At 42.9% G+C, this 72,089-nt stretch overlaps 2 protein-coding genes across 2 annotated transcripts in view; both read left to right on the top strand.

The window, feature by feature from the left end:
- LOC311120476 (uncharacterized protein) overlaps positions 1-5,908 on the top strand; it is a 9,864-nt gene extending 3,956 nt beyond the window's left edge. The window contains exon 2 of the mRNA XM_084195060.1: positions 4,634-5,908. Coding sequence (XP_084051186.1) covers positions 4,634-5,583 — 950 coding nt within the window. The 3' untranslated portion in view covers positions 5,584-5,908. The remainder of the gene's footprint in view (positions 1-4,633) is intronic.
- A 14,059-nt stretch (positions 5,909-19,967) lies between these two features.
- On the top strand, positions 19,968-63,654 carry LOC311120532 (uncharacterized protein; the record flags this gene model as incomplete). The annotated part of the gene is made up of 3 exons (XM_084195116.1): positions 19,968-20,387; positions 48,911-49,100; positions 59,826-63,654. The coding sequence occupies 3 exons, from the start codon at positions 19,968-19,970 to the stop codon at positions 60,983-60,985; spliced, it is 1,770 nt and encodes a 589-aa protein (XP_084051242.1). The 3' UTR covers positions 60,986-63,654.
- Positions 63,655-72,089: the final 8,435 nt, after the last annotated feature.

The raw sequence follows: 72,089 nt of genomic DNA, 5'->3' as shown, positions 1-72,089 counted from the left end.
CATTTAAGAATGATGGCGGCCACTGTGTTCTTGGGGACCTTCAATGCTGCAAACATTTTTTGGTACCCTTCCCCAGATCTGTGCCTCGACACAATCCTGTCTCGGAGCGCTACGGACAATTCCTTCGACCTCATTGCTTGGTTATTGCTCTGACATTCACTGCCAACTGTGTGCCTTTCCAAATCATGTCCAATCAATTTAATTTACCATAGATGGACTCCAATCAAGTTGTAGAAACATCTCAAGGATGAACAATGGAAACAGGATGCACCTGAGCTTAATTTCGAGTCTTGTAGTAAAGGGTCTGAATACTTAGGTAAATAAGGTATTTTTATTTTTTTTAAATACATTTGTAAATATTTCTAAGAACCTGTTTTCACTTTGTCATTATGGGGTATTGTGTGTAGGGAAAAAATAATAATTGTATCAAGTTTAGAATAAGGCTGTAACGCAACAAAATGTGGAGAAAGGGAGGAGGTCTGAATACTTTCCGAATGCACTGTAGATGCTGTTTTACACAGGGTTAGTGAAAATCAAAGCTCTGTCCCCTCACTCTCAAAACAGAATTTCTCAGTTTTACTTACCCTCAAACTTTGGAATCAAAGAGGACAGATTCCACTCATTCAGAGTATCCTTTACAAACCTGTCCAGTGGCCTTGACCTCTGCATTTAAGTACATAAATAAAGAAATGTTAGAAACATAGCTAGCTAACTATACTAAACTTGGCTACATCAAATATAAGGTAAACTCTAACATTAGCTAGCTAACAGAGTTTGCATCCATCCACCGACTAAAGCTGCCACTGTCAGAAACCATTGGAAACTAGTACAGTAACAACGCCTGCCGAATAGCTTGGTTAAATTAACCCAGAAGGAGAATAAGTCAAATCTAGCTATGGTAACTTAGCTAGCCAGCTAACGTTAGCTAATGAGTGAAACAGTGTCCGACAGTCCAGAAGAAGAAGTGTCCGACTTAGTTAGCTATCGTTACAGACATAGTTAGCTAGCTTGCTAACTAGCCAAACGTAGTCATTTTTTTTTACATTTAGCTATATTCCGCAACAACACTCCAGTAAACTAGCATTGCGAGCATGGTTGCCAGGCTAACGTTACCACAGCCTGAGACATTAGCATAGAAAATGACTAGCTAGCTAACGGTCATTAGCTAATGCTCAAGCTAACGTTAGCTAGCTACCTAATTTTATGATAGGACAACTTATTTAACCTGAATGACCATCGTAACGTTTGTTACTTACCGTTTTCAGCATTTGTTAGAGTGTAACTGTAAAATAGTTTTTATATATAACAACAAAACAACACCTCAAGCCATGCAAGTCTGGTGCACACACGTCTCAGTTTGACTGAAGGCCTCAATCTGGGGGCTCCTGAGTGGCGCAGCATCGCAGTGCTAGAGGCGTCACTACAGACCCTTGTTCTGTACTTGGCTCATCGCGCTCTAGCGACTCCTTGTGGCGGCCCGGGTGCCTGCAGGCTGACCTCGGTTGTCAGGTGAACGGCGTTTCCTCCGACGCGTTGGTAAGGCTGGGTTTCGGGTTAAGCGGGCGGGTGTTAAGAAGCGTGGTTTTGGCGGGTCGTGTTTCGGGAGGACGCACGACTCGACCTAAGCCTCCCGAGCCCGTTGGGGAGTTGCAGCGATGAGAAAAAAGGGGTAAAATATAATAATTTAAAATGAAGACTGCCTCAATCTGTCTTTTTGCCATGTAACTGATTGCTTCTAGAAGGAACACCACATGTAACTGATTGCATCTAGAAGGAACACCACATGTAACTGATTGCTTCTAGAAGGAACACCACATGTAACTGATTGCTTCTAGAAGGAACACCACATGTAACTGATTGCTTCTAGAAGGAACACCACATGTAACTGATTGTTTCTAGAAGGAACACCACATGTAACTGATTGCTTCTAGAAGGAACACCTCATGTAACAGATTGCTTCTAGAAGGAGAGAAGGAATACCACATGTACCTGATTGCTTCTAGAAGGAACACCACATGTAACTGATTGCTTCTAGAAGGAGAGAAGGAACACCACATGTAACTGATTGCTTCTAGAAGGAACACCACATGTAACTGATTGCTTCTAGAAGGAACACCACATGTAACTGATTGCTTCTAGAAGGAACACCACATGTAACTGATTGTTTCTAGAAGGAACACCACATGTAACTGATTGCATCTAGAAGGAACACCACATGTAACTGATTGCTTCTAGAAGGAGAGAAGGAACACCACATGTAACTGATTGCTTCTAGAAGGAACACCACATGTAACTGATTGCTTCTAGAAGGAACACCACATGTAACTGATTGCATCTAGAAGGAACACCACATGTAACTGATTGCTTCTAGAAGGAACACCACATGTAACTGATTGCTTCTAGAAGGAACACCACATGATCAAGATGAGATAGCTTAGCTACTAGTAGTTTAAAGCAATGAAAGATCTAATTGTTACAAAGAAGGAATGTATGGGCTACATTCATGAGAATAATACATGCCTTACCTTATCAATCCCGAAGACGATACACTCATTTATCACTCAAAAAAAAGTGTTATGAGTGAGTGCACCTCAAACATATTTCCAAGGTGTGGATGCATCCTCCTCCCAATACAGCCTCCTCCAACACCAGGGGTAGGGAGAAGGGAATCCATCTGCAAAAGTGACGTTTTTGCTCTGATGTCAAATCAGCTCATATTGTTGTTACCGTAGCTGTTGTACTAGCTAACATGCTACTGAACCGTGACACTAGCATATTGACACATATAGACAGGTGTTAAAAGACCGCAACATATTCACCTAAAAATATATGTTTTTAGGCAAATCATTAGTTAGCTAATACAAATGACATGTAACAACACCCTGAGAGTATCAGACAGGACTGGACTCTAACTAGTATGCAGCTAACACCACACAGCCCTTACACCACTGCCACAGCAAAGAAGTTCTGAACCACTGACGGTCCGAATCTGCCACAGCAAAGAAGTTCTGAACCACTGACGGTCCGAATCTACCACAGCAAGAAGTTCTGAACCACTGACGGTCTGAATCTACCACAGCAAGAAGTTCTGAACCACTGACGGTCTGAATCTACCACAGCAAGAAGTTCTGAACCACTGACGATCTGAATCTACCACAGCAAAGAAGTTCTGAACCACTGACGGTCTGAATCTACCACAGCAAAGAAGTTCTGAACCACTGACGGTCCGAATCTACCACAGCAAGAAGTTCTGAACCACTGACGGTCTGAATCTACCACAGCAAGAAGTTCTGAACCACTGACGATCTGAATCTACCACAGCAAGAAGTTCTGAACCACTGACGGTCTGAATCTACCACAGCAAAGAAGTTCTGAACCACTGACGGTCCGAATCTGCCACAGCAAGAAGTTCTGAACCACTGATGGTCTGAATCTACCACAGCAAGAAGTTCTGAACCACTGACAGTCTGAATCTACCACAGCAAAGAAGTTCTGAACCACTGACGGTCTGAATCTACCACAGCAAAGAAGTTCTGAACCACTGACGGTCCGAATCTGCCACAGCAAAGAAGTTCTGAACCACTGATGGTCTGAATCTACCACAGCAAGAAGTTCTGAACCACTGACGGTCCGAATCTACCACAGCAAGAAGTTCTGAACCACTGACTGTCCGAATCTACCACAGCAAGAAGTTCTGAACCACTGATGGTCTGAATCTGACCTGGGACAACATTGATCTCAATGGGGGTTTCTATTGAGATTGTATAGTGTACTAGTCCTGATTTAGTATCAGTAAGGTGATATTTATTGCCAGTGACCATTTTACATTTGAGTCATTTAGCAGATGCTCTTATCCAGAGCGACTCACAGGAGCAATTAGGGTTCAGTGCCTTGCTCAAGGTCACATTGACATATCTTTCACCTAGTCGGCTCGGGGATTCGAACCAACTGCTAGGCCACCTGCCGCCCATATCCTGTTTCTTTTTTACACTGGTCATTAAACTTTGGGTCCTTCAGAGCTCTGCTCTGATCAGCCTAAAACATGACATTATCTATTATTATAGAGCTCTGATCAGCCTAAAACATGACATTATCTATTATTATAGAGCTCTGATCAGCCTATAAACATGACATTATCTATTATTATAGAGCTCTGATCAGCCTATAAACATGATCTATTATTATAGAGCTCTGATCAGCCTATAAACATGACATTATCTATTATTATAGAGCTCTGCTCAGCCTATAAACATGACATTATCTATTATTATAGAGCTCTGTTCAGCCTATAAACATGACATTATCTATTATTATAGAGCTCTGATCAGCCTAAAACATGACATTATCTATTATTATAGAGCTCTAATCAGCCTAAAACATGACATTATCTATTATTATAGAGCTCTGATCAGCCTAAAACATGACATTCCATGAGAGATTAGATTTTGAGCTCTACATAAATAGTTTTTAAACTCTCACCAAGTTTATTTTTAATGATGAAATGTTGTGAAGACTGACCTCAGGTTATTGAGGGATCTAGTCTGGATTAAACCTCATAGGAAGACAATTTTATCATGTGGAGGTTTAATTCAGGTCACTTTAGTATTTAACTATATACTCTGTTTGTCTTTAGCAGGAGAGAGACCAGACTCTCAGTCAGACAGTGGGAAGAGTCCTTCAGAGGAACCAGACCCAGAGACACTCAAACCAGCGAGACTACACCACTGCTCCAAGTGTGGAATGAGTTTTACCCGATTACTACACCTGAAATCACATGAGAGAATACATACAGGAGAAAAGCCCTTCCACTGCTCCCATTGTGGAAAGAGTTTTACTCAGTTAGGGAACCTTAAAATACACAAGAGAATACACTTGGGAGAGAAGCCTTACCACTGCTCCAAATGTGGAATGACTTTTACCTGGTTAGGGAGCCTGAAAACGCATGAGAGGGCACACACAAGAGAAAAGCCTTTCCAATGTTCTCACTGTGGAAAGAGTTTTACCCAGTTTGGGGACCTGAATAAGCACGAGAGGACACACACAGGAGAGAAGCCCTACCAATGCTCCCAGTGTGGAAAGAATTTTTGTTGGTTAGTGAGCCTGAAAACGCATGAGAGAATACACACAGAAGAGAAGCCTTACCCCTGTTCCCATTGTGAAAAGCGTTTTAGGGGGTTAGTGAGCCTGAAACGGCATGAGAGAATGCACACAGGAGAGAAGCCTTACCCCTGTTCCCATTGTGAAAAGAGTTTTAGGTGGTTAGGGACCCTGAAAACGCATGAGAGGACACACACGCCAGAAAAAGAAAAGCCCTACCAATGCTCCCTGTGTGGAAAGAGTTTTACCAAGTTAGGGGGCCTGACTAGGCATGACAGGACACACACAGGAGGGGATAAGACCTACCACTGCTCCCTGTGTGGACAGAGATTTAACCGGTTAAGACATCTGAATAAGCATGAAAGAATACATACACAGGAGGAGAAGACATACCAATGCTCTCATTGTGGAAAGACATTTTCCCAGTCAGAGGACCTGAAATCACACGAGAGAATAGAGAGGCTGTGTTCTGACTTATGTTTTTGACTGAGAATTTGTGTTTTTCTTTATGCTACATTAAATCAGCTTTGATTTTATTGATTTTGATACAAATATAAACCCTCTGATGTTGTTCATTATATTATTTTCGATATTGCAAAATGTAAATTATAATATAAGTAAGTAGCCTTGCAGGAGCCTTGGCTTGTCTGACTCAGAATCTCATAGTAGCAAGAGCCCATCTCCTTAATGTACAAGTACTTCCCCTGGACAAGACTCTAATCTATTAAGTTATTACATAGATTAATATAATTTTGCAATTCTTGATTCCAACTTTGAAACCTCTTGAATTTAATTCGATATATGATTTGAATACTGCTAAATGACTTTGTCAGTCGGGGCTCTGGCTGGGCCACTCAAGGACATTCAGAGACTTGTCCCGAAGCCACTCCTGTGTTGTCTTGGCTGTGTGCTTAGGGTCGTTGTCCTGTTGGAATGTGAACATTCGCCCCCAGTCTGAGGTCCTGAACGCTCTGGAGCAGATTTTCAACAAGGATCTCTCTGTACTTTGCTCCGTTCATCTTCCCCTCGATCCTGACTAGTCTCCCAGTCCCTGCCGCTGAAAAACATCCCCACAGCATGATGCTGCCACCACCATGCTACACCGTAGGGATGGTGCCAGGTTTCCTCCAGACGTGACGCTTGGCATTCAGGCCAAAGAGTTCAATCTTGATTTCATCAGACCAGAGAATATTGTTTCCTTTTGGCAAACTCCAAGTGGGCTGTCATGTGCCTTTTACTGAGGAGTGGCTTCCGTCTGGCCACTCTGTCATAAAGGCCTGATTGGTGGAGTGCTGCAGAGATGGTTGTCCTTCTGGAAGGTTCTCCCATCTCCACAGAGAAACTCTAGAGCTCTGTCAGAGTGACCATCAAGTTCTTGGTCACCTCCCTGACCAAGCCCCTTCTCCCCTGATTGTTCAGTTTGGCCAGGCGGCCAGCTCTAGGAAGAGTCTTGGGGGTTCTAAACTTCTTCCATTTAAGAATGATGGAGGCCACTGTGTTCTTGGATCTTCAATGCTGCAGATATTTTTTGGTACCCTTCCCCAGATCTGTGCCTCGACACAATCCTGTCTCGGAGCTCTATGGACAATTCCTTCCACCTCATATCTTGGTTTTTGCTCTGGTGTGCAATGTCAACTGTGCGACCTTATATAGACATGTGTGTGCCTTTCCAAATCATATCCAATCAATTGAATATACCACAGGTGGACTCCAAACAAGTTGTAGAAACATCTCAAGGATGATCAATGGAAACAGGATGCACCTGAGTTCAATTTTGAGTCTCATAGCAAAGGGTCTGAATAATTAGGTAAATAAAGTATAACTGTTTTGTTTTTTTATATACATTTGCAAAAATGTCTAAAAACCTGTTTTCGCTTTGTCATTATGGGGTATTATGGGTAGATTGATGAGGAAAAAATATATTTTAATCTATTTTATAATAAGGCATCTTTCTGATTGAGAGGGGGTCAAATACTTATTTCCCTCATTAAAATGCAAATCAATTTATAAAAAAATTTGACATGCGTTTTTCAGGATTTTTGTTGTTGTTATTCTGTCTCTCACTGTTCAAATAAACCTACCATTAAAATTATAGACTGATCATTTCTTTGTCAGTGGGCAAACGTACAAAATCAGCAGGGGATCAAATACTTTTTTCCCCTCACTGTATATGTCACAACGATTCACCGATACGTGACTCTATGATGCTGGTGAAGTTTTGTCTCACGCTCCTGCCGCACGAGCGCAGACACACTTCCCCAAGCTCTGGTCATAAAAAAGCTAGCTAGCCGATGGATGCAAACAATGTTCTTCCCCAAAAAACATAGCAAAAAAACGACAATCTGTTTCAGTAGCTATAGTTAGCTAGCTAACGATCTAGCTAGGTGTCATCATCTAAAATACCCCTAAATTATAAGGCAGTTCTTATTTGATTAATGGTGGTCAGACCCACCTATGTGAAGCTAGCCACAATAAGGATTAGCCACAATAGTGGAATTTGCGCTTTGCCTTTAAAATAGTCTCTCAATGAACGTGATGCAAATGAATACAAATACTGGAATCATGCCATAATGGAATAAATCATGCTAAACGAGGGTGGATTGTTCTTTAAATACAGTGGGGGAAAAAAGTATTTAGTCAGCCACCAATTGTGCAAGTTCTCCCACCTAAAAAGATGAGAGAGGCCTGTAATTTTCATCATAGGTACACGTCAACTATGACAGACAAATTGAGAAGAAAAAAATCCAGAAAATCACATTGTAGGATTTTTAATGAATTTATTTGCAAATTATGGTGTAAAATAAGTATTTGGTAACCTACAAACAAGCAAGATTTCTGGCTCTCACAGACCTGTAACTTCTTATTTAAGAGGCTCCTCTGTCCTCCACTCGTTACCTGTATTAATGGCACCTGTTTGAACTTGTTATCAGTATAAAAGACACCTGTCCACAACCTCAAACAGTCACACTCCAAACTCCACTATGGCCAAGACCAAAGAGCTGTCAAAGGACACCAGAAACAAAATTGTAGACCTGCACCAGGCTGGGAAGAATGAATCTGCAATAGGTAAGCAGCTTGGTTTGAAGAAATCAACTGTGGGAGCAATTATTAGGAAATAGAAGACATACAAGACCACTGATAATCTCCCTCGATCTGGGGCGCCACGCAAGATCTCACCCCATGGGGTCGAAATGATCACAAGAACGGTGAGCAAAAATCCCAGAACCACACAGGGGGACCTAGTGAATGACCTGCAGAGAGCTGGGACCAAAGTAACAAAGCCTACCATCAGTAACGCACTACGTCGCCAGGGACTCAAATCCTGCAGTGCCAGACGTGTCCCCCTACTTAAGCCAGTACATGTCCAGGCCCGTCTGAAGTTTGCTAGAGTGCATTTGGATTATCCAGAAGAGGATTGGGAGAATGTCATATGGTCAGATGAAACCAAAATAGAACTTTTTGGTAAAAACTCAACTCGTCGTGTTTAGAGGACAAAGAATGCTGAGTTGCATCCAAAGAACACCATACCTACTGTGAAGCATGGGGGTGGAAACATCATGCTTTGGGGCTGTTTTTCTGCAAAGGGACCAGGACGACTGATCCGTGTAAAGGAAAGAATGAATGGGGCCATGTATCGTGAGATTTTGAGTGAAAACCTTGAAGATGAAACGTGGCTGGGTCTTTCAGCATGACAATGATCCCAAACACACCGCCCGGGCAACGAAGGAGTGGCTTCGTAAGAAGCATTTCAAGGTCCTGGAGTGGCCTAGCCAGTCTCCAGATCTCAACCCCATAGAAAATCTTTGGAGGGAGTTGAAAGTCCGTGTTGCCCAGCGACAGCCCCAAAACATCACTGCTCTAGAGGAGATCTGCATGGAGGAATGGGCCAAAATACCAGCAACAGTGTGTGAAAACCTTGTGAAGACTTACAGAAAACGTTTGACCTGTGTCATTGCCAACAAAGGGTATATAACGAAGTATTGAGAAACTTTTGTTATTGACCAAATACTTATTTTCCACCATAATTTGCAAATAAATTCATTAAAAATCCTACAATGTGATTTTCTGGATTTTTTTTCTCATTTTGTCTGTCATAGTTGACGTGTACCTATGATGAAAATTACAGGCCTCATCTTTTTAAGTGGGAGAACTTGCACAATTGGTGGCTAACTAAATACTTTTTTCCCGCACTGTAAATTCAACAAAATACCATAATTTGTTAATTTGATAAATCTGTTGAAATCACACTGGATGTATTAGACTTTAGAATTGCATTGGAGGGGGCAAGCCTATTTCACTGCCTTACCTATGGATTGTGGATCAATGACGTGGGGGTATCGGTCTACTCAGTGACACCCAGAGAACATTAGCTCTTATTGCGAGACTCTGAAACCACTGCGAATTGAGCCACATTTATTGTGCCAGTCACCCTACTACGTGTATTGAACACTATTCCAGAGGGAAAAAACAATACAACCTGGATGTTCTGGAGTCTGATAACGGACTTTTATTTTGAAGGTGAAACGCAAATTCCACTATTGTGGCTAATCCTTATTGTGGCTAGCTTCACAACACAAAACCCGGTCAAGCCATACTAGCCAGATGAAGCTAGCTGGCTGCTTATAACGTTAGTTTTGGGCAACAGGGTAAAGTAGCTAGCTAGCTAGTTATTTCAATAGGAGAACAAGTGGCTAGCTAGTTATTTCAATAAGAGAACAACAAGTGGCTAGCTAGTTATTTCAGTAGGAGAACAACAAGTGGCTAGCTAGTTATTTCAATAGGAGAACAACAAGTGGCTAGTTAGTTATTTCAGTAGGAGAACAACAAGTGGCTAGCTAGTTATTTCAATAGGAGAACAACAAGTGGCTAGCTAGTTATTTCAGTAGGAGAACAACAAGTGGCTAGCTAGTTATTTCAATAGGAGAACATCAAGTGGCTAGCTAGTTATTTCAATAGGAGAACAACAAGTGGCTGGCTAGTTATTTCAGTAGGAGAACAACAAGTGGCTAGCTAGTTATTTCAATAGGAGAACAACAAGTGGCTAGCTAACATTTTTTGATCCTGGTCGTTTGATCCTGATCTAATTTCAAATGCTCACACAGACGTTTTCCCATTCGGTCGAACAAGCAATGCTTTATTACCAACGCAGTATTGTACTGCTTCGACAGTGATCGTAATGGTGGCACTTGGCTTGCACGTGCAAATTCAGAACACACAGCATTCTATAATAGAATTGTGTTCATTGACGTGTCAAATTAAAAGCTTATTCGAAGCGTCAAATAGTGTTATTCGACGTGTATCTTTTTTGACACGCAAAGACTCAAACACGGCGTTCCATAACTGGTGGAATCACTAAACACATGCTTCATTTGTAAATGGCGTCTGCGTGTTGTAGTGTGCTCCTGGTTATCTGTAAATAAAAAATTTTAAAATAAAATTGCCTTCTGGTTTGCTTCATATAAGCAATTTGAAATGATTTATACTTTCACTTTTTACACTCAAGTATATTTTTGCAAGTACATTACCTTTTGATACTTAAGTATATTTAAAACTAAAATACTTTTACTCAATAAGTATTTTACTAGTTGACTTTCACTTTTACTCGAGTCATTTTCTATTAAGGTATCTTTTACTTTTACTCAAGTATGATAGTTGGGTACTTTTTGCACCACTGATTAATTATAAATAATTAGTCATTTAGCAGACGCTCTTATCCAGAGCGACTTACAGGAGCAATTAGGGTTAAGCGCCTTGCTCAAGGGCACATCGACAGATTTTTCACCTAGTCGGCTCCGGGATTAGAACCAGCGACCTTTCGGTTACTGGCACAACGCTCTTAACCACTAAGCTACCTGCCGCCCCACACCCATTATCAGGCAGAACATAACAATCAGTCTCCGGACCTTGTAGGGTAAGAGGTGTGTACCCCTGGGCTGTATGAATGGTCGAGTCAGTCCTTCTATCTAAAAGTTATCCTAGGGAGGACCCAGACCCCCTGAGCAAGGGGACCTTGTAGGGTAAGAGGTGTGTACCCCTGGCCTGTATGAATGGTCGAGTCAGTCCTTCTATCTAAAAGTTATCCTAGGGAGGACCCAGACCCCCTAAGCAAGGGGACCTTGTAGGGTAAGACGTGTGTACCCCTGGGCTGTATGAATGTTCAAATAACTGTAATGTAATTTTTACCAATATGTTACTGTGCTCATTTCTGGAGGTGGAAATTATATTTTAGATGGTGTCAACATAAGTTTATTTACCTAAAGTTTGGAGTAAAATGTCCTTTTAAAAAGTAACCAGAACTGAGCTTCTCAGTCATTCTATCTAAAAGTTATCCATGGGGAGGGAGGACCCAGACCCCCCCTAAGCAAGGGGACTGGAATTGGTCAAACTCGCAGTTAAATACATGTACACATGAAAGCATGACGGTCATGACTTTGTTACATGACAGGGGAGGTTAACTTGGCCCCAGACAATCCATCTGAGATCGATTGAAACATTTCAGTCATGGGATGCTTTAACCCCTGTGATCTAAGCCTTGCTGTTGGAAACCACTACAGCGTCCCACTTTTGGCTGTCGCAATGTGCGCCTCCCCAACTTTAATTAGTTGACTTTTGTCTGCAGTCGTCTGCTTTAGCCTTACAACTCGAACGCAACCCGCTGGAATATATTGTTTTTAATCATCTAGGAATTGTTCAAGCGGCACTCAGTGAGACATCTACTACACCATTAAAGAGTGGGACACCAACAAAACTTTATTAACGATAGATAAAATGCATCCAATTACACTGAGTGAAATAGTTCTTATTATCTATTATTATAGAGCTCTGCTCAGCCTAAAAACATGACATTATCTATTATTATAGAGCTCTGCTCAGCCTATAAACATGACATTATCTATTATTATAGAGCTCTGCTCAGCCTATAAACATGACATTATCTATTATTATAGAGCTCTGATCAGCCTATAAACATGACATTATCTATTATTATAGAGCTCTGATCAGCCTATAAACATGATATTATCTATTATTATAGAGCTCTGCTCAGCCTATAAACATGACATGATCTATTATTATAGAGCTCTGCTCAGCCTATAAACATGTTCTATTATTATAGAGCTCTGCTCAGCCTATAAACATGACATTATCTATTATTATAGAGCTCTGATCAGCCTATAAACATGACATGATCTATTATTATAGAGCTCTGCTCAGCCTATAAACATGACATTATCTATTATTATAGAGCTCTGCTCAGCCTATAAACATGACATGATCTATTATTATAGAGCTCTGCTCAGCCTATAAACATGACATTATCTATTATTATAGAGCTCTGCTCAGCCTATAAACATGACATTATCTATTATTATAGAGCTCTGATCAGCCTATAAACATGACATTATCTATTATTATAGAGCTCTGCTCAGCCTATAAACATGACATGATCTATTATTATAGAGCTCTGCTCAGCCTATAAACATGACATTATCTATTATTATAGAGCTCTGCTCAGCCTATAAACATGACATTATCTATTATTATAGAGCTCTGATCAGCCTATAAACATGACATTATCTATTATTATAGAGCTCTGCTCAGCCTATAAACATGACATTATCTATTATTATTATAGAGGTCTGATCAGCCTATAAACATGACATTATCAATTATTATAGAGCTCTGATCAGCCTATAAACATGACATTATCTATTATTATTATAGAGGTCTGATCAGCCTATAACATATTATCTATTATTATAGAGCTTTGATCAGCCTATAAACATGACATTATCTATTATTATTATAGAGGTCTGATCAGCCTATAACATATTATCTATTATTATAGAGCTCTGCTCAGCCTATAAACATGACATGATCTATTATTATAGAGCTCTGATCAGCCTATAAACATGATATTCCATGAGAGAGCTAGAGGTTAGAGGTTAGATTTGAAGCTCTTCATTATTATCATTCTTAGTATTATTATGATGGCCACAAGTTTTTCTTTAATGATGAAATGTTGTGAAAATTGAACTCCCTAGTCTGGATTAAACCTCATAGGAAGACAGTTTTATCATGTGGAGGTTTCATTTAGGTCATTTTAGTGTCTAATTATATACTCTGTCTTTAGCAGGAGAGAGACCAGACTCTCACTCCGACAGCGGGAAGAGTCCTTCAGGGGAACCAGACCCAGAGACGTCCAAACCAGCAAAACAACACCACTGCTCCCAGTGTAATAAGAGTTTTAAGTGGTTATGGAAGCTGAAAGAGCATGATAGAACGCACACAGGAGAAAAGCCCTTCCAATGTTCCCAGTGTGGAAAGAGTTTTAGAAGGTTAGAACACCTACAATTACAGGAGAGAACACACACAGGAGAAAAGTCTTACCACTGCTCCGAGTGTGGAAAGAGTTTTAGAAGGTTAGAACACCTAAAATCACATGAGAGAACGCACACAGGAGAAAAGTCTTACCACTGCTCCCAGTGTGGAAAGCGTTTTAGAAGGTTAGAACACCTACAATCACATGAGAGAACACACACAGGAGAAAAGCCATACCACTGCTCCCAATGTGGAAAGAGTTTTACCCGGTTAGGGGGCCTGAAAACTCACGAGAGAACACACACAATAGAGAAGCCTTACCACTGCTCTCAGTGTGAAAGGAGTTTTAAGTGGTTAGGGAATCTGAAGGATCATGATAAAATACATACAGGAGAGAAGCCTCATCAATGCTCTCAGTGTGGAAAGAGTTTTAGGTGGATAGGGAGGCTGAATGAACATGAGAGGACACACACAGGAGAAAAGCCCTACCAATGCTCCCAGTGTGGAAGGAGTTTTAAGTGGTTAGGGAGTCTGAAGGAGCATAAGAAAATACACACAGGAGAAAAGTCTTACCACTGCTCCCTGTGTGTAAAGAGTTTTACAGAGTTATGGAACCTAAAAGAGCATGAGAGGACACACTCAGGAGAAAAGCCTTTCCAATGTTCCCAGTGTGGAAAGAGTTTTACCCGTTCAGGGGACCTGAAAAGGCATGAGAGAACACACACAGGAGAGAAGCCTTTCCAATGTTCCCAGTGTGGAAAGAGTTTTACCCAACCATGGCATCTGAAAGCGCATGAGAAGACACACACAGGAGCGAAGCCCTACCACTGTTCCCATTGCACAAAGAGTTTTACCCAGTTATGGGGCCTGAAAAGGCATGAGAGAATACACACAAGAGAAAGCCCTTTCCAATGTTCCCAGTGTGAAAAGACATTTTCCCGATCAGGGGACCTGAAAAGACACAAGAGACTTGAGAAGCTATGTTCTGTCTCATGTTCTTGACTGAGAATTTGTGGTTTTGTTTATGTTACATGAAATTACATTTTAAATAATAGACCTTACTCAAAGATAATAATGTATTGAATTTATATAGCACCTTTCCACCTACAGCAGATGTTCAATGCACTTTACTAATTAAACAGTAGGTGCTCAAACCATTACATTTTAAACAGTTTGGTGTTCAAAACTTTTTACATATTAAACAGTAGGTGTTCGAACCCTTTACATATTAAACTGTAGGTGTCCAAATCTTTACATATTAAACAGTAGGTGCTCAAATGCATTTACATATGAAACAGTAGGTGTTCAAACCCTTTACATATTAAACAGTAGGTGTTCAAATCCTTTACATATTTAACAGTAGGTGTTTCATGCATTTACATATTAAACAGTAGGTGTTAAAAATACATTTACATATTAAATAGTAGGTGTTGAATCCCTCTCCATATTGAACAGTAGGTGTTGATACCTCTCCATATTAAATAGTAGGTGTTGAATCCCTCTCCATATTAAACAGTAGGTGTTGAACTCCTCTCCATATTAAACAGTAGGTGTTGAATCCCTCTCCATGTTAAACAGTAGGTGTTGAACCCTCTCCATATTAAACAGTAGGTTTTCAAATCCCTCTCCATAATAAACAGTAGGTGTTGAATCCCTCTCCATATTAAACAGTAGGTGTTCAAACCCTTTACATATTAAACAGTAGGTGTTCAAAACACTTTACATATTAAACATTAGGTTTTCAAATCCCTCTCCATATTAAATAGTAGGTTTTCTAATCCCTCTCCATATTAAACAGTAGGTGTTCAAACCCTTTACATATTAAACAGTAGGTGTTCAAATCCCTCTCCATATTAAACAGTAGGTGTTGAATCCCATTTCATATTAAACAGTAGGTGTTCAAACCCTTTACATATTAAACAGTAGGTGTTCAAAACCCTTTACATATTAAACATTCGGTTTTCAAATCCCTCTCCATATTAAACAGTAGGTGTTCAAACCCTTTACATATTAAACAGTAGGTGTTCAAATCCCTCTCCATATTAAACAGTAGGTGTTGAATCCCATTTCATATTAAACATTAGGTGTTCAAACCCTTTACATATTAAACAGTAGGTGTTCAAAACCCTTTACATATTAAACATTAGGTTTTCAAATCCCTCTCCATATTAAATAGTAGGTTTTCTAATCCCTCTCCATATTAAACAGTAGGCGTTCAAACCCTTTACATATTAAACAGTAGGTGTTCAAATCCCTCTCCATATTAAACAGTAGATGTTGAATCCCATTTCATATTAAAAAGTAGGTATTCAAAGCCCTTTACATATTAAACAGTAGGTGTTCAATACCCTCTCCATATTAAACAGTAGGTGTTCAAAATCCTTTACATATTAAACAGTAGGTGTTGAATCCCTCTCCATATTAAACAGTAGGTTTTCAAATCCCTCTCCACATTAAACAGTAGGTGTTGAATCCCTCTCCATATTAACAGTAGGTTTTGAAATCATGGATGTCACCAGGACCTGGCTTTCGGGCTTTAGCCCCGAGTCTTTTGTGCTGCTGCAATGGTGTAAGAAAAAATATTAGTCAACTGAATGCGCCACCTAATTAACAGAGCCGTGATTAGGCCGACATGAAACTCCGGAAGTCATCCAAGCGTTCTAATCAGGGGTGTAGCACTGCGCTGGTGCACAGCAGAGCTAATGGTGTCTGATTCATTAGTCATCTACATAACAAACCGACTATAAGAGATCATGTCAGGCCAATTTAGGACCATTTAGGATGATTGTGCTGAAATGTTTCTTTTTTTGTTTGTTGTGGTTGTGTTTAACTCCGTTTGCTCTAAAATTCGATTAGTTAGGCCGGTTAGCCACCCTTACACCATTCAAGAAAATCGAAATGAATATTTCCGTGAAACTGATTGGGATCAAATGGTGTTCAATGCATGCAGCATGGACGTTTCTCCTGTAAAACATGAATAATTATAATTCACGATTGACAGTGATGACGGCCTAATTTGCTGTTTTTAGTATTTTAAAAATAGAACATTTCCCAATTTTGGATTTATATTCTAAAATAATTTTATGCAATAGGCTTCATGTCGGTACCAACTTTCATTCAGAAATGATGGCTTAGTAACCATTGTGTAAATGCACTACACCACTGGTTATAATCAATGTAGACAACAGATAATTCCAGCACCGTTTTGGGACAGCGTCATTATCATAAAATAATATGCCATTTAGCAGACGCTTTTATCCAAAGCGACTTACAGTCACACACACACACTTTAAGCCTATAGCCTACCTGATCTTTCCAATACTTTTCTGATGTCACTTAGCCTGCTGATGCGAATACATTTACATTTTAGTCATTTAGCAGACGCTCTCATCCAGAGCGACTTACAGTTAGTGAACGCATATATGTTTTCATTTTAATACTGGCCCCCAGTGGGAAACAAACCCACATCCCTGCCGGCCATTCCCTCCACTACCCTGGACGAGGCTGGGCCAATTGTGCGCCGCCCCATGGGGTCTCCCAGTCGCGGCCAGCTACGACAGAGCCTGGATTCTAACCAGGATCTATGGTGGCACAGCTAGCACTGCGATGCAGTGCCTTAGACCACTGCGCCACTCGGTTTGTACACCTCAGGCTATTCAAGTCATTTGACATATGTTGGTATTGTTTTTAAAGGTCAGAAGGCCTACATCGTTATAATACTAATAATATAGCTGAAACCACTATTGGCTTCATTTACTTAATGAATGTATTCTTGTAATTGTAGACTGATAGATGATTGCAGATGTTATTGTAACAGTAGGCCTACCTACACAACAACCTCATATGGGGTTACTGACCACAAGCCATGGAATGAATAATAAGAAGGGGTGATTAAGATGATTGTAAATGTTATTGTAACAGTAGGCCTACCGACACAACAACCTCATATGGGGTTACTGACCACAAGCCATGGAATGAATAATAAGAAGGGGTGATTAATTTATTTGGCCTTGTGGAGAGCACAGTGCATGGAGGAAAACACAGCCCTGCAGGAAGGGGTGATTATTTGGCCTTGGGGAGAGCACAGTGCATGGGAGAAAACACAGCCCTGCAGGAAGGGGTGATTATTTGGCCTTGGGGAGAGCACAGTGCATGGAGGAAAACACAGCCCTGCAGGAAGGGGTGATTATTTGGCCTTGGGGAGAGCGCAGTGCATGGGAGAAAACACAGCCCCCCTGCAGGAAGGGGTGATTAACTGAAATACATTTGCCAAGTTATATGATTGCTCCTGTCTCTATAAATAAATTAAATCATTGAAAATACTACACCAGCATAATTTAGCCACAGAGGATCCATATCTTATTTTAAAAAATTGCTGTAGATTGTGTTTTGGAACATTATGAACACTTAGTCTACAGTCGGGAATCCCGCAATTGGGCAGCAAATGTAAAACTGCTGATTGTTGAGTTGTGGCTGTCAAACTGCTGATTGGTTGAGTTGTGGCTGTCAAACTGCTGATTGGTTGAGTTGTGGCTGTCAAACTGCTGATTGGTTGAGTTGTGGCTGTCAAACTGCTGATTGGTTGAGTTGTGGCTGTCAAACTGCTGATTGGTTGAGTTGTGGCTGTCAAACTGCTGATTATTGAGTTGTGGCTGTCAAACTGCTGATTGGTTGAGTTGTGGCTGTCAAACTGCTGATTGGTTGAGTTGTGGCTGTCAAACTGCTGATTGGTTGAGTTGTGGCTGTCAAACTGCTGATTGGTTGAGTTGTGGCTGTCAAACTGCTGATTGGTTGAGTTGTGGCTGTCAAACTGCTGATTGGTTGAGTTGTGGCTGTCAAACTGCTGATTGGTTGAGTTGTGGCTGTCAAACTGCTGATTGGTTGAGTTGTGGCTGTCAAACTGCTGATTGGTTGAGTTGTGGCTGTCAAAGAACAGCAGGCAGCAGCTAGAAAGTATTTCGCAATATTTCAAAAATACATTTGCTGGAAAAATCTGTTTGTTTGTAGGCGTAAGATCTGTGTATCCACTCTTTCCATTGGCCGTTGCTGTTGGTTGCATTCCATGGCTTCTGGTTGGGGTATGTACGTACGGTCACTGTGGGGACGACATCATCGATGCACTTATTGATGAAGCCGGTGACTGAGGTGGTATACTTCTCAATGCTATCTGAAGAATCCCGGAACATGTTCCAGTCTGTGCTAGCAAAACAGTCCTGTAGCTTAGCATCTGCGTCATCTGACCACTTTTTTTATTAACCGAGTCACTGGTGCTTCCTGCTTTAGTTTTTGCTTATAAGCAGGAATCAGGAGGATAGAGTTATGGTCAAATTTGCCAAATGGAGGGCGAGGGAGAGCTTTGTATGCGTCTCTGTGTGTGGAGTAAAGGTGGTCTAGAGTTTTTTTTCCTCTGGTTGCACATTTAACATGCTGGTAGAAATTAGGTAGAATGGATGTAAGTTTCCCTGCATTAAAGTCCCCGGCCACTAGGAGCGCTGCCTCTGGATGAGCATTTTCCTGTTCACTTATGGCCTTATACAGCTCATTCAGTGCAATCTTAATGCCAGCATTGGTTTGTGGTGGTAAATAGACAGCTATGAAAAATATAGATGAAAACTCTCTTGGTAAATAGTGTGGTCTACAGCTTATCATAAGATACTCTACCTCAGGCGAGCAAAACCTCGAGACTTCCTTAGTATTTGATTTTGTGCACCAGCTGTTGTTTACAAATATACACAGACCGCCACCCCTTGTCTTACCGGAGTCAGCCGTTCTATCCTGCCGATGTAGCGTATAGCCCGCTAGCTGTATGTTGTCCATGTCGACGTTCAGCCACGACTCGGTGAAACATAAGATATTACAGTTTTTAATGTCCTGTTGGTAGGATAACCGTAATCTTAGGTCATCCAATTTATTCTCAAATGATTGAAGATTGGCTAATAGGATTGATAGAAGAGGCAGTTTACTCGCTCGCCGTCGGATCCTTACAAGGCACCCCGACCTACGTCCACGATATCTCCGTCTCTTCCTCACGCGAATGACGGGGATTTGGGCCTTGTCGGGTGTCTGTAGGATATCCTTCGCGGCCGCCTCGTTGAAGAAAAAATCTTTGTCCAATACGAGGTGAGTAATCGCTGTCCTGATATCCAGAAGCTCTTTTTGGTTATAAGAGACGATGGCAGAAACATTATGTACAAAATAAATTACAAATAACGCGGAAAAACACACATAATAGTACAATTGGTTAGAGGGCTGTAAAACGGCAGCCATCTTCTCCGGCACCATTATAATTACATATTAAACAGATGTTCAAAGTCCTTTACATATTAAACAGTAGGTGTTCAAATACCTTTACATATTAAGGGGGGGAAACTCATCTCTTCCACCACCAATGTGTAGCACCCACCCTACTCTTACGGTAAGTGGGATTTATAATGACCACAGCGAGTCAGGACACTTGTTTTAACGTCTTATCCAAAAGACGGCACCCTTTGCAGGGCAAGGTCCCCTTCACTGCCCTGAAGCATTGGGATCTCCATAGAGCAGAGGAAAGCATGCCCCCAACACCACTTCCAGGTCATCTGGTCTCCCATCCGAGGACCAGGACCGACCTGCCCCAACACCACTTCCAGGTAATCTGGTCTCCCATCAGAGGACCAGGACCGACCTGCCCCCAACACCACTTCCAGGTCATCTGGTCTCCCATCCGAGGACCAGGACCGACCTGCCCCCAACACCACTTCCAGGTCATCTGGTCTCCCATCAGAGGACCAGGACCGACCTGCCCCCAACACCACTTCCAGGTCATCTGGTCTCCCATCCGAGGACCAGGACCGACCTGCCCCCAACACCACTTCCAGGTCATCTGGTCTCCCATCCGAGGACCAGGACCGACCTGCCCCCAACACCACTTCCAGGTCATCTGGTCTCCCATCAGAGGACCAGGACCGACCTGCCCCCAACACCACTTCCAGGTAATCTGGTCTCCCGTTCGAGGACCAGGACCGACCTTCTTAGCGTCAGAGAGAGGCCTACTTTACTTCTAGTTGTTTTCATCTCCAGACATCGCTAAAATCATCAGATTATTTACGTTTATTTGAATTTTTTGGTAAATTTGATTTTACATTTTTTGGTAACTTTGATTGATTGGATACAAGGGTCATTCCTTGAAAAGAGGGCCTTTTGCGTCCCTTTGATATTTTACTTAGAAATTGTGCACCAATATTGCATGATAAAAGCCTGTTATATTAAATGAAGTGCCCTTTAATATAGACCACATGGAAAATTAAATAAATCTGTCGAAATGATTTAAATTGACATTTATGAAATTGTACCCACATTTCCTGTTTCCATCAGCCCTGTTTCCATCAGCCCTGGTTCCATCAGCCCTGGTTCCATCAGCCCTGTCAGGTAATTCAGCCGCTTGAAATGGTTGGATGGAAACCTGATTTAATAGTTATTTTGTCGCTTTAAAAAAAAATAATTTCTGAAGATAATTTATTTAATGTGAGATGTGATTAATCTAATCACATGAAAAATGATGTCCCTCATTTTAAGTTCAACCCTGTTATGTGAACTGAACTCTCGTTTTAATATGGTGAAACTATTCCTCAACAATATATATATTAACGTTGAACATCTAATAGTCAAACTGTAAAAGCAGGTGAGCTAGTTCTACTCTTTTTGGCTGGTTCTGGTTCTGGAACATTCTGGTTCTTTTCTGGTGTTTTGTGGTATAAAACTGAGCAGGTCAAGCATCAACACGTCAACTCTGTTACCCATTGAAAGACATGCTAGAAATGTTGAAAGAGACGGAGATATCGTGGACGTAGGTCGGGGTGCCTTGGAAGGATCCGACGGCGAGCGAGTAAACTGCCTCTTCCATCAATCCTATTAGCCAACGTTCAATCATTTGAAAATAAATTAGACGACCTAAGATGACGGTCAACAGACACCGCCTCAGCAGCAAGGCCAAAGATCTACTACCTCACCATTAGTGAATGTGTCCACACAACAGTCTCCTGGACAGCGGCAAAACAAGAATAATGAAGAGAGACACAAGAATCAATGGTGCCAACCACAGCATCAAACACACCAGAGGGGTGGACCAAGAAGACCAGATGTCTGCTGGGGGGGTGCAATCAATCAGGGCATATGAGAAGGAATTGTCCTACCAAGCCGCGGGTGCCTAGGCAACCACAACAGTGTAATTGGCAAGAAAATGGGCCCAGCTCAGCTGGAGGGGGTCAGTCTCAGACACAGGGTCCACCGGGCCAAATCAGGGGAGCTAGTGAACCCGTGGGGAGGACCAAATCAGGGGAGCTAGTGAACCCGTGGGGAGGACCAAATCAGGGGAGCTAGTGAACCTGTGGGGAGGACCAAATCAGGGGAGCTAGTGAACCGGTGGGGAGGACCAAATCAGGGGAGCTAGTGAACCGGTGGGGAGGACCAAATCAGGGGAGCTAGTGAACCGGTGGGGAGGACCAAATCAGGGGAGCTAGTGAACCGGTGGGGAGGACCAAATCAGGGGAGCTAGTGAACCTGTGGGGAGGACCAAATCAGGGGAGCTAGTGAACCTGTGGGGAGGAACAAATCAGGGGAGCTAGTGAACCTGTGGGGAGGACCAAATCAGGGGAGCTAGAGAAGCATTTATTTTGGACTAGGGGACAGGACTAACTTTTTGTAGGTTCTGGATTTATTGCACAACAATTTATATTTTTTACTAAAAATCAATGCAGCAGGTTAAAATTATTAGAATACTGGAAAGTGGTTATGGGTTTTATGTTATAGGTGTATATTCTACTGATATAGAAATTAAAATATATACAGGTTAAAAGTAATGACTAAATGTTCCACCCTTAAATATAGTTGTGAAATGTTCTTGTTTTAAGTATGATTAGTACTTTCTTAGTAGTGACTAATTATTACACACTGAAACTGTGTGAAATGTGTTAGAATCATAAGATTGTAATGTGTGAGCGTAGGGCAAGTTAAGATTATGACATTGTGTTACTATTTAGCAATGTGAGTAGGAGTTAGGCCAGACAATAAAGAAGAAGGAGAACTGTTAGGCTTGGAAGAGAGTATGAAAACATGTTGCAGGATATTGTGAGAATGGAGATAACTAAAGAATGCAGCCTGCCCGAGCAAGGAGTAGACTATGATACGAACGTGTGTGTGTGCGTGTGTGTGTGTGTGTGTGTGTGTGTGTGTGTGTGTGTGTGTGTGTGTGTGTGTGTGTGTGTGTGTGTGTGTGTGTGTGTGTGTGTGTGTGTGTGTGTGTGTGTGTGTGTGTGTGTGTGTGTGTGTGTGTGTGTGTGTGTGTGTGTGTGTGTGTGTGTGTGTGTGTGTGTGTGTGTGTGTGTGTGTGTGTGTGTGTGTGTATGTATGTGTGTGTCCTGATGGTCAGGAGAGCAGAGGAAAATCACATGAGCTAAACCCAGGTGTGTGTACAGTGGAAAAATACAGCCCGCCTAAAGCGGGGTGGGATTTTTGTATGACGTGTGTGTATAAAAGATGGACTCTGAAATTGTGATAACAGAATTCTCTGAATAAAGACCTGGCTATTGCACTGATGCTCTGTCCGTTTCTTGAACCAAAGTCTTACAAACTTTGGGAAACGCACAGAGACACTGAAATAGGTAGTTAATAAATTCTCTTAACAGCTTGGTCCTCCGAGCCGGATTCCAATACCTGCCTCTGTCATTCCAGGTAACTCTGAAAACCGTCGATGGCTAATGATACATTCGTAAATAGAAAGACCTGCCCTTTGGCATTAAGGGTTAAAACAGGCCAGAGGACAACTGAATAATGACAGAGACGGTGACGGAATCCAACCTACATTGAATCTCAGCTGCGAGGATAAGGTCAGTAGTCTTTATTCTTTAGTGAAATGTTGGTGGGTCCGTAACGATTCACGGTAATATAGGCCATTACCAAAAGAAACTACAATGTATTGAAATAGAAGGAACTATTGAAAGTATACCTAAGGGGATGAACCTGTAGTAGATTATAGAACAGTAATGTTCAACAAATAATCCGGGTTAAACAAATACAAAAGTAAAAGAGAGGATATAATTGAGTAAATTTGGACAGTTAAGATCACTAGGAAAGGGAGAACCCATTCCTGTTGAATTAGACTGTCAGGAATTGTCTAGATTACATTGTGGGGATAAATTCCTCCGTAGAGTATGAGATAATTCTGGGGGACTAGTCAAGACTACCTATACAGGAAGGGGTGATTCCGTTTTGAATTACTTGTTATATAGCTAGAGGAGGGAGAACCCATTTCTGTTGTATGAGACTGTCAGGAATTGTCAAGATTACATTTGAGGGGATAAATTCCTCTGTAACGGTATGAGATAATTCTGGGGGACTAGTCAAGACTACCTACAGTGGGGGAAAAAAAGTATTTAGTCAGCCACCAATTGTGCAAGTCCTCCCACTTAAAAAGATGAGAGAGGCCTGTAATTTTCATCATAGGTACACGTCAACTATGACAGACAAAATGAGGAAAAAAAATCCAGAAAATCACATTGTAGGATTTTTTATGAATTTATTTGCAAATTATGGTGGAAAATAAGTATTTGGTCAATAACAAAAGTTTCTCAATACTTTGTTATATACCCTTTGTTGGCAATGACACAGGTCAAACGTTTTCTGTAAGTCTTCACAAGGTTTTCACACACTGTTGCTGGTATTTTGGCCCATTCCTCCATGCAGATCTCCTCTAGAGCACTGATGTTTTGGGGCTGTCGCTGGGCAACATGGACTTTCAACTCCCTCCAAAGATTTTCTATGGGGTTGAGATCTGGAGACTGGCTAGGCCACTCCAGGACCTTGAAATGCTTCTTACGAAGCCACTCCTTCGTTGCCCGGGCGGTGTGTTTGGGATCATTGTCATGCTGAAAGACCCAGCCACGTTTCATCTTCAATGCCCTTGCTGATGGAAGGAGGTTTTCACTCAAAATCTCACGATACATGGCCCCATTCATTCTTTCCTTTACATGGATCAGTCGTCCTGGTCCCTTTGCAGAAAAACAGCCCCAAAGCATGATGTTTCCACCCCCATGCTTCACAGTAGGTATGGTGTTCTTTGGATGCAACTCAGCATTCTTTGTCCTCCAAACACGACGAGTTTAGTTTTTACCAAAAAGTTCTATTTTGGTTTCATCTGACCATATGACATTCTCCCAATCCTCTTCTGGATCATCCAAATGCACTCTAGCAAACTTCAGACGGGCCTGGACATGTACTGACTTAAGCAGGGGGACACGTCTCGCACTGCAGGATTTGAGTCCCTGGCGGCGTAGTGTGTTACTGATGGTAGGCTTTGTTACTTTGGTCCCAGCTCTCTGTAGGTCATTCTCTAGGTCCCCCCGTGTGGTTCTGGGATTTTTGCTCACCGTTCTTGTGATCATTTTGACCCCACGGGGTGAGATCTTGCGTGGAGCCCCAGATCGAGGGAGATTATCAGTGGTCTTGTATGTCTTCCATTTCCTAATAATTGCTCCCACAGTTGATTTCTTCAAACCAAGCTGCTTGCCTATTGCAGATTCAGTCTTCCCAGCCTGGTGCAGGTCTACAATTTTGTTTCTGGTGTCCTTTGACAGCTCTTTGGTCTTGGCCATAGTGGAGTTTGGAGTGTGACTGTTTGAGGTTGTGGACAGGTGTCTTTTATACTGATAACAAGTTCAAACAGGCGCCATTAATACAGGTAACGAGTGGAAGACAGAGGAGCCTCTTAAAGAAGAAGTTACAGGTCTGTGAGAGCCAGAAATCTTGCTTGTTTGTAGTAGACCAAATACTTATTTTCAACCATAATTTGCAAATAAATTCATAAAAAATCCTACAATGTGATTTTCTGGATAATTCTTTCTCAATTTGTCTGTCATAGTTGACGTGTACCTATGATGAAATTTACAGGCCTCAGTAACATCTTTTTAAGTGGGAGAACTTGCACAATTGGTGGCTGACTAAATACTTTTTTCCCCCACTGTATACAGGAAGGGGTGATTCCAGGTGGTTGTATAGAGAAGAGGGAGAACCCATTTCTGTTGTATGAGACTGTCAGGAATTGTCAAGATTACATTTGAGGGGATAAATTCCTCTGTAACGGTTTCGAGATAATTCTGGGGGACTAGTCAAGACTACATAAACAGAAAGGGTGATTCCAGGTGTTGTGTGAAACTGTTCACAGGAGGCAAGTCCTCACAAGAGGTTCCAGAATTAACTGGGGACGAGAAATATATGGAAATGCGAGACAAACGGAATGTGTATTATGGACCTAATTGGAGAAGGAAATATGGATTTATTGGGGCGACTTGACGTAGTTAAACTGGAATCCACGATTTAAACAAATGCATGTAAATTGTGGTACTGATCTAAAGAAACAGAAAAGAGAGAGGGCTTAGATACAGATACAGCTTTAGATACAGCCAAGGTGTGGCTAGCCGAAGCTAGAAAGAAAAAAAAAAGCAGTGAAGAAGAGTTTCAGACCTTGCCAGCCCCTTTAAAAGCTAAGCAAGAAAGGTTATATCCAAACTTGGCAGACCAGGCGAGAGAAAATCCAGATGATGAGTACGTAGTGAGGAGAAGGAGAGTGCAGGGGAACAACGTCGTCGCCCCCCCCCCAACCGGCCCCACTTCCCTATGAGGAAGGAGGGGCTGGAGGAGGAAGGGAAGACGAAGGTGAGGAAGAGACAGAGGTAGAGGAGTACAGGACAAGGGCAGAGAAAGTCAGACAGGAGTCGAAAAGAGAGAAAGTAGAGAAAAGGAGAACGCCAGAGAGGTACATAGTTGAGACCAAGAGAAAAGAAAATTGCATTGGCAGTGGCTAAGGGAACCCTGGCAACCTTAGATCTATACAGGGCATGGACCCAGAGAGATGTGGTCCGAGCCGTAGGGAGGGGGGGGGGGGGGCAATTCAGGAGAGAGGGGTTAAAGAATCCTTCCGAGGGTCAAAGATAATGGATTCTGAAAGGTGAATTGACAGTATGTATGGGTGACAGCGCGAATGAGGGTTACAAATAGTCAAATGGTGTATCATGCTGCATTTAAACAATCGCTGAAGGGGTTGAATTTGAGTGTTGTGGATTGTAGTAAAGTGTTAGGTGCGTCGAAGGGCGAGGACACTAATGGGCGAAACCATCATCACATTAGTAAACTATTTTGGTAGAAGGGGCATGTGGGAAAGTACAACCAACGAGGCAAGAGATAGCATATTTGAGTTTTCGACATCATGAAGCATGTTGAGGTTGATTGAGTTGTAGCAGTGCGGCTAGGGAAAAAGCCTAGGGGGTTTAAATCTTATGGGATTTTATTTCGTTTTATGTGCACTGGATTGTGGAATTCACTGGAGAAGGGTGCAGTCACAAGTGATGTTCTTGAGGGTTGTCTGAAAAGGCGGGATCAGAGATATTACATTTACATTTACGTCATTTAGCAGATGCTCTTATCCAGAGCGACGTACAAATTTGTGTAAATTTGTGCATTCAACTTATGATAGCCAGTGGGACAACCCCTTTTTTTATGGAAGGGGTGGGGGGGGGGGCATAGAAGGTTTACTTTATACTATTCCAGGTATTCCTTAAAGAGGTAGGGTTTCAAGTGTCTCCGGAAGGTGGTCAGTGACTCTGCTGTCCTGGCGTCGTGGGGGAGCTTGTTCCACCATTGGGGTGCCAGAGCAGCAAATAGCTTTGACTGGGCTGAGCGGGAACTGTGCTTTCGTAGAGGAAGGGGAGCTAGCAGGCCAGAGGTGGATGAACGTAGTGCCCTCGTTTGGGTATAGGGTCTGATCAGAGCCTGAAGGTAAGGAGGTGCCGTTCCCCTCACAGCTCCGTAGGCAAGCACCATGGTCTTGTAGTAGATGTGAGCCTCAACTGGAAGCCAGTGGAGTGTGCAGAGGAGCGGGGTGACATGAGAGAACTTGGGAATGTTGAACACCAGACGTGCTGCGGCGTTCTGGATAAGTTGTAGGGGTTTAATGGCACAGGCAGGGAGCCCAGCCAACAGCGAGTTGCAGTAATCCAGACGGGAGATGACAAGTGGACCTGTGCCGCTTTCTGTGTAAGGTAAGGTCATACTCTGCGAATGTTGTAGAGCATGAACCTGCATGAACCGCTTTGATGTTAGCGGAGAACGACAGGGTGTTGTCCAGGGTCACGCCAAGGTTCTTTGCACTCTGGGAGGAGGACACAATGGAGTTGTCAACCGTGATGGCGAGATCATGGAGCAGGCAGTCCTACCCTGGGAGGAAGAGCAGCTCCGTCTTGCCGAGGTTCAGCTTGAGGTGGTGATCCGACATCCACACTGATATGTCACCCAGACAGCAGAGATGCGATTCGCCACCTGGTTATCAGAAGGGGGAAAGGAGAAAATTAATTGTGTGTCGTCTGCGTAGCAATGATAGGAGAGACCATGTGAGGATATGACAGAGCCAAGTGACTTGGTGTATAGAGAGAATAGGAGAGGGCCTAGAACTGAGCCCTGGGGAAAACCAGTGGTGAGAGCACGTGGTGCAGAGACAGATTCTCGCCACGCCACCTGGTAGGAGCGCCCTGTCAGGTAGGATGCAATCCAAGAGTGAGCAGCCCCGGAGATGCCCAACTCGGAGAGGATGGAGAGGAGGATCTGATGGTTCACAGTATCAAAGGCAGCGGATAGGTCTAGAAGGATAAGAGCAGAGGAGAGAGAGTTAGCTTTAGCAGTGCGGAGAGCCTCTGTGACACAGAGAAGAGCAGTCTCAGTTGAATGACCAGTCTTGAAACCTGACTGGTTTGGATCAAGAAGGTCATTCTGAGAGAGATAGCAGGAGAGTTGGCTAGAGACGGCACGCTCAAGAGTTTTGGAGAGAAAAGAAAGAAGGGATACTGGTCTGTAGTTGTTGACATCGGAGGGATCGAGTGTAGGTTTTTTGAGGAGGGGTGCAACTCTCGCTCTCTTGAAGACGGAAGGGACATGACCAGCAGTCAAGGATGAGTTGATGAGCGAGGTGAGGTAAGGGAGAAGGTCTCCGAAAATGGTCTGGAGAAGAGAGGAGGGGATAGGGTCAAGCGGGCAGGTTGTTGGGCGGCCGGCCGTCACAAGTTGCAAGATTTCATCTGGAGAGAGAGGGGAGAAAGAAGTCAAAGCATAGGGTAGGGCAGTGTGAGCAGGACCAGCGCTGTCATTTGACTTAATAAATGAGGATCGGATGTCGTCAACCTTCTTTTCAAAATGGTTGACGAAGTCATCCACAGAGAGGGAGGAAGAAGGGGGGAGGAGGATTCAGCAGGGAGGAGGTGGCAAAGAGCTTCCGAGGGTTAGAGGCAGAGGCTTGACATTTAGAGTGGTAGAAAGTGGCTTTAGCAGCGGAAACAGAGGAAGAGAATATAGAGAGGAGGGAGTGAAAAGATGACAGGTCCGCAGGGAGTCTAGTTTTCCTCCATTTCCGCTCGGCTGCCCGGAGCCCTCTTCTGTGAGCTCGCAATGAGTCGTCAAGCCACGGAGCAGGAGGGGAGGACTGAGCCAGCCGGGAGAATAGGGGACATAGTGAGTCAAAAGATGCAGAAAGGGAGGAGAGGAGGGTTGAGGAGGCAGAATCAGGAGATCGGAGGGAGAAGGATTTAGCAGAGGGAAGAGATGATTGGATGGAAGAGGAGAGAGTAGCAGGAGAGAGAGAGCGACGGTTGCGACGGCACATTACCATCTGAGTAGGGGCAGAGTGAGTAGTGTTGGAGGAGAGCGAGAGAGAAAAGGATAAAAAGTAGTGGTCGGAGACTTGGAGGGGAGTTGCAGTGAGATTAGTAGAAGAACAGCATCTAGTAAAGATGAGGTCAAGCGTATTGCCTGCCTTGTGAGTAGGGGGGGACGGTGAGAGGGTGAGGTCAAAAGAGGAAAGGAGTGGAAAGGAGGAGGCAGAGAGAAATGAGCCAAAGGCAGACGTATGGAGGTTAAAGTCACCCAGAACTGTGAGGGGTGAGCCATCCTCAGGAAAGGAACTTGTCAAGCTCATTGATGAACTCTCCAAGGGAACCTGGAGGGCGATAAATGACAAGGATGTTAAGCTTGAATGGGCTAGTGACTGTGACAGCATGGAATTCAAATGAGGAGATAGACAGATGGCTCAGGGGATAAAGAGAGAATGTCCACTTGGGAGAGATGAGGATTCCTGTGCCACCGCCGCGCTGACCAGATGCTCTCGGGGTATGCGAGAACACATGGTCAGACGAGGAAAGAGCAGTAGGAGTAGCAGTGTTTTCTGTTGGTAATCCATGTTTCCGTCAGCGCCAAGAAGTCGAGGGACTGGAGGGTAGCATAGGCTGGGATGAAGTCAGCCTTGTTGGCAGCAGAATGGCAGTTCCAGAGGCTGCCTGAGACCTGGAACTCCAGGTGTGTGGTGCGTGCAGGGACCACCAGGTTAGAGAGGCAGCAGCCACGCGGTGTGAGGCGTTTGTGTAGCCTGTGCGGAGAGGAGAGAACAGGGATAGGCAGAGGCATAGTTGACAGGCTACAGAAAAAGGCTACAATAATGCAAACGAAATCGGAATGAAATGAAATGAACTAAACATCTGGGAAAGCAAGAGAGCGGGGCCTCCCTCACTTACATTTCACTGAAACACTCAAATATAACTCTCCCAACTTCTACTTTAGAAATTATAATTGTTGTAAACTACAGCGGTTCAACGTTTCTAGTGTGGTGGTCCAAGACAACAATGCTGATCTATGCTGTGATGATAAGGAGTCCGCCGACACTGTACTTTGTTTATAAAGGTTTATTATAACAAAGAGTTTCAGCGTCAGATTTACAGATACCTGCAGATATCTGAAGAACAGCAAGAGCCAATTCTGTAATTCGCTATTCTTTCCTTTTCTCTCTTCAAGACATGGTTTTATATCATTTATGACATAGTATGGCGTGATTCTAATATCCAATCCCTGGTCTTTTTCACATCTCTCCCCATATACTTTTTTCCAGGAACTTTAGTAATGCTTTCCAGATGTTTCAGCAAAGTAGAGTAAAGTTAATCTGTTACACCATTTGCAACATCAGCAAAATCCTAGAGCTAAGTTTCCTCTAACACACTTTTTGCAAAGGTCAGCACATCACAGACTCTAAGACACTACATATTTCCCCCCTTCGAGACTAATTAAGTCTCGAAAACAAAAAGAATAGGATTATGACAAATAACAATTTTTATTCTTGAGTAGCTTTAACAATAAACCAAAATTTATGGAGAGTAAACACATGTTTATATAGACACATTTTTGTATGTAGTGTAAATACGTTATTATGGAGTGTAAATAAATTGTTATGGAGTGTAAGAGCGAAAAACCTGTCTGGCAGCTTTCATTCCAAATATCCATCAGTCAGTCAAGACAGGAAAATTCTCTCACGGCCCCTCTGCCCTAGGCGACCACCTAAGTACTCCAGATCAATTTATACATCTTTATCAATACATTTTAAGCTATGATGCAATTGAATACATATGAAAACCCCAGCAAACAAAATACAATCAAAATGTCCACATTCAGGCTGGTCGACCCATCGGACCCTCCTGTGGATTCTCTCTGTCCTTGCCTAGACCCCATATCCCTAAACTTCAACGAAATAAACAAAAACATCTGAGGTCCCCACATGTACCCAACAACAGAAAACATAATTCTTCAAAAATTAATACAGAAAGAATATAACACTGGAATGTAGTCCACTACACTTCATCTCCTCCACAGTGTCGACTTTCAATGCGACGTCGATGATGGAATCGGAACATTTCCACTCCTTCCTTGTTCCACTTCCTCCAGTCCATTCATATTGTCCATGTTTGAGTATTTGAGTCCCTCTACATATTCCCCCATATGCTTCTGGAAGAAAATAAAATACCAAACAGTATCTTTTGCAAAACAACACATGCAAATTAAAACATCAATATCAACTAAAAATATAAGAATTCCAAAAATGATATGAATTCCATTTCCCCCCTTTGATTCATCACAATAATATAATTATCCCACAATCAGATATTCCAAATTTCCTAGAGTTATTTCAACCCTAGTTTTCATAACATTTTAGTCTGACTTTTTCAAAAAAAATTATTTCTCTAATTTTATAAAAAACCATTTCACTGATTTATTCACAAAACTCTTTCCCATTTTCTGAGGATATTAAGTCAGGAAATTCCCACCTGCTTATGACTTCTTTACACAACAACTTTGTAACCGACTGAGCATCTTTCCGCTTAGTTGAACATGTTATGCACCTCTTGGTATATGAATGTAACCAAGAATAACAGTCACACATTATTTTTCAGACAGATTATGCACCTGCCTATGACATAGTCAATCTATTCAAGAAAATATGGTTCCCAAAAAACTCTACTCCTTTGTGATCTTTCTCCTAAACTCCCCTCTTGCAACATAAGCTAACCCATAGCTTCCTAAATCATCATGGTTTCTCCCAAAACAATAATTGATTGCTACTCTAACGATTTTTTCTATTGTCTTCAAAACACTTGCTTTCGAAAGTCCTTCAATTTCTGGTTCAATCCCTTGGATTGCTTCATCTTTCAATGGAAACTGATTCTTCCAAGGAGGTCTGGCTCCTGGTCGAAGTTCAACTTTCACCTCAATTGAGCTGATTTCACAAATCCAGTATCAGTCCTACTTTGATATCTCAAACATTCTTGAACTTTTTGCAACATCTCTTCTTCCATAGATTCTCAATCCATCTTCACATTTCAAACAGATTCATTTGTCTTCCGTACAGCTTATGACTCTCCTTGTCCTTGAGCCGAAATCATCATTTTCAGAAATCGCTGATCTTCACTCCTCCAAATCCTTCTCATAATTAGTTGATTTGTCATAGTGAGATGTGTAACCTCTTCAGGCTGAACACAGATAAAAGCCTTTCTGCTATCCATCATCACTTCCCATAGTCCATTGTTTATTTTCACTTCAATTGTTGGATCTTTTTCCGGTCCTGATGCTACCAGCTGACACCCCCCTTTCGGATCTTCTGGGCACCTCTAGAATCCTTGCTCCTATAAGGGTTCACCTGGAGGACAGGTGATCTTCACTTGCTCCTGTATCTTCCTCTGAAGTTCTTTCTTTCCAGAAACTATCTATGGATATGAAACAATTTATACCACTTGTTGTGGCTGGTATAATTGCATTTGACCTTGTTCAGTTGAAGCTGTAGCAGTGATTGTTGATTTGGTTCACACTGATTCTGCATAACCAAAGCTTCTCTTCTCCTTCTTCTCCACCAGTTGTATTTGATTTAGTTTTCTGAGAGTTTCTTGGTCCTGTTCTTTCTGGTTGTGTTCCTTTTTCCGGTACAGATCCACTTGATGGGCTATATGATCTGTATAGACACCTTTTGTCATGCTCCCAAGTCCAACTACTTCTGCCAGTTTGCTCCTTACCGGTAAGGGCAGTCCCATCTGTAGTTTAGCTCTCAAGATTGACTGCTCAATTTGACTCACATCTGGATCATTTCCGGTAATATTTCTCCACACTTGATGAACTCTTGACACGTAGGCTGTCGGATTTTCTTGTTGTCCTAGTGGGTCAATCAGAATGTTGTCAGGATGCACATTTGTTGGAAACGTATCTCTCAGTGCTCTCCACAGCCGATTTCTACTTGCAACCAACAATTCAGGGTCGTTTACTGCAGTCCCCACATATCTATGAAGTCCAGCTCTCTGAAAAATTTCTTCCATGCCTGGAATCCCAAGGAGATTAGCCAAAAGTCTCTTAATGTCTCCTATGGCAGACTGTGTTCCCACCGTAATTTCTTCCAACTTTGAAATCCAAGGATATGCTCCATCTTGAAGAGTAGGCAGTTTCTCAAGTATATCTGACATATCGGTATTCTGCAAAGGCTTATATTCTAGGTTTTGTCCTCGAATGATCACCGGCATAATTTTCTTACTAGTGCCCTCTTTTCTTGGCCTCAATGTATATTTATTCTCAGATTCTTGGGATTCTTTTCTCAGCAGCTTCTTTTTCTTTATCTTCAGCTTCTGGAGTTGTTCCTCCAGTTTTTTCACTTCTTCTAAACTAGTCACTTTATCCAGGCATGAGACGCATCGGTCTATATCTCTTTCTATTTCTTCTGTGCTAGTCATTGTAGGATAAAATCCTCTTGAATATGAAGCACCTTTAATCTCCAAATCTTCATCGTTGTCTCCATCTTCATTTTCATCAGCACTCGAATCACTTGTATTCTTCTTCTTCCAACTTCCATCACCCCATCTTTCCGCTCTGGCCAACCTCTGTCTGATGACTGGGGCGGCAGGTAGCTTAGTGGTTAAGAGCGTTGTGCCAGTAACCGAAAGGTCGCTGGTTCTAATCCCCGAGCCGACTAGGTGAAAGATCTGTCGATGTGCCCTTGAGCAAGGCACTTAACCCTAATTGCTCATGTAAGTCGCTCTGGATAAGAACGTCTGCTAAATGACTAAAAATAAAAAATAAAATAAAAAATAAATATCCACCCATGATCTCTTCTGAACCACTCTGATCATCATCATCGTCATCATCATCATCATAAAGTTCCATCCTCCTGAACCTCGCTCTACCCTTAGTTTCCAGACATCTCGTTTTCTTCCTGCTTTTGGAGTTTGGATTCATCTTTATGGTCGTTTCTGCTTCTCCTCTCTCTATTATTTGTTCATCTTCATCTCTGATGCAATAGTCACCCTCCTGAATGATCACTGGAAGCTGAGGATAAACGTCCTTAAACTTGGCTTCTTTCTCATAAGGTGGGGGTGTTTTTGCTGAATCCATATATGAGAAAGGTGTATTGACTTCTGCCATTAGCTTTTCTATCACCTTCACCTCTTTTGCCATTTTCTTTGTACCTCTGTCTCTCTTATCTTTTGTATCTTTTATCAGTTTTTGTCCTTCATTTTCAAACAGCTTAAGAACACCCAGCTCTCTTTGTCTTTTTTCTTTGCGTAGTTTTCCTTTCTTTCCCTTCTTTTGATCTGCCTTATACGTGGATACAAGCACTTGCATTATCTTGATGACGTCTGGGTTAAGAGTCCCTTCCACTGGCCATGGTTGTTCAATGTTAGGCCAACGTTTATTAAAATTTTCAGATAATTTTGCTATACCATTAACTAGAGGATTACTATTCTGTACTACATCAAGAGGAGTAATTGCTTTTGTAGTTTTGATGTCCTTTTTCCCCATTGTAATGACTCTGTTATGTGTTTCCCTCTTTTTTCCCTCTTTTTTCCCTCTTTTTTTTTTTTATAAAAAAGTATTAATCAATTAATCCAACCAATCAATTAACCAATTAAATCAATAAATCAATCAACTAATTATTTCAATCAATCAATCAACCAACTAATCCAATCAATCAATCAAGTAACTAAATCAATCAAACAATCAATCAATCCAATCAATCAATCAACTAATTCAACCAATCAACCAATTAATCCAATCAATCAACTAATCAACTAAATCAATCAATCAATCAATCAAATCAATCAACTAATCAATTAAATCAAATCAATCAACTAATCAATTAAATAAATCAATCAATCAACCAAATCAATCAATCAATCAACCAATTACTTCAATCAATCAATCAATCAATCCAACCAACCAACTAATTCAATCAATCAACTAATTATTTTGTGAATTTTATTTTACCAAATTATTGATTAGTGGCAGTCTTACCACATCCGATGAGGAAGAGTAAAGGAAAGTAGTCAACTCCAGAGCAATTCAAAAATAAAAGACCTGTACCAGAAACACTAGAGCACTCACAACCCAATTGCTTAATAAGCACCTAATTACCTTAATTTTACAGAATAATGTCAATGCTGGATTTCCAACACAACTCTAATCAAAACAAGTCATTGACAAAAACTCTAATGTGCAATTATCAATTACATCAATTCATCAGTCTGTTGCCAAGTTCCTGCGAAATGGTCACAACATGAAATATTCTATGTAGACACAATGTATTAATTATATCCTGTAAGGGAAAGTAGGTTTTGTGGATAAGAACAGCACTGGCCTTGATTGGGCTGGGTTGTTGTCACTGATGTCAGCTGATGTCAGCACCTCCTCTCTCTCTCTCTCTGTCTCCTCCTTCTCGTCTCTCATATGACAGAAAGACAAAAGAACAAACAAGAATTTAGTTTATTATTATTTATATAATTTTTTTTTTCACATTCACGCTAAGAAATAAGCAAACAGCTTAACTCAGGAATATTATAAATAGCTCAATAACATTTTATTTTATTCATTTATTTTATTATTATTATTTTTAATCCGTCAATATATCTCTCATTCACCAACTCAACCGATTATCAACCAAACAGTTTTACAGTCAAGCAACAGTTAATTCAACAGAACATTTCACTTGTCTGCTCTGAGTCTGCTTCTCCCAGCAGTTCAGTGCAGGGGAGTGGAACATCTGTTGTACGTAACTCTAAACTCATAAAATCCTACGCGTGCGCAGTTCAGTCACCAATGTGATTTCAGAGTGAAAGGAACAGACAGACTCGCTGTGAAAGGAACAGACAAACAATAAGACTTTACAGAACTCACAAACGAACACGGAACACAAAGAACAGAACACAAATCCCACTTCCAAGTTTGTTATCTTTCACTTATCCTAATCTGCAGATTTATAGTTATGTTGTTATCAATTACAAAACATCTCTATACACTCTTAAGAAAGTCTTCCCTGTAGGGTCATGCTATTCTAATAGTTAATGAACATTCTCTTTTTATAGAGACTCATAATGTTTTGACCTTAACTAACATATTTCCTTACAAAAGACTAAAACCCCTGTTGTCATAGCCTTAGTCGACACACAGCTGGAACTCATCAGGCACGGAACCACTCTCTCTCTGTTTCACACAAACACACACACACACACAGGATCCGTTTATACAAAGCATGCTTATCGCCGTTCCTATTTTCTTTTATATTCCTTTTGCTAAATTTCTGCTACCTTCAGGTTGTAGACATTCAAAAGAGAGGATTACTTCAGACAAATACTTCGTCAAATAGATTTCTGAGCGGTAAACATACAATTGAACATATTATCTTCCAACCTGCAGTTCCCAGAACTGACTTGAGAGTTAATCTAATAACTATCAAGATTTATGGCCCATCATATTGATGCCTTGTTTTCAAGGGCTTCCTTAAATTAACGGCGTCCTAAAAGTATACTGTCTTTTATTCCTTCATGCCTTATTTCTTCATAATTTTCCTGGACACTCCTTTTCCTTTTATTAAAGCTAAATATATGTGTGCCCTATTGGTGTGCCCTATAGACACTCCCCACTTTTTGCGTTGTTCTCAACGCAAACTAATTTAGAAAATTTAGAACGGAATTCCTATAACACAGCAAAAAAACAGCAAAACGCACGCACAGATTCTTTGACGGTACATCTTGAACGCACACACTCTCTGGACTCACAAAACGGCCAGCGCCCAATATTAGTGAATAAGCTCACCTTATCTGCCGGCTTCTTGAGCGGGAGTCACTTTGTAGCCCAGGAATGGAATGCAGAGAAAAGATGTATCACGGCCCAAAATAAAACAAACCTCGTCGCCATTAAATGTGGTGGTCCAAGACAACAATGCTGATCTATGCTGTGATGATAAGGAGTCCGCCGACACTGTACTTTGTTTATAAAGGTTTATTATAACAAAGAGTTTCAGCGTCAGATTTACAGATACCTGCAGATATCTGAAGAACAGCAAGAGCCAATTCTGTAATTCGCTATTCTTTCCTTTTCTCTCTTCAAGACATGGTTTTATATAATTTATGACATAGTATGGCTGTCACGATCGTCTTGAAAAGGAGTAGACCAATATGCAGCGTGTTGAGCGAACATGATTGACTTTATTATAATAACGCACAAAAACCAAAACAATAGACGACTCGTGAAGTCCACAGTAACACTGACCGTAAAGGAACAAAAACCCACAAACCCAAAGTGAAACACAGACAGTTAAATATGGCTCCCAATCAGAGACAACCAGCAAACAGCTGACACTCGTTGCCTCTGATTGGGAGTCACTCAGTCACACATAGAAATGAACACAACAGAAATACCAACATAGAAATACACCCAATGAATGAACACACCCTGGCTCAACATAATGAGTCCCAGAACCAGGGTGTGACAGTACCCCCCCCTAAAGGCGCGGACTGCGACCGCGCCTAAATACGAGCAAAACAGGGGAGGGCTGGGTGGGCATACCTCCTCGGCGGCGGTTCCGGCTCCGGCCTTGCCCACCACCCTCCAATCAACCCCCCATAGCGCCCCTGGTCCGGTCTGACCCCACTGGCTGGATCTGGACTGGACATTGACGGCGCGGATTGCTTACGCTTCGTTGTGGAGCAGCTGACCGGTCTTACCAGGCTGACGACTCGCACCCCGGGCTTGGTGCGAGTGGCAGGAACGGGCTGGCCCAGGCTGACGATGCACACCGTAGGCTTGGTGCGTGGTGCAGGGACAGGCCGGACTGGGCTGGCGACGCACACCGTAGGCTTGATGCGTGGAGCAGGGACAGGCCGGACTGGGCTGGCGACGCACACCGTAGGCTTGGTGCGTGGAGCAGGAACAGGCCGGGCAGGGCTGTCGACGCACACCGTAGGCTTGGTGCGTGGAGCAGGGACAGGCCGGACAGGGCTGGCGACGCACACCGTAGGCTTGGTGCGTGGAGCAGGAACAGGCCGGGCAGGGCTGTCGACGCACACCGTAGGCTTGGTGCGTGGAGCAGGAACAGGCCGGGCTGGGCTGGCGACGCACACCGTAGGCTTGGTGCGTGGAGCAGGAACAGGCCGGGCTGGGCTGGCGACGCACACCGTAGGCTTGGTGCGTGGAGCAGGGACAGGCCGGACAGGGCTGGCGACGCACACCGTAGGCTTGGTGCGTGGAGCAGGAACAGGCCGGGCAGGGCTGACGACGCACACCGTAGGCTTGGTGCGTGGAGCAGGGACAGGCCGGACAGGGCTGGCGACGCACACCGTAGGCTTGGTGCGTGGAGCAGGAACAGGCCGGGCAGGGCTGTCGACGCACACCGCAGGCTTGGTGCGTGGAGCAGGGACAGGCCGGACTGGGCTATGGAGACGGATAGGAGACCTGGAGTGAAGAGCTGCCACAACCCGTCCTGGCTGAATGCCTACCTTCACACACTCTGTGTGAGGCATCAGCACAGGACGTACAGGGCTGTGTACCCGTACTGGCACAACAGCACGTGATACTGGCGCAGGATATCCGGGACCGAGGAGAGGCACTGGAGGCCCCGAGCGCTGAGCCGGCACACTCCGTCCTGGCTGCATGCCCACCTTCGCACAACACGTGCGGGGTGCTCGCACAGGACGTACCGGACTATGCCGGACCACTCGTGGCACAGTGCGCAGCTCCGCATACCACGGAACCTGCCCAGTCTCATGCTGCCATGCCTGAGTACGGGGAGTTGGCTCTGCTCTCCATCCAGGCTCCGCCAACCTGCCTTCTGGCCCCCAAAACCCGGTGGCCTTCTCTCCTCGTCTCCTATTATGCCCTGTGGCAGCCTCCTGCTGCCCAGTCGCCCATGCCGTGTGCCCCCCCCCCCTAAAAAATTCTTGGGGGTGCCTCTCGTCCTTCCGACGATGGCACTGCTGACGCCGCTGCTCCTCTCCTGCCTGGGTCTCCCCCTTCATAGCCCTCCGGTACCGGACGGCCTCCTCCTCGGTAATCTGCCCCCAACCGAGGAGGACATCCACCAGAGTCACCTCCTGCGTGTGTTCCTGGACACGCTGCTTGGTCGTTGTATGGTGGGTTTTTCTGTCACGATCGTCTTGAAAAGGAGTAGACCAATACGCAGCGTGTTGAGCGAACATGATTGACTTTATTATAATAACGCACAAAAACCAAAACAATAGACGACTCGTGAAGTCCCCAGTAACACTGACCGTAAAGGAACAAAACAGAAATACCAACATAGAAATACACCCAATGAATGAACACACCCTGGCTCAACATAATGAGTCCCAGAACCAGGGTGTGACAATGGCGTGATTCTAATATCCAATCCCTGGTCTTTTTCACATCTCTCCCCATATACTTTTTTCCAGGAACTTTAGTAATGCTTTCCAGATGTTTCAGCAAAGTAGAGTAAAGTTCATCTGTTACACCATTTGCAACATCAGCAAAATCCTAGAGCTAAGTTTCCTCTAACACACTTTTTGCAAAGGTCAGCACATCACAGACTCTAAGACACTACACTAGGAATAGACTAACTTAGTTTATTCAGGAAGCTAACTTGGTACAGTATTCTTCCGTGAAAACCGTCCAGGGCACCGAATCCTATGACGCCAAAGCCAACTAGCATGCCAGCCTCCAATAACACGGTTTAGCACCAATACTCGGTTACAACAAACCACCAGTGTGTTAACACGCCATGCAGATTATTCGTGTCCGTGTCTAACGTTGTGTAAAGTTTTGGGTTAGTTTTGACAGTTTGAGTGAGTACGTCGTCAACTTATTCAGCCAGTTAGTTAGCTAGAATAGTTAGCATACTAGCTAGCCATTGCTCTCTGCCAACGAGCTAACCCCTCCTCCCACAGCACGAACACACAGAGAGCCAAGCTAACGTTAACTAGTCACCCATGTCCCGAATTCCCTTGAACGACTCTGGTTACCAGTATGTAAAAACTAAACAAAAATAAATGTAGGTTATAGCTTACCCTTAGTAGCTACTGTTAGCCAGTTAAGTGCAAAGCTAGCCACTGAAATGATTCAGCCAGTTCGCGTCTGTCCCAACGGAGAGAACGCGTCTCCAAATATTAACTACATTTCGAGTACAGTAGCTACTAACCACCTACATTTACATTACATTTTAGTAATTTAGCAGACGCTCTTATCCAGAGCGACTTACAGTTAGTGAGTGCATACATTATTTTGTTTGAGTATTTTTTATTTAAAAAAATAAAAAATGTATACCCCCCCTTGGGAATCAAACCCACAACCCTGGCGTTGCAAACACCATGCTCTACCAACTGAGCTACATCCCTGCCGGCCATTCCCTCCCCTACCCTGGACGACGCTGGGCCAATTGTGCGCCGCCCCATACCTAACGTTAACGCTTCAGATAATGAGGTTAGAAAAACAGCTGAATGGTAGGCAGCTAGCTGGCATAATTACAGGTACTCTTAAGCGTGAAATAACATTGGAAACAACTATCCACAGTTGAATAGAGAGTGGGAATTTAGAATTTAGATTGTTTGGACTGGTTAAGAGATATCAAAATGGAAACTAACTAAATGTGTACTTTTTCTTCCAGGAAAAAGGGGGAGTGGTTTTCTTTTTTCTTTGAAATATTTTCAGAGACTATAAATAAGGCCTGGCTATTTTTTGTTTGTTTATTGTTTTACTATATGGTGTTCAAATAACCACAAACATCCTACTTAGTATGAAATGTTAGCTGTATAGGATTTTTTTATTTATTTTAGGGTTATTTTCACGGGGTAAAAGTGGTATGTCTTAAGGGGGCAAACACATGTAATTTGGGCTTTTATTTACTGAGGGATAAGTAAATACGTGTGATTTATTTTGAAAAGAGCTGTACTAAAGACTTACTGTACATTAGGGGTACAACATTTATGAAATGTGTTGACGGTTGTTAATGAGTAGTATACCATTGGATGGAACAATTATAATATATAATAATATAATAATATAATAATAATAATAATATAATAATAATAATAATAATATAATATGCCATTTAGCAGACGCTTTTATCCAAAGCGACTTACAGTCATTCGTGCATACATTTTTGTGTATGGGTGGTCCCAGGGATCGAACCCACTACCTTGGCGTTACAAGCGCCGTGCTCTACCAGCTGAGCTACAGAGGACCACAATTCATTGAATGATTTCAATGACCTCTGCAATCTGTCCTGGCTTTATAGTGTGACTTGATCACCCCGCACTGTAAATCCTAGAGGCATGTTTATAATAAGGAATTGTGAAGAAGTATATAATTTGGCATCAATCCTATATATCATTCCAAACAGGACAATGATGAAGTGAGAGAGTTAGTCTTGAAGGAGAGAGATATTCTTGAATAATGTTATCGAATGCAATTGGGTTAAGATATCATCAAGGGTTGTCATTTTAAGTTCAGTTATTATTTTTGGTTTAACAAGCAATATTGTTGTTGTTTTGTTTTTTGAACACATGAATCACGATGGGATGTGTCCAAAGGAGGGAAGTTGTTAACTGTTTTAATGTTTTTTGGGGTTTTGGGCTTACAGTGGTTTTAATGGTTTTAATGGTTTTGTGGTAAAATATGCTAATTGTATTAAGGATATGAGCAGTAGTAATAATGTGTTATGGGTTAGGTTAAATCTTTTTTGTTTTTGTGATATGAGGCAGGGTGTATAGGAAATGAAATGAGTGGACTACAACAAGCTGCAAGGAGGTGCGCTTCATAATCTCAAGGCTTCTCCTGACGGATGAGAGGACATAAGTAGCATACTGTGTCTCACCTAACCTAACAATGTTCTTAAGATTTTCTTTTCATGGGGTGAAGATAACTCTGGCCAACTGAGCAGGAGAATCTGAGCATTTTCTGCGCCCTCTGAGACTATGTGATGGTAAAAGTGGGAGAGATAGATACTTAGATCCATGTTTTCCCACTATAGGAGTGTTCCAACCCCCAGAAGAGGAAGACGGCCCCAGCCATTGGGTTGCATTGTTATCTTTTGTGTGTGTCTGTGCTTGTGTATCCTTGCAGCAGTAACTCCGAGCTTCCCTATGGGTAGGCTGATAGAAGGACACTCTTCGCAGACCGATGTCGATAGATTGAGAGGGACTCTGGCTGATCCGGAGACCCTAGTGACGGGAGAAGGTTAACAGCTAAAGGTGACCATACATCGGCGTCCAGGTTACACCAACGGCGGTACGGATAGAGGGGAGCATGACCTGGTATCATCTAAACCATTGTACCAGAGTGAGGGAACCGGTGACTGAGAGATGAGAGAGCTGAGGATGCTGCCCGAGAATCAGATGGGGGAGGATGGCAATTACTGATGAGCTACGTGTTCTTGCTGAATCCCTCGGCGGAGGGGCAGATCTTCGAGACTTTCGAGACCTTCGAGACCTTCGAGACTTTCAAGACCTTCTAGATCTTTGAGATATTCCAGACATTCAAGATGCACCAGATATCCCCATCATTGATTTCTCTGCACTTGACTAGTTCCCTGAGAATAAGGGGAATGGGGTACTGATAATAGTAAAGAGCAGAAGAACAAGACATAGAAGGGATATAGACAGGATTAGAATGTATATTCCTGCACAGGCAGGAACCATAACTAAAATACAGGAAGGGATCACTATTAAAATACAAGGGTTAACTGGTTATTGGTGTGGGAGGAACCACCACAATGATTATGGGGAAATCACATGACCTTAAAATAATAAAAGAAAATGACAGATGGATCATAGACATAAGGATAACAGTTCAAGACTTAGATAAACAATTTGATGTAGTACTTAGTGTTAGAGTTCCCGGGGGAAGTGTTGTTGGAGTAGTTATTCCTTGGGAAAGTGCACTAAACCATGCATATGTTAGAGCCATACCAAATACAGAAGAAAGGGAATGGAAGGAGCCGTTAAACAATGATTGGTATAGATGATTACAATATATTACATAAAAATTAAATAAGGAAAATAGTCTAATATGCACCGCATCTCCGTTTAAATAATTAACAGTAGATCCAAATCTTCACAGTTACCAGGACTGTGCGATGATTCAATCACAACTTTTGTCATATTTAGGAAACCCTAAATATAAACAATTGTATAATTACCCAGGATGGGGAGAGAAGGGTAAGCAATTAGTGGTTAGAATAGGAGCAAGGAAAAGGGAAACGCCAGAGTAATGTCAAATAGACCATGAGCAAATGATATAGGATTGGTACAATAAAACAATTGGGTTATAGAAGTTGGAAGAATTCAAGGGAGATTGTGAAATGATGTGGCATTTATACAGATAGCTTTGGAATGCAGGGAAAAAATCTATCAGGCAGCAGGTTCATGTATTAGAAATGTGTATTAAGAATGAGTGGTGAAACATAATGAATTGTCATATAGTCAATGTTAATAGGGACGTTTTGGATTGGAAATTAACTCAACTGAACTGTTATGATCTGTCCTTTCCCGAGGTTGCTGCGGATGGTGTCGTAATGCAAAAACAGAGATAATTCGATCCAGAACCTCAATAAAAACCAAACACCCTCTACCCGGCTGAAGAGGAGCAAACAAAGGCGTTGAAGACGTTCCTGTCCGGCACCACCTGTATCAGAACCAGACCTGGATCAGAACCAGACCTGGATCAGAACCAGCATCCAATCAAAGCAATACATTACCTTCTCTTTTATGCCTTTTCTCTCAAGAAGGTGACATGAGTCCATGTGGAGTGAGCAGGAAGAGAGCGATCTATTCAAATACAACATTTCTCATAGTTTGGGTATACTGGTTGGCAAAATGGACGAAACTGAATGAAGGTGGAGGTGGGGGCGGCTCAGGTGTGACATTGGAATTGGGACATTGCCATGGGCAATCCAAGATGAACTATGAAGCTATCTGAAGAACATAATGAAGGGGGGGGTTTGTGCATGTTTCAAGGATTTAGGGCCTTGTCATGGTTAAACTAAACATGAGTGTGTGTGTGTGCAAGACAGGGGAGTGAGTGATTGGTTGGAGTACTATGTGCATGATAAAAGTCGAGTTTAGCCGCCCTCAGAGACAAAGGAAGTGGGCGGAGCAATAAAAAGAGCGGGAAACTGAAGAGGGGACTAAATAAACTGGAGAGAGAGAGTAAGAGGGGGGGGGGGGGGCAATCTGCAGATTGACCTGGCTTTGTTGAATTAAAAATAAAGTCATTCTTGATGCAACAAAAACTCTGTAAGACCTTTGATTTTTAATAAAGTATAGAGGTTATTTTCCACAACACGGGTTTTCAAAATTCTATCATATCACGCAATTATGCAATCTCTAAAATGGTCAGATATATATTTGTAATACAGACCATCTCTAAATAACCAGACCAGCTATATTGAACTGATTCCAGAAGCAGACCCAAAACAACACCGGAGGAGAGGTACCCGGAGCGTTCTTCGTCCGACTTAGGAGGCGTGCACACCACCCCACCGCTTCCGAGTATATTACTCGCTAATGTTCAGTCTCTGGATAATAAAGTTGACGAGCTCAGGGCGAGGGTTGCTTTCCAGAGAGATGTCAGGGATTGTAACATACTCTGTTTTCACGGAAACATGTCTCTCTCTGGATATACTGTCCGAGTCGGTCCAGCCAGTTGGGTTTTCAGTTCATCGCGCAAACAGGAATAAATAACTCTCCGGGAAGCAGAATGGCAGAGGTATATGTTTTATGATTAACGACTGATGGTGTAATTGTGATAACATACAGGAACTCAAGTCCTTTTGTTCACCTGACCTAGAATACCTCACAATCAAATGCCGACTGTATTATCTCTCAAGATAATTTTCTTTGGTTATAGTCACGGCTGTGTATATCCCCCCTCAAGCCGATACCACGACGGCCCTCAAAGAACTTCACTGGGCTTTATGCAAACTGGAAACCACATATCCTGAGGCTGCATTTATTGTAGGCAGAGATTTTAACAAAGCAAATTTGAGGAAAAGGCCACCGAAGTTCAATCAACACATCGACTGTAGTACTCGCGCTGCTAAAACACTCGACCACTGCTACTCCAACTTCCGGGATGCATACAAAGCCCTCCCCTGCCCTCCTTTCAGCAAATCTGACCACGACTCCATTTTGCTCCTCCCTTCCTTTAGGCAGAAACTCAAACAGGAAGTACCCGTGCTAAGGACTATTCAAAGCTGGTCTGACCAATCGGAACCCACACTTCAAGATTTTTTTGATCACGCGGACTGGGATATGTTCCAGGTTGCTTCAGAGAATAATATCGACGTATATACTGATACGGTGACTGAGTTTATCAGGAAGTGTATAGGAGATGTTGTACCCACTGTGACTATTAAAACCTACCCTAACCAGAAACCGTGGATAGATGGCAGCATTCGCGCAAAACTGAAAACATTTAACCATGGCAAGGTGACTGGGAATATAGCAGAATACAATCAGTGTAGTTATTCCCTCCGCAAGGCAATCAAACAGGCAAAACATCAATATCGAGACAAAGTGGAGTCGCAATTCAACGGCTCAGACATGAGACATATGTGACAGGGTCTTCAGACAATCACGGACTACAAAAGGAAAACCAGCCACGTCTCGGACACCGACGTCTTGCTTCCGGACAAGCTAAACACCTTCTTCGCCCACTTTGAGGATATTACAGTGCCACCGACGCGGCCCGCTACCAAGGACTGTGGGATCTCCTTCTCCGTGGCCGACGTGAGTAAGACATTTAAGCATGTTAACCCTTGCAAGGCTGCCGGCCCAGATGGCATCCCTAGCCGCGTCCTCAGAGCATGTGCAGACCAGCTGGCTGGTGTGTTTACGGACATATTCAATCTCTCCCTATCCCAGTCTGCTGTCCCCACTTGCTTCAAGATGGCCACCATTATCCCTGTACCCAAGAAAGCAAAGGTAACTGAACTAAATGACTATCGCCCTGTAGCACTCATCTCTGTCATCATGAAGTGCTTTGAGAGACTAGTCAAGGATCATATCACCTCTACCTTACCTGACACCCTAGACCCACTTCAATTTGCTTACCGCCCCAATAGATCCACAGATGATGCAATCGCCATCACACTGCACACTGCCCTATCCCATCTGGACAAGAGGAATACCTATGTAAGAATGCTGTTCATTGACTATAGCTCAGCATTCAACACCATAGTACCCTCCAAGCTCATCATTTATGCTCGACGCCCCGGGTCTGAACCCCGCCCTGTGCAACTGGGTCCTGGACTTCCTGACGGGCCGCCCCCAGGTGGTGAAGGTAGGAAACAACACCTCCACTTCGCTGATCCTCAACACTAGGGCCCCACAAGGGTGCGTGCTCAGCTCCCTCCTGTACTCCCTGTTCACCCATGACTGTATGGCCACGCACGTCTCCAACTCAATCATCAAGTTTGCAGACCACACAACAGTAGTAGTCTTGATTACCAACAATGACGAGACAGCCTACAGGGAGGAGGTGAGGGCTCCTGCACCGGGGGCAAACTACCAGCCCTCCAGGACACCACAGCACCCGATGTCACAGGAAGGCCAAAAAGATCATCAAGGACAACAACCACCCGAGCCACTGCCTGTTCTCCCCTGCTATCATCTAGAAGACGAGGTCAGTACAGGTGCATCAAAGCCGGGACCGAGAGACTGAAAAACAGCTTCTATCTCAAGGCCATCAGACTGTTAAATAGCCTTCACTAGCACATTAAAGGCTGCTGCCTATATACATAGATTAGAAATCACTGGCCACTTTAATAAATGGAACACTAGTCACTTTAATAATGTTGACATATCTTGCATTACTCATCTCATATGTATATACTGTATTCTATACTATTCTACTGTATCTTAGTCACTTTAATAATGTTTACATATCTTGCATTACTCATCTCATATGTATATACTGTATTCTATACTATTCTACGGTATCTTAGTCACTTTAATAATGTTTACATATCTTGCATTACTCATCTCATATGTATATACTGTATTCTATACTATTCTACTGTATCTTAGTCCATGCCGCTCTGTCATTGCTCGTCCATATATTTATTTATATATTCTTAATTCCATTCCTTACTAGTTTAGTGTGTATTGGGTATATGTTGTGAAATTGTTAGATATGACTTGTTAGCTATTACTGCACTGTCGGAGCTAGAAGCACAAGCATTTCACTACACCCGCAATAACATTACTGTACCGGTACCCCCCTGTATATATAGCCTCCCTACTGTTATCACCTGCTATAACATCTGCTAAACACATGTTGTTACCAATAACATTACTGCACCGGTACCCCCCTGTATATATATAGCCTCCCTACTGTTATCACCCGCTATAACATCTGCTAAACACATGTTGTTACCAATAACATTACTGCACCGGTACCCCCCTGTATATATAGCCTCCCTACTGTTATCACCCGCTATAACATCTGCTAAACACATGTTGTTACCAACAATATTACTGCACCGGTACCCCCCTGTATATATAGCCTCCCTACTGTTATCACCCGCTATAACATCTGCTAAACACATGTTGTTACCAACAATATTACTGCACCGGTACCCCCCTGTATATATAGCCTCCCTACTGTTATTTTATTTTACTTCTGCTATTTTTTTCTCAACACTTTTTTTGTTGTTGTTTTATTTTACTTTTTTATTAAGAAATAAATGCGTTGTTGGTTAAGGGCTGTAAGTAAGCATTTCACTGTAATGTCTGCACCTGTTGTATTCGGCGCATGTGGCCAATAAAATTTGATTTGATTTGATCTGTTGAACACGTGTATGTGACCAATACCATTTGATTTGATCTGATTTGAAATAACAGACCAGCTCTAAAATAAGTGGTGGGAAAAAATATGTTTGCACCCCCTCAGTGGACACACCCCCTATTTTAATTAGCTCCATGGCTCAGTGGACACACCCCCTATTGAAATTAGCTCCATGGCTCAGTGGACACACCCCCTATTGAGGGGGGGGGGGGGAGACTCCTAGGCGATGGGAAGCCCGGACCTGACACAGGCTTCAAACAGCCTCACCGCCCTGGATCCAGAGTTTCTGGTACCTTCATCCCTGGGGTCACCGCCCTGGATCCAGAGTTTTCTGGTGACTTCATCCCTGGGGTCACCGCCCTGGATCCAGAGTTTGTGGTGCCCATCCATCTGTTGGGTTGGTAGGATGTGGAAAGACCCACCACATTGGTTAGTATTGACTGTGGTAGAGACATCTGTTGGGTTGGTAGGATGTGGAAAGAAGTAGGTTTTAAATTCATACTTATTACGAATCTGCACTAGTTTGAAAATACTATTATTATTTAATGAAAGAAATGAAAAAATATCACTTTTTGTCTGGAAATAAAATAAACGTTTCTCTCAACTGCGATACCCACTCCAGTCAGTAGATGGCGATGTGTGTCTTTCAGGCGATGCTTCTAGTGTGACGTATAATCTAGTGGACGGAACGTTTCTTCAAAAACGACGAGTCAGCCACCTCGGTAGTTTGCTAGCCAACATGGTCGAAACGTTCAAGCTGATCAGACTGTTTCAGTGTATATTTGCCTCTGAATTTTAAACATACTAATGTCTTATAACTAGTTTCGGCATTTAATGTCATATTTACGTTTAGTCAGGTAACGGTAGCTGGCTTCATAAATTAGCCTATCACTAGTCTAGTCGCTAACTTGCTAGCTAGCTAACATCGCCGACCATGAGCTCGCCAAGCTACTCTCCTCCTGCTAAAGAAGAGGAGGTCTGCTGGACGGAGAAAGAGGGTCTGTGGCTGAACGTTGTCGTGAAAGAGGAGGAGGAAGAGGAGGATGTCACAGTAACAAAAGAAGAGGAGGGTGGTGAGACTGTTACAGTGAAAGATGAAGAGAATAAAGACGAGGCTTTTTTTGGAGTGAAGGAGGGAGAGGTAACTGTCACGTTGAAGGAGGAGGAGGAGGGGGAAGAAGAGGAGGAGGAGGTGGAGACGGAAGATCTGATTAACAACAGTAAGTAACGTTACTGTATTGGAAGGAGCAGTTGTTGAACTGATGCGTGTTTTTTTTTTAAATGATGTTCTGAGCTTAAATATGTCGTTTTTAAATGTAGGAATTGATAAAGCTACTCTGTAAGATGTGTATACCATCAACAAGCTAGCCAACAACAAAACGTTATTTGCATGCAAAATCACAACTTAAATGTCTCACAGACTTGCCCTCATCAATACTGCAAATCATTTGTACTACTCTGGAGGGGGATTCCTAGCCCAATATTGACTGCGGTCAAGTGATGCGACACTCGCAAAACGCGGTCAAGCCATCTGCTCTTCAGTTTCTTCCTGAATTTGCTTGCGCGAATACACTTGACAGAAATTGCGTTTTTCCGGTAGGGAAATTGAGTTGGATGGACTCTAATTCACAGAAAAAGTCGAGACGATGGCTACAAATCATTCCAAACAAACCGTTTGAAACATAATTTATTCAATCTTCCATAATTAAAAATTATACCAAATCATTTATTTTCATATTTCGCGTGATAAAAAATGACTTTGTCATGGGTAGAGTGAGGCTGCAGTAGCCTATCAGGGTGCTGTTTAAGCAAATGTTAAATTGTTAAAGCAAAATGTGTTTACAGTCATGACATACACTATATATACAAAAGTATGTGGACACCCCTTGAAATTAGTGGATTCGGCTATTTCAGCCACACCTGTTGCTGACAGGTGTATAAAATCGAGCACACCGCCATGCAATCTCCATAGACAAAACATTGACAGTAGAGAATGGCCCGTACTGAAGAGCTCAGTGTCTTTCAACGTGGCACCGTCATAGGATGCCACCTTTCCAACAGGTCAGTACGTCAAAGTTCTGCCCCTGCTAGAGCTGCCCCCGGTCAACTGTAAGTGCTGTTATTGTGAAGTGGAAACGTCTCGGAGCAACAACGGCTCAGCCGCGAAGTAGTAGGCCCCACATGCTCACAGAACGCGACCCGCTGAAGCGCGTAGCGAGTGAAAATCCTCGGTCCTCGGTTGCAACACTCACTACCGGGTTCAAAACTGCCTCTTGAAGCAACGTCAGCACGAGCTGTTCGTCGGGATCTTCATGAAATGGGGTTTCCACGGCCGAGCAGCCGCACACACAAGCCTAAGGTCACCATGTGCAATGCCAAGCGTCGGCTGGAGTGGTGTAAACGCTGCAGCATACAACGACATTCTATACATTTTGTGCTTCCAACTTTGTGGCAACAATTTTGGGAAGGCCTTTTCCTGTTTCAGCATGACAACGCCCCCGTGCACAAATCTAGGTCCATACAGAAATGGTTTGACGAGATCGGTGTAGAAGAACTTGACTGGCCTGCACAGAGCCCTGACCTCAACCCCATCGAACACCTTTGGGATGAATTGGAACGGTGACTGCGAGCCAGGCCTAATCGCCCAACATCAGTGCCCCGACCTCACTAATGCTCTTGTGGCTGAAAGGAAGCAAGTCCAACATCTAGTGGAAAGCCTTCCCAGAAGAATGGAGGCTGTTATAGCAGCAAAGGGGGGATCAACTCCATATTAATGCCCATGATTTTGGAGTGAGATGTTGGACGAGCAGGTGTCCACATACTTCTGGTCCTACTACTACTACTACTACTACTACTACTACTACTACTACTACTACTACTACTACTACTACTACTACTAGCAGGTGTCCACATACTGTTGGTCATGTAGTGTAGCTACTGCTACTACTAGCAGGTGTCCACATACTGTTGGTCATGTAGTGTAGCTACTACTACTACTACTAGCAGGTGTCCACATACTGTTGGTCATGTAGTGTAGCTACTACTACTAGCAGGTGTCCACATACTGTTGGTCATGTAGTGTAGCTACTACTACTACTACTACTACTAGCAGGTGTCCACATATTGTTGGTCATGTAGTGTAGCTACTACTACTACTACTAGCAGGTGTCCACATACTGTTGGTCATGTAGTGTAGCTACTACTACTACTAGCAGGTGTCCACATACTGTTGGTCATGTAGTGTAGCTACTACTACTACTAGCAGGTGTCCACATACTGTTGGTCATGTAGTGTAGCTACTACTACTACTAGCAGGTGTCCACATACTGTTGGTCATGTAGTGTAGCTACTACTACTAGCAGGTGTCCACATACTGTTGGTCATGTAGTGTAGCTACTACTACTACTAGCAGGTGTCCACATCCTGTTGGTCATGTAGTGTAGCTACTACTACTAGCAGGTGTCCACATACTGTTGGTCATGTAGTGTAGCTACTACTACTACTACTAGCAGGTGTCCACATACTGTTGGTCATGTAGTGTAGCTACTACTACTACTACTACTACTACTACTACTACTACTACTAGCAGGTGTCCACATACTGTTGGTCATGTAGTGTAGCTACTACTACTACTACTAGCAGGTGTCCACATACTGTTGGTCATGTAGTGTAGCTACTACTACTACTACTACTACTACTACTACTACTAGCAGGTGTCCACATACTGTTGGTCATGTAGTGTAGCTACTACTACTACTACTAGCAGGTGTCGTGTCATGTAGTGTAGCTACTAATACTACTAGCAGGTGTCCACATACTGTTGGCCATGTAGTGTAGCTACTACTACTACTACTACTACTACTAGCAGGTGTCCACATCCTGTTGGTCATGTAGTGTAGCTACTACTACTACTAGCAGGTGTCCACATACTGTTGGTCATGTAGTGTAGCTACTACTACTACTACTACTACTAGCAGGTGTCGGGTCATGTAGTGTAGCTACTACTACTACTAGCAGGTGTCCACATACTGTTGGTCATGTAGTGTAGCTACTACTACTACTACTACTACTACTACTAGCAGGTGTCCACATCCTGTTGGTCATGTAGTGTAGCTACTACTACTACTAACAGGTGTCCACATACTGTTGGTCATGTAGTGTAGCTACTACTACTACTACTACTACTACTACTACTACTAGCAGGTGTCCACATACTGTTGGTCATGTAGTGTAGCTACTACTACTACTACTACTACTACTACTACTACTACTACTAGCAGGTGTCCACATACTGTTGGTCATGTAGTGTAGCTACTACTACTACTACTACTACTACTACTACTAGCAGGTGTCCACATACTGTTGGTCATGTAGTGTAGCTACTACTACTACTAGCAGGTGTCCACATACTGTTGGTCATGTAGTGTAGCTACTACTACTACTACTAGCAGGTGTCCACATACTTTTGGTCATGTAGTGTAGCTACTACTACTACTACTACTACTACTAGCAGGTGTCCACATACTGTTGGTCATGTAGTGTAGCTACTACTACTACTACTACTACTACTACTACTACTACTATGAGCAGGTGTCCACATACAGTGGGGGAAAAAAGTATTTAGTCAGCCACCAATTCTGCAAGTTCTCCACTTAAAAAGATGAGAGAGGCCTGTAATTTTCATCATAGGTACATGAATTTATTTGCAAATTATGGTGGAAAATAAGTATTTGGTCTAACAAAAGTTGCTCAATACTTTGTTATATACCCTTTGTTGGCAATGACACAGGTCAAACGTTTTCTGTAAGTCTTCAAGGTTTTCACACACTGTTGCTGGTATTTTGGCCCATTCCTCCATGCAGATCTCCTCTAGAGCAGTGATGTTTTGGGGCTGTCACTGGGCAACACGGACTTTCAACTCCCTTCAAAGATTTTCTATGGGGTTGAGATCTGGAGACTGGCTAGGCCACTCCAGGACCTTGAAATGCTTCTTACGAAGCCACTCCTTCGTTGCCCGGGCGGTGTGTTTGGGATCATTGTCATGCTGAAAGACCCAGCCACGTTTCATCTTCAATGCCCTTGCTGATGGAAGGAGGTTTTCACTCAAAATCTCACGATACATGGCCCCATTCATTCTTTCCTTTACACAGATCAGTCGTCCTGGTCCCTTTGCAGAAAAACAGCCCCAAAGCATGATGTTTCCACCCCCATGCTTCACAGTAGGTATGGTGTTCTTTGGATGCAAATCAGCATTCTTTGTCCTCCAAACACGACGAGTTGAGTTTTTACCAAAAAGTTCTATTTTGGTTTCATCTGACCATATGACATTGTCCCAATCCTCTTCTGGATCATCCAAATGCACTCTAGCAAACTTCAGACGGGCCTGGACATGTACTGGCTTAAGCAGGGTGACACGTCTGGCACTGCAGGATTTGAGTCCCTGGCGGCGTAGTGTGTTACTGATGGAGGCTTTGTTACTTTGGTCCCATCTCTCTGCAGGTCATTCACTTGGTCCCCCTGTGTGGTTCTGGGATTTTTGCTCACCGTTCTTATGATCATTTTGACCCCACGGGGTGAGATCTTGCGTGGAGCCCCAGATCGAGGGAGATTATCAGTGGTCTTGTATGTCTTCCATTTCCTAATAATTGCTCCCACAGTTGATTTCTTCAAACCAAGCTGCTTACCTATTGCAGATTCAGTCTTCCCAGCCTGGTGCAGGTCTACAATTTTGTTTCTGGTGTCCTTTGACAGCTCTTTGGTCTTGGCCATAGTGGAGTTTGGAGTGTGACTGTTTGAGGTTGTGGACAGGTGTCTTTTATACTGACAACAAGTTCAAACAGGTGCCAATAATACAGGCAACGAGTGGAGGACAGAGGAGCCTCTTAAAGAAGAAGTTACAGGTCTGTGAGAGCCAGAAATCTTGCTTGTTTGTAGGTGACCAAGTACTTATTTTCCACCATAATTTGCAAATAAATTCATTAAAAATCCTACAATGTGATTATCTGGATTTTTTTCCCCTCAATTTGTCTGTCATAGTTGACGTGTACCTATGATGAAAATTACAGGCCTCTCTCATCTTTTTAAGGGGGAAAACTTGCACAATTGGTGGCTGACTAAATACTTTTTTTCCCCCACTGTAACTGATTGCTTCTAGAAGGAACACCACATGATCAAGATATCCTGAAGACGATACACTAATTTATCACTCAAATAAAGTGTTATGAGTGAGTGCACCTCAAACATATTTCCAAGGTGTTGATGCATCCTCCTCCCAATACAGCCTGCTCCAACACCAGGGGTAGGGAGAAGGGAATCCATCTGCAAAAGTGACGTTTTTGCTCTGATGTAAAATCAGCTCATATTGTTGCTAACATGCTACTGAACCGTGGTGAAGTTGTTAATGTTCTTAGATTTATCCTTTTGAAAATTGATATGTAAAAGTATTCTGGGGATGAGCGTGCACATCTTCAATATGTACCCACTGTTCCTCTTTAGTGCATTTAACTATATGTCGCAAGTAAAAGCCTTGGGTGGTGAGTTGATACAATTCCAAGTATTTTAGGTTAAAACCACCCTCAGATACTCACGAGTGGCGCAGCGGTCTAAGGCACTGCATCGCAGTGCTTGAGGTGCCACTACAGACCCGGGTTCGATCCCAGGCGGTGTCACAACCGGCCGTGACCAGGAGACCCCACGGGGGTCATGAAAAAAAGTATTTGATCCCCTGCTGATTTTGTACATTTGCCCACTGACAAAGACATGATCAGTCTATAATTTTAATGGTAGGTTTATTTGAACAGTGAGAGACAGAATAACAACAACAAAATCCAGAAAAACGCATGTAAAAAATGTCATAAATTGATTTGCATTTTAATGAGGGAAATAATGATTTGACCCCTCTGCAAAACATGACTTAGTACTTGGTGGCAAAACCCTTGTTGGCAATCACAGAGGTCAGACGTTTCTTGTAGTTGGCCACCAGTTTTGCACACATCTCAGGAGGGATTTTGTCCCACTCCTCTTTGCAGATCTTCTCCAAGTCATTAAGGTTTCGAGCCTGACATTTGGCAACTCGAACCTTCAGCTCCCTCCACAGATTTTCTATAGGATTAAGGTCTGGAGACTGGCTAGGTCACTCCAGGACCTTAATGTGCTTCTTCTTGAGCCACTCCTTTGTTGCCTTGGCCATGTGTTTTGGGTCATTGTCATGCTGGAATACCCATCCACGACCCATTTTCAATGCCCTGGCTTAGGGAAGGAGGTTCTCACCCAAGGTTTGACGGTACATGGCCCTCTCCATCGTCCCTTTGATGCGGTGAAGTTGTCCTGTCCCCTTAGCAGAAAAACACCCCCAAAGCATAATGTTTCCACCTCCATGTTTGACGGTGGGGATGGTGTTCTTGGGGTCATAGGCAGCATTCCTCCTCCTCCAAACACGTTGAGTTGATGCCAAAGAGCTCGATTTTGGTCTCATCTGACCACAACACTTTCACCCAGTTCTCCTCTGAATCATTCAGATGTTCATTGGCAAACTTCAGACAGGACTGTATATGTGCTATCTTGAGCAGGGGGACCTTGCGGGCGCTGCAGGATTTCAGTCCTTCACGGCGTAGTGTGTTACCAATTGTTTTCTTGGTGACTATGGTCCCAGCTGCCTTGAGATCATTGACAAGATCCTCCCGTGTAGTTCTGGGCTGATTCCTCACCGTTCTCATGATCATTGCAACTCCACGAGGTGAGATCTTGCATGGAGCCCCAGGCCGAGGGAGATTGACAGTTATTTTGTGTTTCTTCCATTTGCGAATAATCGCACCAACTGTTGTCACCTTCTCACCAAGCTGCTTGGCGATGGTCTTGTAGCCCATTCCAGCCTTGTATAGGTCTACAATCTTGTCCCTGACATCCTTGGAGAGCTCTTTGTTCTTGGCCATGGTGGAGAGTTTGGAATCTGATTGATTGATTGCTTCTGTGGACAGGTGTCTTTTATACAGGTAACAAGCTGAGATTAGGAGCACTCGCTTTAAGAGTGTGCTCCTAATCTCAGCTCGTTAACTGTATAAAAGACACCTGGGAGCCAGAAATCTTTCTGATTGAGAGTGGGTCAAATACTTATTTTCCTCATTAAACTGGATTTTTGTTTTGTTATTCTGTCTCTCACTGTTCAAATAAACCTACCATTAAAAATATAGACTGATCATTTCTTTGTCAGTGGGCAAACGTACAAAATCAGCAGGGGATCAAATACTTTTTTCCCTCACTGTACTTTGTGCATGACACGAGTAGTTTTTCCAACAATTGTTTACAGACAGATTACTTCACTTATAATTCACTATATCACAATTCCAGTGGGTCAGAAGTTTACATACACTAAGTTGACTGTGCCTTTAAACAGCTTGGAAAATTCCAGAAAATGATGTCACGGCTTTTGAAGCTTGATAGGCTAATTGACATAATTTGAGTCATTTGGAGGTGTACCTGTGGATGTATTTCAAGGCCTACCTTCAAACTCAGTGCCTCTTTGCTTGACATCATGGGAAAATAAAAATAAATCAGCCAAGACCTCAGAAAAAAATGGTAGATCTCCACAAGTCTGGTTCATCCTTGGGAGCAATTTCCAAACGCCTGAAGGTACCACGTTCATCTGTACAAACAATAGTACACAAGTATAAACACCATGGGACCACGCAGCCGTCATACCGCTCAGGAAGGAGACGCGTTCTGTCTCCTAGAGATGAACGTACTTTGGTGCGAAAAGTGCAAATCAATCCCAGTACAACAGCAAAGGACCTTGTGAAGATGCTGGAGGAAACGGGTACAAAAGTATCTATATCCACAATAAAACGAGTCTTATATCGACATAACCTGAAAGGCTACTCAGCAAGGAAGAAGCCACTACTCCAAAACCGCCATAAAAAAAGCCAGACTATGGTTTGCAACTGCACATGGGGACAAAGATCGTACTTTTTGGAGAAATGTCCTCTGGTCTGATGAAACAAAAATAGAACTGTTCGGCCATAATGACCATCGTTATGTTTGGAGGAAAAAGGGGGACGCTTGCAAGCCGAAGAACACCATCCCAACCGTGAAGCACAGGGGTGGCAGCGTCATGCTGTGGGGGTGCTTTGCTGCAGGAGGGACTGGTGCACATCACAAAATAGATGGCATCATGAAGAAGGAAAATTATGTGGATATATTGAAGCAACATCTCAAGACATCAGTCAGGAAGTTAAAGCTTGGTCACAAATGGGTCTTCCAAATGGACAATGACCCCAAGCATACTTCCAAAATTGTGGCAAAATGGCTTAAGGACAACAAAGTCAAGGTATTGGAGTGGCCATCACAAAGCCCTGACCTCAATCCTATAGAACATTTGAGGGCAGAACTGAAAAAGCTTGTGCAAGCAAGGAGCTCTACAAACCTGACTCAGTTACACCTGCTCTGTCAGGAAGAATGGGCCAAAATTCACCCAATTTATTGTGGGAAGCTTGTGGAAGGCTATCCGAAACGTTTGACCCAAGTTAAACAATTGAAAGGCAATGCTACCAAATACTAATTGAGTGTATGTAAACTTCTGACCCACTGGGAATGTGATGAAAGAAATCAAAGCTGAAATAAATAATTCTCTCTACTATTATTCTGACATTTCACATTCTTAAAATAAAGTGGTGATCCTAACTGACCTAAGACAGGGAATTTTACTAGGATTAAATGTCAGGAATTGTTAAAAATCGGAGTTTACATGTATTTGGCTAAAGTGTATGTAAACTTCCGACTTCAACTGTCTATATATTTATAAATTAAAGGAGATCTAGCCTGTAGATCGTCAGTTATTCTTTATTTTTCCTATTGCCATTATTTAGTTATTTCTATGTTAATTTTATATCCTGACATTTTAGAGGATTCTGAAAATATTTTTAGCAGGGGGTCATGTACTGTATATCAGTACATTTAGTTTATTTATGTTTAAAATACTGATACCTGTTACGTGCAAACAGGAAGGGGGAGAGGGGATATCCCTGTCTTGTGCCCATTTCTAAAGCAATTTAATCAGATAATGATTGTACGTTGCTTTGGATATAAGTGTCTGTTAAATGGCATACATTATTTTAAATAAAGCATACTCCTTAATGGCAAATAAACCTGGTAAGTGTCTCACAGCTCTCACAAAAGGAATCCATGCTAAACCAGTCAAAAAATTCATCCATGCTAAACCAGTTTAAACCAGTTCTCATTTTAAAAGATAGAAAAGTGGTTATTAGAAACAACACAGGAGAGGACCTACTGCTGCCACTGTGGAAGGAGAAACAACAATGATTAATTACAATTTTTAAAGCTTCTATGAACATTTTATATAAATCAGATTAAAACAACAGTTGGATGGATCCTATAGCCTTCTTAGACTCAATAACTCTGAAGCAACTATCAGCAAGAACAAATGTATCTATACCTACAGTACTGCCAGGAATTGGATTTGAGACTTGATTCCCTTTTCCTCAAGTGTCTGTCTGATCGGAATGAATTTCTGGCGTTTTGTTCCTCAGCCTAGCAGACAGGTCCTGGACAAATCAAATGGCCCTGGACCTTGATCTCCTTCCATACCCCCCCCCCCCCGGAATGTGGACTTTGGTCTGATAATTACACTTCTTAAAGATGACCATTTAAGGGTATTTAGCATTTTTCTGCTTCACTCCAATTCCATGGCATTGCTCCAGATCCTCCAGTGATACAGCCACGTAGCTCCTCCGATATCAGCTTGATCATGCAGCTGGAAAGGTCTCTGTTGTCCTCATGTTCCGGTAGGGACAAAATTCTCCTGTTGTTTTGTCTCCATCTGTTTTCTAGCTGATCCAGTTCATCTTCTAAAGTTTCCAGAAGGCCAAATTTGTTGTCTTGTTTGTCCACGCATCTGACAGATTCCACATTACTGTCGAGCAAATCCACCCTTTTAACAACAGATTGCAACAGTTTGTTTATTTTGGTGCGCATTGAGAGCATTTTAGCTGTGTTTTCCTGGATATCTTCAGCTGGTGAGCATTGAGAGTATTTTAGGTATGTTTTCCTGGATATCCTTCAGCTGTTTGTTGTGGTGAGCATTGATAGTATTTTAGCTGTGTTTTCCTGGATATCCTTCAGCTGTTTGTTGTGGTGAGCATTGAGAGTATTTTAACTGTTTTCCTGGATATCCTTCAGCTGTTTGTTGTGGTGAGCACAGAGTATTTTAGCTGTGTTTTCCTGGATATCCTTCAGCTGTTTGTTGTGGTGAGCATTGATAGTATTTTAGCTATGTTTTCCTGGATATCCTTCAGCTGTTTGTTGTGGTGAGCATTGAGAGTATTTTAACTATGTTTTCCTGGATATCCTTCAGCTGTTGTTTGTGGTGAGCATTGAGAGTATTTTAGCTGTGTTTTCCTGGATATCCTTCAGCTGTTTGCTGTGGTGAGCATTGAGAGTATTTTAGCTGTGTTTTCCTGGATATCCTTCAGCTGTTTGTTGTGGTGAGCATTGAGAGTATTTTAGCTGTGTTTTCCTGGATATCCTTCAGCTGTTTGTTGCTCGCATTTGCGAGTTGTTCTTTCTCTTCTTCTCTGAGGGAAGCCGTGGCTTGTTGTTGTTTGAGTCACAGCGTCGCTTTACCCACAGATTGGTTTGCTGTTGTAATGTAACTGACCGCTCACTCTCTCCCGGTTGCTTGGAAACATATTGATCTATCAATTTTTAAAGGCTTAATGTAAACTATGTTGTCTGGCTTCTACGTGTAGTCACAGTTTTGATGGTACAAAACGGTACATTCATGCGTCAAGTTTATTTTTAATGTTGAAATGTTGTGAAAATTGGCCTTGGGTTATTGAGAATCTGATTGTGATTTAAAACCTCATAGGAAGACAGTTATTTTTTATCATGTGGAGAGTCTCTGTTAAACTAAAAACTATCTTTGTCTTTGGCAGGAGACAGACCAGACTCTGAGGATTTAGAGCCAGAGACGTCCAAAGCAGCAAGACGACACCACTGCTCCCAGTGTGGAAAAGTATTTTCTCGTTTAGCTTCCCTGAAAAGACACAAAAGAATACATACAGGAGAGAAGCCTTATCACTGCTCCCAATGTGGAAAGAGTTTTACCCAGTTGGGAACCCTGAACATACATAAGAGAACGCACTCTACAGAGAAGCCTTACCATTGCACCAAGTGTGGAGAGGGCTTTTCCCATTTAAGGTTCCTGAAAATACACGGGAAAATACATACAGGAGAGAAGCCTTACCACTGCTCCTACTGTGAAAAGGGTTTTACCAAGTTATGGATTCTAAAAGAGCATGAGAGGTCACACACAGGAGAAAAGCCTTTCCAATGTTCCCAGTGTGGAAAGAGATTTACCCATTCACGGAACCTCAAAGGGCATCAGAGAATACACACAGGAGAGGAGAGGACCTACTACTACTGCTCTCAGTGTGGAAAGCGTTTTGGTTGGTTAAAGGACCTGAAAAGGCATGAGAGAACGCACACTGGAGAGACCCCTTACCAATGCTCCCTGTGTGTAAAGGCTTTTTCTCGTTTAGCGTCCCTGAAGATACATAAAAGAATACATACAGGAGAGAAGCCTTACCACTGCTCCCAATGTGGAAGGAGTTTTAGCCAGTTAGGAAGCCTGAACATACATAAGAGAATACACTCTGGAGAGAAGCCTTACCGTTGCGCTGAGTGTGGAGACTGTTTTTCTCATTTAGGTTCCCTGACAATACATGAAAGAATACATACAGGAGAGAAGCCTTATCACTGCTCCTACTGTGAAAAGTGTTTTACCAGGTTAGGGCACCTAAAAGAGCATGAGAGGACACACACAGGAGAAAAGCCTTTCCAATGTTCCCAGTGTGGAAAGAGTTTTACCCATTCACAGACCCTCAAAGGGCATGAGAGAGTACACACAAGACAGGAGAGGACCTACTGCTGCTCCCAGTGTGGAAAGAGTTTTAGTTGTTTAAAGTACCTGAAAAGGCATGAGAGAACACACACTGGAGAGACCCCTTACCACTGCTCTCAGTGTGGAAAGAGTTTTACCCAGTTAGGGAGTCTTAACAAACATAAGAGAACCCACTCTGGAGAGAAGCCTTAGCGGTATACAATATATACTGTATACAGGGGTATTTGGAAATAGCCACCACGGGATGGTTTTTCAATACCGTTGAAACTATTTCTTTGAAGTTTTTCAGTACATTATAATTTTTGTAGCTACTTTTTAAGTATAGTTAATACCTGCAGTCAACTTGTGATTTTAAGAGATAAAGCAGATTCGTTCTTCATGTCACCTTGTCAACATTATTTTACATTATGAAGCTTACCGTAGTTCCCCAGAACAGTTGAAGCCTGTCACGCGTTTGTTTGTAAATAACACAACCGGAGAAATTGAGAGCAGGCGAGTCCAGCTGTGTATTGACAGGGGTCGCGTTTTATAATGAAAGTCAACAGTGTTTATTTTTCTTTGCTTCAATAGAGTGATCAGGGACCTGCAACTATAGTTTTCCTTCCCAGAAAATACGTTGGTGCAACACATTCGGCAGAAAATAGCTTCATTTTCATCAGATGACAACAGAAGTGCAAAGCTATTTGGCTGGCTGCCACACAAGCAAATGAGCGTACAATGAAACAGCAAGGTATTTTTTTGCTAAAACGACACATGGACATCGTATTTCTAATAATTATCATAAAAGGAAGGTAGCCAGCTACATGTCCTAATGTTTTGCTAAAAGTTAATATTGCGTTCACCTGGAGAACAATCAGGCTGGCTACACCGAGAACAGTCAGGCTGGCTACACCGACAACAGTCAGGCTGGCTACACCGACAACAGTCAGGCTGGCTACACCGACAACAGTCATGCTGGCTACACCGACAACAGTCAGGCTGGCTACACCGACAACAGTCAGGCTGGCTACACCGACAACAGTCAGGCTGGCTACACCTGGAGAACAGTCAGCTGGCTACACTGAGAACAGTCAGGCTGGCTACACCGAGAACAGTCAGGCTGGCTACACCGAGAACAGTCAGGCTGGCTACACTGAGAACAGTCAGCTGGCTACACCAAGAACAGTCAGGCTGGCTACACCTGGAGAACAGTCAGCTGGCTACACCGAGAACAGTCAGGCTGGCTACACCGAGAACAGTCAGGCTGGCTACACCGAGAACAGTCAGGCTGGCTACACTGAGAACAGTCAGCTGGCTACACCAAGAACAGTCAGGCTGGCTACACCTGGAGAACAGTCAGCTGGCTACACTGAGAACAGTCAGGCTGGCTACACCGAGAACAGTCAGGCTGGCTACACCGAGAACAGTCAGCTGGCTACACCAAGAACAGTACCAAGTAGCTACACATAGTCTGATGCAGAAATTACAATAAGAAGCATTTTGGTAAACATTTACAAAACGCAGCAAGATATTGCTTATGCGTTTTTATATTTTTTTCCTGCATGAAAAAAACTGAATTCTGCATTTTGTTAACTTGTGGGTTTAACATCCTCAGAATTGAGCATGCATCAGTCCCAACAGCTGTGGTCCTTTGTAGCTCAGTTGGTAGAGCGTGGCGCTTGTAACGCCAGGGTAGTGGGTTCGATTCCCCCACCCATATGTAAAATGTATGCACGCATGACTGTAAGTCGCTTTGGATAAAAGCGTCTGCTAAATGGCATATTACACATATATTACACATGTGGATTCATATGAAAAAAAAACAACTACAAAAAAAAACATGTATGCACTCACTAACTGTACGTCGCTTTGGATAAGAGCGTCTGCTAAATGACTAAAATGTAAGTGTAATTATGATCAAATAGCCACAGTAGCCTACTTGGCCACTGTAATTTAAAACGAGCCTCAGTGTTCACAGTAAACGCAACGTTGAAGTTTGCACTCAGCAGACCTGAAATGGAGAAGACAGGAGGAGAAGACCAACCACTGCTCCCTGTGTGGAAAGACGTTTTCCCAGTCAGCGGACCTGAAATCACATGAGAGAATATAATAATAATAATAATATGCCATTTAGCAGACGCTTTTATCCAAAGCGACTTACAGTCATGCGTGCATACATTTTTGTGTATGGGTGGTCCCGGGGATCGAACCCACTACCTTGGCGTTACAAGCGCCGTGCTCTACCAGCTGAGCTACAGAGGACCAGAGAGAGGCTGTGTTCTGACTTATGTTTTTGACTGAGAATTAGTGTTTTTGTTTCGTGCAACACAAAACTAAATTGTATATATGAAAGTTTCCTCAAAAATAGGCCTACATCTGTTTTTTATTTTTCATCTCAAGACATGGTCATATCTACATTCAGATTACAATTCATAAAATGTGTATTTTTATTTTGATTATGAATTTGGTGATTGGATACAAGGATAAACCCTTAAATGTGTTTTATTATGATTTGGATATTGCAAAAATGTAAGTGGTTAAATGGATATATAAAACGCATGTGCATTTCTTAATGATAAACTTCAAAACCTCTTTGAATTTAGTAGTTTTGTTTTTAATTTAGATAATTCGTGTAGTACTCATCAAGCTAAATGAATATGAAAATGTGACGACGTTGTCCTGTTACCAACAAGTGGTTGACATGAAAAAACATTCACTACCAGCGTGAATGTTCCGAGAGGGTGCAAAGCCGTCATCGAGGCAAAGGGTGGAGAATCTCATATATAAAATATATTTTAATTTGTAAAACACTTTTTTTGTTTACCACATGATTTCGCATGTGTTGATGCCTTCTAAAAATAAAGAAAAACCCTTTGAATGAGTAGGTGTGTCCAAACTTTTGACTGGTGCTGTATATGATGTATTGTTACACCATGGAGGAGCAGTATGGAGGTGCGGTACGGAGGAGCAGTGGGAGGAGCGGTATGGAGGAGCGGTATGGAGGAGCGGTATGGAGGAGCGGTATGGAGGAGCGGTATGGAGGTGCGGTATGGAGGAGCGGTATGGAGGAGCGGTATGGAGGTGCGGTATGGAGGAGCGGTATGGAGGTGCGGTATGGAGGAGCGGTATGGAGGTGCGGTATGGAGGAGCGGTACGGAGGTGCGGTACGGAGGTGCGGTATGGAGGAGCGGTACGGAGGTGCGGTACGGAGGTGCGGTACGGAGGAGCGGTATGGAGGTGCGGTATGGAGGTGCGGTATGGAGGAGCGGTATGGAGGTGCGGTATGGAGGAGCGGTATGGAGGAGCGGTATGGAGGTGCGGTATGGAGGAGCGGTACGGAGGTGCGGTACGGAGGTGCGGTATGGAGGAGCGGTACGGAGGTGCGGTATGGAGGTGCGGTATGGAGGAGCGGTACGGAGGTGCAGTATGGAGGAGCGGTATGGAGGAGCGGTACGGAGGAGCGGTACGGAGGAGCGGTACGGAGGTCCAGTGAGAGACAAACTTATTGGCACCCTTGATAAAGATGAGCAAAAACGACTCTATAAAATAAATAATTCAAATACTGAGCTACTGTATATTGTATGCAACAACAAAAGATGAAATTATATTTTATACTAATACAACTGCTAAGAGAAAGAGATTTTGTTCAACACGTAATTCTCAACAGGTAGGGGGTCTAAATTATTCCCACCCATGTTTTCAATACTCCAGCCCTCTCCCCTTGGGAGGAGAGCAACACTCAAATGTTTTATGAGATTGGAGAACACATTGGGAGGGATCTTAGACCATTCCTCCCGTACAGAATCTTTCCAGATCCTTGATATCCTTCGTCTGTTCTTATGGACTGCCCCTCTTCAATTCAAACCACAGGTTTTCAATGGAGTTCAAGTCCGAAGACTGAGATGGCCATTGAAAAATGTTGATTTTGTGCCCAATTAACCATTTCTTTGTGGATTTTGATGTGTGCTTGGGGTTACTGTCTTGCTGGAAGATCCACTTGTGGCCAAGTTTCAGCCCTCTGACAGAGGCAACCAGGTTTTGGGCTAAAATATCCTGGTACTGGGTAAAGTTTATTTATTTTATACAGTACTTTTTACTCATCTTTATCAAGGGTAACAATAACTAGTCACTTTAATAATGTTTACATATATTGCACTACTCATCTCATATGTATATACTGTATTCTATTCTATAATATTCTATTCAAAATTGAGAAGAAAAAAAACGTTTCCCTAAACTGCGTTACCCCCTCCAGTCAATAGATGGCGATGTGCATCTTTCAGGTGATGCTGCTTTCGTGACGTTTAATCTAGTGGACGGGACGCTTTTTCAACAACTGCAGCCTCCTCGGTAGCTTGCTAGCTAACATAGTCGAAACGTTCAAGCTCTTTAGACAATTTCGTTGTTTATTGCCAATATGTTTTAAACACAGTTCTGTGGAAACAACTAGCTAGGTTACCACATTTACTTTCATATTTACGTTGTTATTGGTCAGCTAGCTGGCTGGTTAAGTTAGCACTAGCCTAGCTAGCTAACATCCCCGACCATGAGCTCACTAAGCTACTCTCCTCCTGCTAAAGAAGAGGAGGTCTGCTGGACGGAGAAAGAAGCTCTAGTGAAAGAGGAGGAGGAAGAGGAGGATGTTACAATACAAAAACAAGTAGAGGGTGAAGCTGTTACCGTGAAAGAAGAAGAGAAAGACGTTACAGTGAAAGAAGAGGAAGACGCGTTCAGAGTGAAAGAAGAGGAAGACGCGTTCAGAGTGAAAGAGGAGGAAGATGTTACAGTAAAAGAAGAGGAAGACGCGTTCAGAGTAAAAGAGGAGGATGCCGTTTTTGGAATGAAGGAGGAAGGGGAGATTACTGTCACAGTGAAAGAAGAGGAAGACGTTTTTGGAGTTAAGGAGGAAGGGGAGATTACTGTCACAGTGAAAGAAGAGGAATACGTTTTTGGAGTTAAGGAGGAAGGGGAGATTACTGTCACATTAGAGGAGGACGAAGAAGAACAGAAGACTGGAGATCTGATTAACACCAGTAAATACAGTGAGTACTATCTTAAAAACCGAGGCACATTGAACTAATGTGTGAATTTAAAACGGCATTCTACACTTGAATATGTTTTTGTACTCTAGGAATTGTTCATGGCGTCCTCCAGTGATTTTTGAACTTTTCCTGTTGAAAAGCGATATATAAATACAGTAAAGTATTGCAATGACCCAAGCTGGGTCATAAAGGAACAAAAGACGGACACCAGGTGTGCAGGGCAGAACACAGGTTTATTCCTAAACTGGGCTATTGTTCAGGCCGCAGCCCACGCCGCTAAATTCCGAACGTACACAAATACACAATGTCAAGTTAAGTGGCAGGCTCATCGGAGCGGATCAGGATCCCGAATAGAAAGAGAGAGAGATGACACAGTAACCCCTATTTATGCATTTCAAAACCCCGCGGGATTACCCATCATACACCCCACCCCAACCTTTCCATCTGTCCTGGCATATTTAACCCCTGCTAGCACCCATGAGAACAATGACACACCCACGAACACTGAACACAATACCGGGGCGTTACAGTGTAATATAAATATATATATATAAATAAATACAGTAAAGTATTGTAACACACTGAAGGGAACAAAATATGAACTTGAAAGTAGTGTTTAATAGACAAATGCAAACTTCAATGGTCCTCTGTAGCTCAGCTGGTAGAGCACGGCGCTTGTAACGCCAAGGTAGTGGGTTCGATCCCCGGGACCACCCATACACAAAAATGTATGCACGCATGACTGTAAATCGCTTTGGATAAAAGCGTCTGCTAAATGGCATATTATTATTTATTATTATTCAAGGAGTTGGTTTGATTGGAAGTGGTGATGTCATCGACATGAGGTGAAAGGAGACTGGAGAGTCACTCTAAAGCTACAACATGAACGCATGGACAGATTCCAATGGATATTGATGTAAAAAAAAAACACAACAAATGAGTCATCTCTCTCTCCATGCCGCTTTCCACACCCAGACCTAGCCCCGCTCCCGGTCACTCCATGCCGCTTTCCACACCCAGACCTAGCCCCGCTCCCGGTCACTCCATGCCGCTTTCCACACCCAGACCTAGCCCCGCTCCCGGTCACTCCATGCCGCTTTCCACACCCAGACCTAGCCCCGCTCCCGGTCACTCCATGCCGCTTTCCACACCCAGACCCAGCCCCGCTCCCGGTCACTCCATGCCGCTTTCCACACCCAGACCTAGCCCCGCTCCCGGTCACTCCATGCCGCTTTCCACACCCAGACCCAGCCCCGCTCCCGGTCACTCCATGCCGCTTTCCACACCCAGACCCAGCCCCGCTCCCGGTCACTCCATGCCGCTTTCCACACCCAGACCTAGCCCCGCTCCCGGTCACTCCAGGAGCGCATGTGTTGTTGCTCGACCAGGAGGCACTTGCGTTCAGTCTGCGTGGTCCAATGCAGCACATGCAACAATGTTGATGACTATGATGCTGTTTTCACTTTGCTTCTTAATAGAAAATCCACCAGCGTTCTATAATTACACAATATTACTTTACGTTTCTTACATCTGCAAACAGCCAGTTTGTCTTTTCTTAGCAAGTTGTGGCTATGTCGTGTTAGCCACTTATGCTAATCGCTAGTTAGCAAAGCTAGCTAGCTAGCTAATCAATATATTGAGTCAAACGTAGCTAGCTATACAGCCTGGTAATACCAGTGATGGTGTAGGCCTAAATCAGCATGTTGTTTGTGCCACAGTATCTTCTAAATCAAAGAGGAATAGTCGAAGTATGAATATGTTATCTACATTAAGTAGCTAAGAGACAATTAAATGTAGCCAAAGATTATAGGGTCTCCTAGGAAACACTGACCAACACTTTGGTTCCTACCCTGTCACAATAACCCCTCCCTGGCATTTTCATTTGTTGTCATGTCAAACAACACTGCATTCAAAGTATCCACTATTATATTCTAACTATAGAATTAGACAAATCATTGTTTTTACCACGATTCCAACAGTTCACCCAAGTGTTTTTCTCTAAATCGCAAGTCAAATCGCAATTTCAACATTTGGTAAAAGCATAAGGCATATATTGGTTGCCCATATCGTGCAGCCCTATGCGGTAGTGTAGAAATGATCTCAAATGAGTGAAGGAAATGCAGAAATTGATGAAAAAATGATTTTTGAATTTAAAACAATCAGAGTGGAGAGAGAATCATTGAACACATTTATAATGTATGTGTTGCTACCCTAGGGGGCCACACACTACTCATCACCACATTTAGAACTTGTATTATTCTACAACATCAAATACCGTGAAAAATACCGTGATATGATATTTTGGCCATGTTGCCCAGCCCTAAACCCAACTCCTCTGAATGAATCAGCATCCAAGTCATCGGCGCCCGGGGCGCAGTACTTGTTAGGGGTGAAATGCCTTGCAGAACGACAGATTTGTACCTTGTTGGCTCGGGGATTCGCTCCTACCCGCCAGGCCACTCCCTCTATGGACATTTCTCCCCCACCCCCTCAACGGACTCTGCTCTGCCCCCCCCCCGCCCCAAAGGGTCATTCATTGCTCCTGTAAGTCGCTCTGGATAAGAGCGTCTGCTAAATGACTAAAATGTAAAAATGTAAAAAATCACTGCTACAGTTATTATGTATGGAAAAACTATTTCTCTTTAAAAAACAACAATTATAACTAGTCCAGCATGCTGGAGCTCAGAGCATAAGATGTTCACCCTGCAATAACACCTGCAACCCTGTACATGTGACTATTGAACACAATAATTAGAACATATCTTAAAGATATGTGAGTTAATGGTAACCAAATTAATATTTCTTAAACTAAATATGAGTGTTGATATTAGTTGTCGGGGGTCTTCAACATGATTGTGTTTCTACCTTTTGAGACTTTTTCTGGTAGATGTTTTCTAAGTCCCTTTTTCCGTCTGTTTATCTACAAGGATGTAAAAAGTACTGACTGATCTAATTCAAATATCTATGATACCACATCATATAGTCTATTATTATTACAACCAACTGATGTCTGATACCACATCATATAGTCTATTATTATTATTACAATCAATCAATCAATCAATTTTATTTTATATAGCCCTTCTTACATCAGCTAATATCTCGAAGTGCTGTACAGAAACCCAGCCTAAAACCCCAAACAGCTAGTAATGCAGGTGTAGAAGCACGGTGGCTAGGAAAAACTCCCTAGAAAGGCAAAACCTAGGAAGAAACCTAGAGAGGAACCAGGCTATGAGGGGTGGCCAGTCCTCTTCTGGCTGTGCCGGGTGGAGATTATAACAGAACCATGCCAAGATGTTCAAAAATGTTCATAAGTGACAAGCATGGTCAAATAATAATCAGGAATAAATCTCAGTTGGCTTTTCATAGCCGATCATTAGAGTTTAAAACAGCAGGTCTGGGACAGGTAGGGGTTCCATAACCGCAGGCAGAACAGTTTAAACTGGAATAGCAGCAAGGCCAGGCGGACTGGGGACAGCAAGGAGTCACCACGGCCGGTAGTCCCGACGTATGGTCCTAGGGCTCAGGTCTCTCAGTTGGCTTTTCATAGCCGATCATTTAGAGTTGAAAACAGCAGGTCTGGGACAGGTAGGGGTTTCGTAGCCGCAGGCAGAACAGTTGAAACTGGAATAGCAGCAAGGCCAGGCGGACTGGGGACAGCAGGGTGTCATCATGCCCGGTAGTCCTGACGTATGGTCCTAGGGCTCAGGTTCTCAGAGAGAAAGAGAGAACGAGAGAATTAGAGAGAGCATACTTAAATTCACACAGGACACTGGATAAGACAGGAGAAGTACTCCAGGTATAACCAACTAACCCCGGCCCCCCGACACATAAACTACTGCAGCATAAATACTGGAGGCTGAGACAGGAGCGGTCCGGAGACACTGTGGCCCCATCCGAAGAAACCCCCGGACAGGGCCAAACAGGAAGGATATAACCCCACCCACTCCGCCAAAGCACAGCCCCCGCACCACTAGAGGGATATCCCCAACCACCAACTTACAATCCTGAGACAAGGCCGAGTATAGCCCACAGAGGTCTCCACCACAGCACAAACCAAGGGGGGGGGGGCGCCAACCCAGACAGGAAGATCACGTCAGTAACTCAACCCACTCAAGTGACGCACCCCTCCCAGGGACGGCATGAAAGAGCACCAGCAGGCCAGTGACTCAGCCCCTGCAACAGGGTTAGAGGCAGAGAACCCCAGTGGAGAGGGGAACCGGCCCGGCAGAGACAGCAAGGGCTGTTCGTTGCTCCAGCCTTTCCGTTCACCTTCACACTCCTGGGCCAGACTACACTCAATCATATGACCTACTGAAGAGATAAGTCTTCAGTAAAGACTTAAAGGTTGAGACCGAGTCTGCGTCTCTCACATGGGTTGGCAGACTGTTCCATAAAAATGGAGATCTATAGGAGAAAGCCCTGCCTCCCGCTGTTTGCTTAGAAATTCTAGGGACAATTAGGAGGCCTGCGTCTTGTGACCGTAGCGTACGTATTGGTATGTACGGCAGGACCAACTCGGAAAGATAGGTAGGAGCAAGCCCATGTAACGCTTTATAGGTTAACAGTAAAACCTTGAAATCAGCCCTTGCCTTAACAGGAAGCCAGTGTAGGGAAGCTAGCACTGGAGTAATATGATCAAATTTCTTGGTTCTAGTCAGGATTCTAGCAGCCGTATTTAGCACTAACTGAAGTTTATTTAGTGCTTTATCCGGGTAGCCGGAAAATAGAGCATTGCAGTAGTCTAATCTAGAAGTAACAAATGCATGGATTAATTTTTCTGCATCATTTTTGGACAGAAAATTTCTGATTTTTGCAATGTTACGTAGATGGAAAAAAGCTGTCCTTGAAACAGTCTTGATATGTTCGTCAAAAGAGAGATCAGGGTCAAGAGTAACGCCTAGGTCCTTCACAGTTTTATTTGAGACGACTTTACAACCATCAAGATGAATTGTCGGATTTAACAGAAGATCTCTTTGTTTCTTGGGACCTAGAACAAGCATCTCTGTTTTGTCCGAGTTTAAAAGTAAAAAGTTTTCAGCCATCCACTTCCTTATGTCTGAAACACAGGCTTCTAGCGAGGGCAATTTTGGGGCTTCACCATGCTTCATTGAAATGTACAGCTGTGTGTCATCCGCATAGCAGTGAAAGTTAACATTATGTTTTCGAATAACATCCCCAAGAGGTAAAATATATAGTGAAAACAATAGTGGTCCTAAAACGGAACCTTGAGGAACACCGAAATGTACAGTTGATTTGTCGGAGGACAGACCATTCACAGAGACAAACTGATATCTTTCCGACAGGTAGGATCTAAACCAGGCCAGAACTTGTCCGTGTAGACCAATTTGGGTTTCCAGTCTCTCCAAAAGAATGTGGTGATCGATGGTGTCAAAGGCAGCACTAAGGTCTAGTAGCACGAGGACAGATGCAGAGCCTCGGTCTGACGCCATTAAAAGGTCATTTACCACCTTCACAAGTGCAGTCTCAGTGCTATGATGGGGTCTAAAACCAGACTGAAGCATTTCGTATACATTGTTTGTCTTCAGAAAGGCAGTGAGTTGCTGCGCAACAGCTTTTTCTAAAATTTTTGAGAGGAATGGAAGATTAGATATAGGCCGATAGTTTTTTATATTTTCCGGGTCAAGGTTTGGCTTTTTCAACTGATGTCTGATGCCACATCATATAGTCTATTACAACCAACTGATGTCTGATGCCACATCATATAGTCTATTATTATTATTACAACCAACTGATGTCTGATGCCACATCATATAGTCTACTATTATTATTACAACCAACTGATGTCTGATACCACATCATATAGTATATTATTATTACAACCAACTGATGTCTGATACCACATCATATAGTCTATTATTATTACAACCAACTGATGTCTGATACCACATCATATAGTATATTATTATTATTACAACTAACTGATGTCTGATACCACATCATATAGTCTATTATTATTATTACAACCAACTGATGTCTGATACCACATCATATAGTCTATTATTATTACAACCAACTGATGTCTGATACCACATCATATAGTCTATTATTATTATTACAACCAACTGATGTCTGATACCACATCATATAGTCTATTATTATTATTACAACTAACTGATGTCTGATACCACATCATATAGTCTATTATTATTATTACAACCAACTGATGTCTGATACCACATCATATAGTCTATTATTATTATTACAACCAACTGATGTCTGATACCACATCATATAGTCTATTATTATTACAA

Source organism: Coregonus lavaretus (assembly GCF_964263955.1).
Source record: "Coregonus lavaretus genome assembly, contig: HAP1_SCAFFOLD_47, whole genome shotgun sequence".
NCBI classification, from domain to species: domain Eukaryota; kingdom Metazoa; phylum Chordata; class Actinopteri; order Salmoniformes; family Salmonidae; genus Coregonus; species Coregonus lavaretus.
This window is presented reverse-complemented; position numbering and strand designations above follow the sequence as displayed.